This window comes from Ascaphus truei, chromosome 15, assembly GCF_040206685.1.
Source record: "Ascaphus truei isolate aAscTru1 chromosome 15, aAscTru1.hap1, whole genome shotgun sequence".
Lineage (NCBI taxonomy): Eukaryota > Metazoa > Chordata > Amphibia > Anura > Ascaphidae > Ascaphus > Ascaphus truei.
Genome location: NC_134497.1, coordinates 45,192,696 through 45,264,784, shown reverse-complemented (window position 1 = coordinate 45,264,784; position 72,089 = coordinate 45,192,696). Strand labels below are relative to the sequence as shown.

Below are 72,089 nucleotides of genomic sequence, written 5' to 3'. Positions count from 1 at the left end.
GCAGGGGATGGATATGAGGTTGGAGGGGTTAACACCAGAAAGAGTAGAAGTTGCATGTGGAAGGCGAGGACGAGAGCAAGTAGAAATAAGGCAGGGGCGAGGATTGGGAGAGATATCCTCAGAAGCAAGGAGGAGAAGCATGGACAGAAAGAAAATGTGTGAGGATGATTTGTAGGGGTGTGTTTTAGTGTAGGAGGTATAGCTGTGTGGTGACAGAGGGCGCAGGTAAGAGAGGAGTTCATGTGAACTGAGAAGTGGTGAAGTAAGGAAAGATGGCGAAATATGAATAGAGTTAGAGACATGATGAGGCTGGTGGAAGGAAGTGCATAATTTGAAAATAAGTGAGGTTACAGCAAATATAAAAAGTAAAGACGGCATCACAGCAATAGTAATGTGTTGAGATGTGCAGTCTGGGATGATATCCTCCTTTCCAGCGTAGATCAAATGCAGGAATCAGAAGCAGTAGATTGTGTCCACTTTTTCCACTTCTTTTTGAACTTCCTTTTTTAAACCTCCATACTACTTGAAAGATTTCTACTTAAAAGCATTTCTGCTTAAGAGCAAAGGCTGCAGGCAGCAATGGCTGTTGTGAGTTTACTTATATACATTTAGAAAGTCACCTGGTTGGTACAACAAACTTAATTAGCACATGTGAGGGTAGTTAAAGCAAATGGTTTTTCAAAGGTGGGTGTTGTCTTGTACAAGTGTGAAAGATGAATTAAATTAAGACAATAGGGGGATGATTTACAGACAGACAATTTGAGATGTTTTTACCTAAATTGAACTAAATAGACAGCAGGGTATGATGATTGCAGGACAGACAGACAATTTAAGATGTTTTTACCTGAGAAAAGACAAGAGATGAGATGAGAAGCAGATCAATGGTCCCAACTTCCTTGCGACAAGATGGAGTAGTGAGCACCACAGCAAGCGCTGATTGAAGAAGTGTGGCTGCGGTTAGCAGGCTGTTTGAAGTATGGGTATCAATTTCTATCGATTTGACCTGTAACCACAAGTCAATTGGACAAGTGGCTTGCGGTTAGGTATTACCGATAGAATGTATCCGTTCCTCGGTTAACTTTACAACTTGAAAGGCGGAAAGTCAATTGACGTGGGAACTGTGTCAATTGACCTGAGAATTCGGTGAACTTGGTTCCCACAAGCAGGCATTTCAAGTAAGGGGGCTAACTCGAGAACAGAGGCACCCAGCACCCTGGTTTTCGGTGTGCAAATGTAATGAAATAAAACATAACACTACATATAAAAATTACAGTGATAATACACCCAGAACATAATGTTTTATTAAAGTGTATAAAAATGTATAGGCAGGAACTGTTTCTGTAAGCCCGGGAAAAATTCCTTTAACATTTAAATGTACTAAAGGTGAATGAGCTGGGAGTATTTTCCGTCCTGCATTTGAAAGGGGTCCCGCTGAGTGCGAGCCTCTATGTCTATAGGAAATGCAGGGATGAAAAGGCCCAGAGATCCAAGGTGTGAAACTGGCCGGGATGTTGCAGAGTGGCAGATCCTGGGCCATTGACACCTTCGAGCCAAACCTCAGACAAGGGTGCGCCAGAAAAAAGGGTGTATCCCAGGTATGCTAATTGCCCGGGTGTCAAGCCGACACATGCGCGCTGCAAACCGGGAAGCCTTTTTGCCCGGCTTTGCAAACTGCGGGCAACGCGGCTATTGGTGGGTTAACTGTTCCCACGAGGGGGATTGGGTGCACAGGTTAAGGATGGTAAGAAGCACCCTATTACTGTGCCCGCCGAGCTATCCCCGGTGTTGTTCTGGTTCTTCTTATGATTCAAGATGTAACTACACTTCACGCAGGACTTCGTTCAAGCGCAGCGGCAGGGTTTCAGTATGCAAGGGGTTAATACCAACGCAACCAAGAAATTACCCCAAACTACGGAATTCGTTAGCCCCGAGGACTCCCGAATGAATTCCTACGAACTGCTACGAAATACTTTGCGGTGGCCAAGATATTGGATCGGCAAGTTGCGATCCAGCCACAGGACTTTTACCCAAAGACTGCATTTCTTGTGCTTTCGTGGAAAAGACCATTTATTTCATTTCCCCACCCCAGTAAGTGTTGTTTTAAGTGTATTCTGAAGTTGTCGTGTGTTTGTCTATCAAGGAAATAAATCGCAATTTATTTAGCTCCTTGTTCTGTTCAATCGAGTACCCAAAAATATAAATGTGTTGATAAAGTTGGTGTCCATCGTGACACTGTGGTACGGTTCTACATCCCGCCTAAGACAATTCAGGAACAATTCTATGTCCCCCAGATCTATGAGTAGTCCTGTTCGCCTGGAGTTCTCACCTAGAGGGGGGGGGGGGAGGTACTGTAAGGAATCCGTTACTGGGTTTGGTGGAAACCCTTTCCTTACAGAACTGTGCTGTTTACAGACAACCTCCTCTCACATCCACCTGTGCTGGCAATTACTGCAGTCTTGCCTCGGTGCTCCCTCATTGGAGGAATGCCCTCACACCTCTCTCCTGGGATTGGCCCGCTGGCCTTCTTATACTGCTCTCTTACATTGCATCAGTGCCGAGCATAATCCTTTCTCATAGGATGTAACTGTGTTTGCCACAAGCTACCTGTTTGGCCGTCCTGTTCATGTATTCTGTTACCTGTTCCTGGTTCTTGTTCCTGGGGCCTGCTGACTATCTCCATTTCAGAGGCCGTGACCTGGTTCCTGTGCTGAAGCATTGTAACCCCAGCACAATCCTTCAGCTCCCCTTTCCCTTAGGCCTGAGGCCTTTTCCCATAGCAGAGGTCTGCCTTCTGAGTCCTAGGTCTGCTGTTCTCTCGCCTCTGAGGCCTGCTTTGAACTCCTGTGCTGAAGTGCTGGTTTGCCAGCGCTGCCCTGTGGTGTGCCTGTTCCGGTCTCCTTCTCCCTTTGCTGTGACTGGTACCATGGGCCATTCCTGCTCCTCACGCAGAGGCCACTCCCGCACTGCTGCCGCTCCTACGCTGAAGTGGAGCACACCTGATTTCACGTTGCCGAACCCCTGCTTGGATATCCATGTTTCTACTGTCTCCAACCCAGACCCTGGCGTGTCAAAGGATTACCCTGGCCTCTCCAACCCTGACCCTGCTATGAACGAGTACGAATTCCAGAACCGGCTTCGTGGCCTAAAGTCGTTGTATTCTAATCCCCACCTCGGTCTGGTCCCGGTTTGTGGCGACCACGACCGTTACAAGGACAAATCCGAGGACCAACCAGAATCTATCCTCCCTCCGGCATGCATTCTTTCTGCAAACGTCTTCAGCGCTCTTTCAAAGATCAGAATGGCACAGAATAACATCCCTGAGGGCCTACAGGTTCCAGAAGGAAGGCTGTTCACTCCTCCCAGTATTCATAGACAAGTTATGGAATGGGAACACGCTTCCAAGACAGCAGGTAATCCAGGTACTAGAAAGACTATGACCCTCTTGGAACGCACCTTCTGGTGGTCAGCCATGCGCAAGAACATCAGGAGCTTCGTGTCTTCTTGTGCTAAGTGTGCCCGGTACAAAACGCCCCTCAGCAAACCTCCAGGTCTCTTACAACCCCTTCCCATTCCCAATCGGCCTTGGAACCATCTCTTGAGGGATTTTATCGTCGAATTACCCACATCCAAGGGCATGGATACGATCTTAGTAGTGGTAGATCACTTCTCGAAGCAAGCACACTTCATCCCTTTCCGGGGACTACCATGCGCCGCCAGACTATCCGAAACTTTCACCAAGGATATCTTCAGGCTCCAAGGCACACCTCAAACTATACTGTCAGATCGGGGGTCATAATTTGTGTCTAAATTTTGGAGAGCCTTCTGTAAGAAATTAGGCATCACGCTACAGTTCTCCTCTGGCTATCACCCGCAGACCAACGAGCAGACCTTGCGGACCAACCACTCACTCGAACAATATATCCACTGCTTTGCTTCAGACGCCCAGGACAATAGGGCAGAACTCCTTCTTTGGGCAGAATTCACACAATAACTCACGCAACGAATCCACCCAACAGTCTCCCTTCTTCATTAATTAGGGTTTCCATCCTGCCACCTTTCCATCCCCAGTTCCCAGTTCTGGGGTCCCTGCAGTGGAGAACAGTGTTTGACTACTTCAGAAATCTTGGGAGAAAATTCAAAACAACTTATGGCAGGCCGCCCTTCTCCATAGAAGACAAGCCGATCACCACCACCGAGAGACCCCTAATTACATTCCTGGTCAAAAGGTCTGGCTCTCTATTAGGAATATACGACTCAAGGTACCTTCTCCTAAACTAGCACCTAGATTCATTGGACCATTCCCCATCCTAGAGAGAATCAACTCGGTCGTCTACCGGTTAAAGTTACCTCCTACAATGAAAATTCCATCTGCTTTTCACGTATCACTCCTGAAACCTTTCCTACTAGACAATCTATCTACCAGCAGGAACATATTACCCCAACCCATCCTAGTGGAGGTGCAACAGGAGTTCGAGGTCCAGGCCATCATCAATTCAAGGGTATCGAGAGGAAAACTTCAGTACCTAGTATACTTGAAGGGCTTCGGCCCGAAAGAACGGAAATGGATATCACACGACCAGGTACACGCACCTAAATTAACTCAGGAGTTCCACCACAGGTATCCCTCAAAACCGTCTCAGGGTCGTCTGGTGACCTCCCTTCAAGGGGTGGGTACTATCAGGGCCACCCTGGGGGCACCTCCCTGCACCGCACCATGCCGCTCACTTCTGCCCACATTCCGCTGCAACGGCTGACGCGACCGTGTCTTCAGCCTCGCTGATGCCTCAACTCCATCGGCGCATCACCCCCACCTCCCGGGAGCACGCGGCGCATCCCACCTGCATGCGCATCGCACGGTAACCCCTGACATGCGTGCTGCACGCGCGTGCACTTATAAATAAGGTCAATACCTGCATTAACCTCAGCTAGGCTACACCTGTGCCACATCCAACCTCAGCCTATTACCGCTGTACCTACATCTGAACCACTCCTCCCCCTTCTCCCTCATTGGTTCTCTCCTGTATTTAGGCTTATTCTGCCCTCTGGCTGTTGCTGAGAATAGACCCTTCTATGCACCGTGCTTATTTGCAGCCTGAGTACCTGTCTCTGTTTGCAATCCGTATCTCTGTTGTGACCCTGCTTGTGCCTGACCGGTCGCTTCTTTACCCCCGGACCACGGTTTGTTTAACAGACTTCTACACTCTCTACTCCACGACCACGGCTTATGGATCTCAACCATTCTACACAATCTACTCCATGACCACGGCTTACGAACCTCGATCATTCTACTCTCTCCAAACCCGGACCATTGGCAAGTACCCTCTACCCTCTCCATTCTCCTAGCCTGACCGGGCTACAAGTCCACAACTCTGCAATCCAGACCTATCCCAGTGGCTTAGGGTGGTGGTTATATAAAACACATTAAATGGGGATAAATTGGGGGAATCCTTGATGGAGAAGGATTTAGGAGTGCTTGTCGACAGCAGGATTAGCAATAGTGCCCAAAGTCATGTAGTAGCTGCAAAGGCAAACAAGATCTTATCTTGCATCAAACGGCAGTGGATGGAAGGAAAATAAACATAATCATGCCCCTTTACAAAGCATTAGTAAGACCACACCTTGAATATGGAGTACAATTTTGGGCACCAATCCTAAGAAAATACATTATGGAGAGTGCAGAGAAGAGCCACCAAATGAATAAAGGGGTGGACAATCTAACTTATGAGGAGAGACTAGCTAAATTAGATTTATTTACATTAGAAAAGAGGTGTCTAAGAGGGGATATGATAACTATATACAAATATATTCAGGGACAATACAAGGAGCTTTCAAAAGAACTATTCATCCCAAGGGCAGTACAAAGGACTCGGGGGCCATCCCTTAAGGTTGGAGAAAGGGAGATTTCACCAGCAACAAAGGAAAGGGTTCTTTACAGTAAGGGCAGTTAAAATGTGGAATTCATTACCCATGGAGACTGTGATGGCAGATACAATAGATGTGTTAAAAAAAGGTTGGACGTCTTTTTAGATAGGAAAGGTATACAGGGATATACCAAATAAGTATACATGGGAAGGATGTTGATCCAGGGATTAATCCGATTGCCAATTCTTGGAGTCAGGAAGGAATTTATTTTTCCCCTTATGAGATATCATTGGATGATATGACTCTGGGTTTTTTTTGTTTGCCTTCCCCTGGATCAATAAGTAAGTATAGATATAGGATAAAGTATCTGTTGTCTAAATTTAGCATAGGTTGAACTTGATGGACGGAAGTCTTTTTTCAACCTCATCTACTATGTAACTATGTAATTCCTTGTCGACGACACTGTGGACAACCGCAAAGAACCCATTCTTCTGTCTTTGCGTATCATATCGGCGACTACCTTTGACTCCCTAGACGACATCGTTCTGCATCAAACTCAAATCCCTGGTGGCCTCAAGATTCCAGAAGGACGCCTTTCTGTCTTGGAGTGGGGTCATAGTTCCAAAAGCTCTGGTCACCATGGTGAAAGGAGAAACATCGAACTACTGGAACAAAACTTCTGGTGGCCTGGGATTCGGAAGGATGCTTAATCCGGGAAATATTCAGGCTTCATGGAGCTCCTCAAGTCATTGTATCGGATCAGGGCTCTCAATGAATTTCCAAATTCTGGAGGGCTTTTTGCTAGAACTTGGAGTGTCATACTTTTCATCCACGTATCACCCTCAGTCTAATGGACAAACAGAGCGAACTAACCAGTCCTTGAAACAATATATTTGTTGTTTCATCTCTGAGACTCTCATAATTCTCTCATAACAACTTGCGGAGCGAGTCATCGCAGGAGTCATCCTTCTTTGCTAATTATGTTTTTCATCCCTCAGCTCTTCCCTCTCAGGAGCCGCATCCAGAGTCCCAGCCGTGGCTAAGCAGAGCCAGCAGCTACAGGAGCTATGGGGGAAGATCCAGGAAAATCTTCAAAAAGTGGTGACCACGCAAAAGAGACAGGCTGACTGGCATCATCGTGATAAACCAACATATCATCCTAGTGACAAAGTATGGCTTTCTACCAAAAACATCAGGTTAAAGGCTAAGCTATCTCACAGATTCAGTGGCCCTTTCTATATCATCGAGATGGTCAATATGGTGGCATACTGGCTACACCTTCTAGCCTCCATGAAGATTACGTCTGTATTTAATATATCCCTCCTAAATCCCTTTCTATAGGATCCCAGGTCTGTTCCTCCGGAACCTGTCCAAGTGGAGGGAAACAGGAGTTTGAAATTGAGATGATCCGGAACTCCAGGGTACCCAGAGGTACAATCCAGTACCTGATCCATTGGAAGGGTTTTGGCCCTGAGGAACATTCCTGGATCCCCATAGATCGACTTCATGCTCCACGTCTAGTTCGGGCATTCCACCGGAAATACCACTCAAAACCATTCCTGGAGTGCTCGGAGGTCACTCCCAAAGTGGGGGGGGAGGGGTATTCTGAGAATCAGACGCAGGCTCCGCCCAGTGATGTCAGCATCAGGAGCAGGCTCCAGTCCAGAGTTTGATCAATACCTTGTTGCTGATGTTCCTCATCAGTCCCTGCTGTGCAGAACCCGCCCAGCAACAAATCAGGGCTCTGATTCTAGTAGCCGTTTCTGCTGTTCAGCTCCTCAGCGATCAGCTGTTCCTCCATTATATGCTCAGCGTTTGCCTCTGCAATCGGCTGAGCATAATAGTACTTTTCTTGTGATGACGTGCTGGTCTCAAGCACACTATTTGCTTTGTCCTGCCTTGGGAGCAGGAGGCAGGGGGGCTCTGTGTGAGGGAGCAGGGGGGGACTCTGTGTGAGGGAGCAGGGGGGGGCTCTGTGTGAGGGAGCAGGGGGGGGCTTCTGTGTGAGGGAGCAGGGGGGGCCCGGTGTGAGGGAGCAGGGGGGGCTCGGTGTGAAGGAGCAGGGGGGCTCTGTGTGAGGGAGCAGGGGGGGCTGTGTGTGGGGGAGCAGGGCGGGCGGGCTCTGTGTGAGGGAGCAGTGGGGGCTCTGTGTGAGGGAGCAGGGGGGGGCACGGTGTGAGGGAGCAGGGGGTGCTCTGTGTGAGGGAGCAGGGGGGCTCTGTGTGAGGGAGCAGGGGGCACTGTGTGAGGGAGCAGGGGGGCACTGTGTGAGGGAGCAGGCGGGTGCTCTGTGTGAGGGAGCAGAGGGGTCCTCTGTGTGAGGGAGCAGAGGGGTCCTCTGTGTGAGGGAGCAGAGGGGTCCTCTGTGTGAGGGAGCAGAGGGGTCCTCTGTGTGAGGGAGCAGAGGGGTCCTCTGTGTGAGGGAGCAGGGGGCACTGTGTGAGGGAGCAGGGGGGCTCTGTGTGAGGGAGCAGGGGGGGCTGTGTGTGGGGGAGCAGGGTGGGCGGGCTCTGTGTGAGGGAGCAGTGGGGGGGTCTGTGTGAGGGAGCAGGGGGGGGGCACGGTGTGAGGGAGCAGGGGGTGCTCTGTGTGAGGGAGCAGGGGGGCTCTGTGTGAGGGAGCAGGGGGGGGCTCTGTGTGAGGGAGCAGGGGGCACTGTGTGAGGGAGCAGGGGGGCTCTGTGTGAGGGAGCAGGGGGCACTGTGTGAGGGAGCAGGGGGGCTCTGTGTGAGGGAGCAGGGGGGCACTGTGTGAGGGAGCAGGGGGGCTCTGTGTGAGGGAGCAGGGGGGGCTCTGTGTGAGGGAGCAGGGGGGGGGCTCTGTGTGAGGGAGCAGGGGGGCACTCTGTGAGGGAGAGGGGGGGGGTCTGTGTGAGGGAGCAGGGGGGCACTGTGTGAGGGAGCAGGGGGGCACTGTGTGAGGGAGCAGGGGGGTGCTCTGTGTGAGGGAGCAGAGGGGTCCTCTGTGTGAGGGAGCAGGGGGGCACTGTGTGAGGGAGCAGAGGGGTCCTCTGTGTGAGGGAGCAGGGGGGCACTGTGTGAGGGAGCAGGGGGGCTCTGTGTGAGGGAGCAGGGGGTACTGTGTGAGGGAGCAGGGGGGCTCTGTGTGAGGGAGCAGGGGGGTGCTCTGTGTGAGGGAGCAGAGGGGTCTTCTGTGTGAGGGAGCAGGGGGTGCTCTGTGTGAGGGAGCAGGGGGGGGCCTCTGTGTGAGGGACCAGGGGGGGGCTCTGTGTGAGAGAGCGGGGGGGGCTCTGTGTGAGGGAGCGGGGGGTGCTCTGTGTGAGGGAGCAGGGGGGGCTCCGTGTGAGGGAGCAGGGGGGGCTCCGTGTGAGGGAGCAGGGGGGGCTCTGTGTGAGGGAGCAGGGGGGCTCTGTGTGAGGGAACAGGGGGGGCCTCTGTGTGAGGGAGCAGGGGGGGCTCTGTGTGAGAGAGCAGGGGGGTGCTCTGTGTGAGGGAGCAGGGGGGGCTCCGTGTGAGGGAGCAGGGGGGGCTCTGTGTGAGGGAGCAGGGGGGGCTCTGTGTGAGGGAGCAGGGGGGCTCTGTGTGAGGGAGCAGGGGGGGCTCTGTGTGAGGGAGCAGGGGGGGCTCTGTGTGAGGGAGCAGGGGGGCACTTATTATTAACTTGGAAAATAATTTAAATGATAAAATCAGGACAATCTGCATTTCAAAGACAAAACCAGCAGCCCTGCCGAGAACGTGTGTGCGTGTTTGTTTATTTTACGTATTACAGCCTCAGGGGTTATGTTATATCCAGGTTACCTCCTTCATATCAACATCAGCCAAAAGGAAGGAACTGAAGCAGCTTTACTGAGATATATTAAGGACCAAGAAGAATATACACAGCTACATGCAGCAGAAACTATCTTCCCCTAGCACAGTGCCTGGGAAATGTTACTGTCTTGTTTCTAATCTAAACAGTATGTGTCATGTGATCCGTTTTGAAGTCTAAAAACTACACCTCCCATGATCCCCTTAGTGTGAGCATGCGCAGTAGGACACAGAGCTGTGACCTGGATGTAGTCAGTGTCTCCACTTCCGGGAAAGTGAACCTGAGACTGCAGCAGGGAGAGGAGAGACCACAGCTCAGAGGTAGACACACGCACGCACACACACGCACGCACACACACACACACACACTCTCTTTATCACCTCTAGTCATAAAACTGCACGGGGATGGGATTGTCTTCCATCACGGATCACATTCCAGTATGCACTGTTTTTAAGTTTAAACCCCTCTTTAGCTTCATTCGTTGTAACATCGCCGGAAGACGAGATCAGTGTATCTCGAAAGCTCGCAAGAATAAAAGCATTTCGTTAGCCACAGAACGGTATTGTCTATTCATTTTTGACAATTAAAGCTCGGCTAACATGGTACAGATACCTCTACATCATTTATATAATATATATATAAAACTAACAAAGAGTAGCGCTAATAGTGTATAATTAAAAGTGATGTGATAGACAACCAATAAATATGTGAAAACATGAGTGTAAAATATATATATATATATATATATATAAATATATAAATTTAATTATATGTATATGTATATATATATATATATATAAAAAAAAAACATCACAGCTTGCACTCAATGTACTGGTTCATATAGACAGGTGCTAGTTTCAAATAATAGAAAAACAACATTACCATTCTCTCGTCCAGTAAAGAAAGACTGAACCGAGTGCAGTCTTTCTTTACCGGACGAGAGAATGGTAATGTTGTTTATATATATATATATATATATATATATATAGCACAACAAAAAAGTATCCTTATAATGAACACACGGGCATGCCAAACTATGGTTATTATTACAAATTTATTAGTATAAAGATAAAAACGGGGAGAAATATAAAAGAGGGGGACTCACAACTGACAATACACATATACCATGAGGACAAAGGCACATTAATTGGTCAAAAGGATCATAAATGGCTGTTATGATAGACAGTCAAATACATTCAATCCAAAAAATTGGTAGCTCTATAAAAGGCACTATCCTGTAAAGTAACACATTACTGCAGAGCTGTGTACTATAGATAGAAGTATGCCTGAACTATAATCCTAGATTGCATATGAAGAATATTGCCTAGGATAATGTCAAAGAATCCAGTACAAGACCATGTATCACAATAATGTTAAATTATGGTACATCACCAAAATCTGTGTAGTTGATATGACCAAAAAACGAATTGCAGAAGCCTCCTATAATGGAAAAAGTCATTTTCATGTACACCATCAAAATAAATGAATCACAGTATAAAGCAATGTATATGCCACAGACAACCTAAAAGATAATAATAAAACTAAATAATTATAAAATGAAAAATGTCATTAATGGGCATTCATTGCTCTAAATACATATTGAGAATGACATTGATGAATTATATTAGAATAAAAAATTAAATTTAAAATAAAAAAAAAATGGGAAAATAAAACAGGGAATAAAGGTTGGATCGCTAAAAGTAGGACCGTATTGGGAACTATAACTATCTCAATGTTGAATACATAAATATGTATAAACAAAGTGGACCTGACACCATAGAGTAGGGTATGTAAATACAATTAAGGAAATAATTCCCGAATAAATAGATGGCTAAACATGAATATTATGATGTGCCTAATTGGGAGAAATATGAGAGAGAAGGAAATGAGAGCGAAAAGACAAACTATCCTATTGGATCAAACCAATATGGGTGATTTTTATATTATGTTGATTAAATGTATATGTAAATACACAAATGAATGCGTGTAATATATATGTAAACCTGCTTCCCCCCCCCCCCTCAACTGTTGTATCTAGGGTGCGTGAGGGCCGATTACATGGTGGTGAGTGGTGGTGCATACCTGTGAGGAACCGGAGGGCCTGAGCTTCCCGCGATGTTATGGGGGAGACAGGACTCGGCTTCTGAGGTATTGGCCTCCATGGTGTCTTAGTGGTGCAGCGCCTCCATCTCCTATAATTCCCAGGGATGTGGGAAGAGACCCTAATAGAAGAACCCCCTTGGTCCCGGGGTGAATGCTCCAGAATCACACGGCACAGAAGTTGAAAGTAACAGAGTCTCTATTGTACTCACTCTCGCAGGGCAGTAATAGCAGCACAGCATACAGTTACACAGGTACACGGTACGCCTCCTCCTCTCCCGCCAGATCGCTCTCCGCAGGATGGTCTGAAGGGTATCTTTCTCTCTGCGCCACCCGCAACACAGGGCGCTAAGGATGGGGCTAGCTCTTCCCTCACCCCCTAGGCAGGGTGAGAAGCATCGGTCCACCTACAGATCACTAGGCCCTACTCCGCAGGAACCTAGCTACTCTCTCTCTCTCTATCACTCTGGGTGGAACTCCCACTACCTTCCTCAACTCAGGGTGCGGACAGAGCGAACTGCTTGCCCACTGGCAGGAACAGCCACTAAGTTTGGTCAGCCCCGCCCCTCGTGACATCAACAAGACACTCCCCTCTGCACAGGCCGGCAGCAGAGACAGGCTTGTATTAATCAAGCAGGCAGGGCTTTGCAAGGGGGAAAACCCATGATTACTACTGGGGCCTGCCTTTAACAGGGCTTACCACAGTAGTAGGAAGATTTAGTAGCCCGTGCGGTTTACAGGGGGCTACATATATATAGTGTATATAAACAACTAAGGAAGCAGAGGGATGAATAGGATCAACCTTGCAAATTCTGTACATTTACATGATGAGCCTAATAATGAAATCCAGATATGGAATCTGGATATCAATATCAAAGCAAGGGGAGCCCGCAAAGGAAGAAGGAGACTAAACCAAATGCTCACATCTAAACATTCGTTCAGTCCACCAGGGGCATGTGTGCCCAACTGGTGGATCCAAAAAGTCTCTTGGCGGCAAAGAATTTTAAATCGATCCCCCCCTCAATTACATGTCATTTGCCAGAATCCCTTGCTGCAGTGGTAGCACTTTATGCTGGTTGATAATGGTGACAAGCAGGGTTGCAGACCTGTTTGAGACACACAGACTCCCATATACACACACACACACACTCCCATATACACACACACACACACACACTCCCATATATACACACACACACACACACACACACACACACACACACACACACACACACACACACACACACACACACACACACACACACACTCCCATATACACACACACTCACACACTCCCATACACACACACACACACTCACACACTCCCATACACACACTCACTCCCATATACACACACACACACACACACACACACTCCCATATACACACACACACACACACACACACACACACTCCCATATACACACACACACACACACACACACACACTCCCATATACACACACACACACACACACACACACACACACTCCCATATACACACACACACACACACACACACACACACACACACACACACACACACACACACACACACACACACACACACTCCCATACACACACACACACTCCCATACACACACACACACACACACACTCACACACTCCCATACACACACTCACTCCCATATACACACACACACACACACACACACACACACACTCCCATATACACACACACACACACACTCCGTTATACACACACACACACACACTCCCATATACACACACACACACTCCCATATACACACACACACACACACTTCCATATACACACACACACACACACTTCCATATACACACACACACACTCCCTTATACACACACACTCCCATATACACACACACACACACACACTCCCATATACACACACACTCACACACTCCCATACACACACACACACACTCACACACTCCCATACACACACTCACTCCCATATACACACACACACACACACACACACACTCCCATACACACACACACACACACACACACACACACACACACACACACACACACACACACACACACACACACACACACACACTCCCATATACACACACACACACACACACACTCCCATACACACACACACACACTCCCATACACACACACACACACACACACACACTCACACACTCCCATACACACACTCACTCCCATATACACACACACACACACACACACACACACACACACTCCCATATACACACACACACACACACACACACACACTCCGTTATACACACACACACACACACACACACACACACACACACACACACACACACACACTCCCATATACACACACACACACTCCCATATACACACACACACACACAATTCCATATACACACACACACACACACTTCCATATACACACACACACACTCCCTTATACACACACACTCCCATATACACACACACTCCCATATACACACACACACACACACTCCCATATACACACACACACTCCCATATACACACACACACTCCCATATACACACACACACTCCCATATACACACACACACACTCCCATATACACACACACACTCCCATATACACACACACACTCCCATATACACACACTCCCATATACAAACACACTCCCATATACAAACACACACACACTCCCATATACACACACACACACACACACACACTCCCATATACACACACACTCCCATATATACACACACACTCCCATATACACACACACACACACTCCCATATACACACACACTCACTCCCATATACACACACACTCACTCCCATATACACACACACACACACCCATATACACACACACACACACACACACACACACACACACACACACACACACACACACACACTCACACACTCTCTCTCACTCTACACACGGGGGGTCGGAAGAGAGGAAAGCCCGCCACCAGCACCACCACCACCCCGCTATCCCCCCCCTCCCCCGCGGGGGCATGAAGCTATTGGGCGGGCAGGCCGGCATTCCCCCCTCCCCCCCATATCTCACTTGGCGTAGTGGAAGCTTTGGGGAGGCAGGGTGGGTGGGAGGCACGTGGCGAGGTGTCCCCCAGCGGGCGCCCCAGGGGACAGTCAGCCCTGCCGTGGCCGCCACTGCCCTGCTCCCCTCGCCGTCATGTCCCGCAGTGCGAGGCCAAGCAGCTTTGCAGGCTGCTTCTTCCCCCCAGCCCGCGGCGGCATGAAGCTCGTGGGGGGGGGGGGGGGCAGGCCGACATCCCCCCCACCTCATGCGGCGGCTGCGCCGTCATGAAGCTAGCTGGTGGGCATATTTTAAGTTTTGGGGAGACGGGTGGGAGGGAGGCACGTGGCGAGGGCCCCCGCGTACGCCAACCGGGCTGCAGCAGTGGGGACCTCCCGTCCTTGGCAGCGATCGGTGGATCGAGGGGAAGGGGACAGGAGCAGGGGAAGGGGAAGGGGGACAGGAGCAGGGGAAGGGGGACAGGAGCAGGGGAAGGGGGACAGGAGCAGGGGAAGGGGACAGGAGCAGGGGAGGGGGACAGGAGCAGGGGACAGCAGAGCTAATGCGGAGGCGCAGTGGGGAGTAGGGAGCCATGTGGGGACCAGGGGGATCGCAGGGAAGGAGCAGAGGGGCCGCAGCATGGACAGATTGGAGTGTACTTACATGCCAACAGAGCTCCAGGCAGAAAGAATGGCCGCTCGTTGGGGGCGGGCTCATATAGAGCCTGGCCGCACGCCCACAAAGTCTGGGAGCGCGCGCCAATCAGCTGTCAGGTAGGGGGAGTTTTTTTTTTCTTCAGCGCGAGCAGGAAAATTTAAAAAAACAAACACGTGTGCTGCTTGGGCCAATATTTACTCTCCCGGAGGTTAAATGCACTTGCCCCGGGCGTGTAAATGTATAGCATTGTCGAACACTGTTATTTATATATATATATATATATATATATATATATATATATATATATATATATATATATAGTGGTTGACAAATCACCAAAAAATCTACTCGCCACACAAAAAAATCTACTCGCCACCTAGTACCAAACGTGTGCTGAATGGGCCAATATTTACTCGCCCGGGGGTTAAATCCACTCGCCCGGGGCGAGCAAATGTATAGGTTTGTCGAACACTGTATATATATATATATATATATATATATATATATATATATATATATATATATATATACACACACACACACACACACACACACACACACACACACACACACACACACACACACACACACACACACACACACACACACACACACATATAACAGCCCCATAAGAAAGTCTGTTTCTGTAGCAGTAGGGAAAGCTTCTCTGCTCTCCTGGTGTCCGCACCCTTGTGTGCTAAGGCAATGTCTGCTTCCAGGTATAGAGGGTCTGCTCCCCTTTATCTTGCTGTCAGCCTGCAGTCTCTTTGCAGCTCAAGACATCAGTCCTTCCTGGGTCAGCCCCAATTGTGAGACTAAGGAATTCTCCTTCCTGTCTCAGAATAGGCTATTTCTGAGAGAGCTTTAATCAGCCAGGTGGAGTTGGTTAATTGCTGATATGCAATTAGCCAGCACACTGCTGGATTAGAGGCAAGTTTCTTTAACAGGGATAAGTCTCTGTTACACTGGGAATCCTAAATAAGAATTTCCCCTGACCGGGACTTAGCCCGCAATGTCCTGAAACTGAAATCCGCCTACAGTTCCACACGCCACCGCTCCCCTCTCTCTACCCCCGCACCGGGCACACAGGATCTTCTCCTCTTCGCAGCTCCGGCGGAGGGAGGAAAGCTGGAGCACACACTCCATCCCAGCGCCACACTTGGAGGACACAAACATACACAGTGATACAAACACAGTGCGCATACTGACTCGCAGACAGACACACAGTGACTCACATGCAGTGACGCACAGAGTCACAAACACACACTGACTGATGCGCACACACACAGTGACACAGTGATACACACACATACACTGACTCACAAACAGTGATACACTGACTGACGCACACGCTTACTGGCACGCACAGTAACCAACACCCACAAACACACGAGGAATTCACAGTTAATATAAATAAAGTACAAATAGCAAAAAACACGTTCTAAGTCAAACTTATCTGCGTTTTGACACTGAAATTGTGTTTTTTGATTTTTAATGAAAAACATCACCATCACAAATACAATTTCCGAGACAAAATACAAAGAAGTTTCACTTAAAATGCGCGTGCTCGGCACACACACTTTTTTTTTTAAACTGCTGCTTTAAATCCAACTTAGTGGCGGGAAAACATGAAATCACTTGGAGTACATGACTGCATTGAAAAGGATGACATCACAATTTAACCCTATGGGTGCCCTTTTGATGTAGCTGCTATGTCACCGCGTCTGGCCCCACGATGTAATAGCTATGTCATAGTAATCCTCCTGTTTTTCCTTGGGGAGATGTCATTCTGTGCTCCTGTGCAGGGCAGGACGAATCTATCACTACGTGGGATAGAAGGGAGGGGGTCTCCCCGTCCGTTCTGTCATCAGTGAGGGAGCGATCACCTGACCCCTCCGTCACTCAAAGGGTTAAAATAACTGTTTTACTTATTTGTGTATTGTGAAAGAAATCCTGTTCTGTATTTCTCCAGGAACATTTGTGTTTGATTAATGAGGGCATTATAATTACTTTGTTTTCTATGAAAATGTTATGGTTTTTTAAATAAGTTTAAATAAATCCTGAGATTAAAAACCCATAAGAGATTGTACAATCAGCCTTTTCTCCTTGCTACTGTAGCTATCCTAAGCACTCCTTTTCCTCTCACCCCTCACAAGTCTTTCCCCATCTTAGGAACGCCGGGCAGCTGTTTTCGAAGCCTTATTTAACCAGAGGCAGCTGGTGACATTATGGATAACGTTGGTTGCTGTCACCTACACTACTTTACCTAGTTTAGTGGGCAGCTAATGCCACCTCTATATTGTCCAGACTATTACTCTGTGACCATTACCATCACTTATTGTCTTTCCAAATCCTTGCAAGAAGAAAAAAAGACAAGTCGCATTTTAATAACTTTTATTTTTTTTCAACTCTTCCTTTATAAAATAGACATTACTTTGAGACCTCACTAACTGTCCCAATTTTAGGTTTGTAAATTGTGCGAGAAACGAGGAAGAACAGAACCTTGTGGCGTTGCAGGACCACAGGAAAATCTACTACAGAACCTGCACAGGCCTCCCCCCACACACAGAGCTCCTGGTCTGGTATGGAGATGAATATGGGAAAGAGCTTGGTATCAAGTGGGGTACGCTGTGGAAAAGTAACGCGCCAGCACCAGGTAATCAGGAATATGTGTGTTGTGTGGTTTTTACATCGCTATTGTCTTATTACTGATGTTAAATTGCAAATATTGATAGATCTGCATACACCATTACGGGTCAACTAGAACTTAATATCACTAACCCTGACTTGAGTCAAAGGGCCGGATACATCAAGCTGCGGTAACCAATAATGCCGTGTTACCGCCTGTTGACGGATGTTCACAGAGGTACACAATTGGAGGCTTTTATAAGGTGAAATTCCTTTTTCATCAGGAAATCATCCAAACACAGGGGGGGGGGGGACAAAGCTTCTATTCACTTGGGAGTATTTCTAGTGAAAATACCATGCAATTAATTCACAACTCCCTAAGTCAAGCATGTCTCGCAGCCCCAAAACATATAGCATGAAATAAGCAGATATAAGCAGTCTCTTAATAATGAAAGTCTTATCTGTTCCTTGGAGGGAAAATCTTCTCTGGTTCAGCTCCCTTCCCTCAGGGTGTGTCAGCATTCAGGTTCAGAAGTTTTCCCTGTGTCTTGTAAGCAGCTCTGCTGTTTCTTCTGGCAGGGCTCAAGACTGTTGTGAGAGTCAAAGACAATCTCTGCTCTCTCTCCCAAGTTCAGCTCTCAGTCACAGCTAAGGAGTTACTTCCTGTCTCAAAGGCAGGCTTTTTCTACCATCTCTAATCAGGCAGGTGGTGTTAGATAATTTGCTACCAGCAGTTTAACCACCACACTGCTGGATTAGAGGCACATTTGTCAACAGGGATAAGTCCCCTGTTACATACCTCCCCTGTTTGTGGGAAGCTCGGGCTTACCACGGCCAAAGCACATCCTTCCACTCTCATTCGAAATCTTTCTGTGACTTGAATGAGAGTGGATGGAGGAAGAGAACCCTCTGTCCCGCTGGGATTGGAGCCCTTTCTCCAGTTTATTTTTGTCTCCTCCCGAAGGTGCTTGAGATCAGCACTCCTCAGTCGCTCGAGGAGGACTTTTTCCACGTAAAGTCTTTTTATCGCGTGCGCGGTCATGAGATTTCTGTTGCGTCGGGCACTCCTCTTTTTGTAGACAAAGTGTATGGCAACAGTTGTAGAGCAGTTAGGACTAGCCCTTAGAGTTTTCTGCTCTTGAAGCGGTCTTTCTGCAGTTTCTCCACACCACGGAGTCGCCAGTTTAGCTTCTTTGGGACTGAGTTGCACCTCCACCTCCTTTTCTAGAGAACGTCCTATTTTTTCAGCTTCCTCAGCTAAGGATTCTTCTGGCTTTGATTCTGCACTCCTACCTCTGTTTGTTGCCTGTTGGGCAGCTGTAGGTTTGGCTAGTGCTTTCTTAGGTGGCTCAAACTTTGTAATTTTGTTTTGAAGTTGCATGGAGTCCCCAACTCTCACTGTACCCTTGTCCTCACGGGCATTTTTCTGGAAGCCAGAGGGTCACGTGGTGATGACTTAGCTCAGATAGTGTCAACTCGCCCTCTTTTCCAAGCACGACAAGGTCTGTTTCTTTTCTTACTTTATTTTTGGGAAAGCAGGTAAATACAGTTGCTTGTGTACAGATGTAGGTCTAAATCTCTGTGTGTGCTCTGTAGTAAAGGGAGGTGAAAAGATAATCCTGCAGCGCCATTACAGGGGTTACAGCCAGGTACTCACGAGTCCAGGGAAAATGGTGGAAAGGAAATGGCAATGAATGCTGGGTAGTAAGATAGTCTGGGGACAGACCATCTGTGGGCAGAGCAGAGGGGGAGAAAGCAGACTAGCCCATTTGAGAGAGAGGCTGGGGCTGCCATGGCAACTCACAGGAGTGTCTGGGGAAGCTACAACATGTATCAATAATGTAGCATCTTTAACACAGCAAGCTGCTGGGAGAGGGGAAATAGCATTGTGTTTTGTGTGCAGAACCAAACACATACAGCTGGCACTAATAAGCTGACAAGCAGGGCTGCGAGAAAAAGGGGGGGGGGGGGGGTGAAACAGAAATGTAGACAGGGGTATACCTGTTCCATGACACTCCCCGTCTGGTATCTGTAGATACCACTATATAACAGGCTATGTGGAACATATGTGCAATGCAAACATAATATAACAATGCAAAAGTCCATATTCCCATAGCAAGGTGATACTGGCCGGTACCACTGGCGTTAAAGTTCTTTGGCCAACCTTCCAGTAAGGGAAGCCGGGTGGCTGCACAGCTCTTGGTTAGCTTGATGCAACACAATGTCTTTTGTAAGAGTCTCTGGCACTGTTTCCTTTTAGCCTTGTGAGAAACCAGTCCTTTTGTCTCTGCAGTTTTATCCACAGAGCACATCCCCTTGTAAGTGCGCCAGTCGTGGTAGCTTGTCGCTCTATCGCCTGGCGTTCGGCAGAAGGAGATGGCGTTTGGTTCCTTGCGGAAGCGAATTAATGTCCCTGGAAGACTGATCGTCAAGTCTGGTCCAGTGAGGAGGGCGTTGTTCAGGGAGACTCCCTGGTGCTGAGCGCTAGGGTTGAACACTACCCGGATTTGATCGGGTTCCTGAGGGTGGTAGGCCCCAGGTGATTGGAGGTACCGACATTCTTCACCTTTCTTCATTAGAAGTGCTGGCTTTGCGTGGCCGGTAAGGAATATCTTTTGGATGAAGGCCACAAAGTTGCTTTTGGTCTCCGGCTCCCTTTGTGGGTTGCGGCGGAGCGAAGTGAGCCTAGAGATGACAGGTTCTCTATTGTTCAGGAGGCGTCTTTTTGGTGAACGGACTGGTAGCGGAGTCACCCAACTGCTTAGTCCGTCTTTAGAGAGCTCCTTGACTGTTAACTTCGGGAATCCTCTATCTTCCCTTGATGGTGTTTGCTTGTCATCGTTCCTTGCTGTCTGGAGCACTGTGCACCGTGGTTCATCGGTGCATTTCTCTTGCACGAGAACATCTCCGCGTAGTTTGGTGAAACGCTTTTGTGTTTCTTTGTTGACTGCCATCGGGAGGTTATTGTCTCCCTGGACGTAACGAAGAACAGTCTCTCCTAGTAAAACCCTTTATGAAATGTCTCTGTGGCTGTCTCTTTTTAGATATATGAAGGGACAGTCCTTTTAACACTGTGGCTTCACCTGTGGGGCGCAATCTTTTGCGGCTATGCCAGCCGTGGCAGTTGGTTGCTTTGTCGCTTGATGCTCTGTGGAGAGGAACAACTGTACATCTTAGTTGTGCCATTGCTCGCGAGAGGACTGGTTGATCGTTCATTGCCTTTTGGACGATCCCTTTGTCGGTCACCTTTGGGAGGTTACTTTCTTCCTTCGGTGGAATCGACTCCTCATCCTTAGCTGTCTGGACTGCTGAGCATCCTAAGCCACTGTCGCATCCCATCGACGTGAGGATGTCTTTGTTGGTCTCAGGGGTATGATCTTGTCTTTTCTCTTCACTTGGCCCTTCGGTCACTTGGAGATGGCCAAGACATGGTTCAGAGAGAGATGTGTGTCCACATTCTGTCACCACCGTTCTGCGGGCATCAACGTAGTCTTGCCCGTGCTCTTTGTTGGTGCATGCGTTGCCCACTATCACCCATCCTAGGTCAAGTCTTTGGGCGTATGGCGCGTTGTGGGGTCCGTTATGCTGTTTACGGACTTTATGTACCCTCATGATGTCCCTACCGAGCAGCAGCAGGATCTTGGCGCCTTGTTCTACCGGCCGGATGTGGTTGGCTATTCCTTTGAGGTGGGGGTAATGGAGTGCCACGTCTGGTGTGGGAATCTCGTCCCTGTTTGTGGCCATGTGGCTGCACTCGATGAGTGTGGGAAGGGGCATGTTCACTTTGCCATCTATTGAGCATATGGTGTAGCCATTCACTCTTCTTCCTGTGGTCTCCATTCGCCCTGCGCACGTTCTGAGAGTGTAAGGAGAAGCACCGTCTTGTATGTTAAACATGTCGAAGAACTCTGACCTGACCAGCGATCGGTTGCTCTGGTCGTCAAGGATTGCGTACATCCGAATAGCCTTCTCAGGTTGTCCCTGGGGGTGCACTGCGACAAGGCATATTTTGGAGCAGGACATTTTGTCACCTTCTTTTCCGCATACCTCAGTGCGCTGAGATGTGACGGATGTTGACTCTCCTTCTTCTTTCTCCCCGCCATGCTCCGCTACGGAGGATGGGTTCTTGAGTTGGTGGAGTGTCATCGCCTCTGGGTGTAACGCTGTCACATGCTTGTCACTTTCGCACACTGTGCACTTGATCTCTTCTTTACAGTCCCTGGCTAGGTGAGTCGTGGAACCGCAGCACTTGAAGCAAACTCCGAATTCTCCAAGTAACCTCTTGCGTTCCTCTAGGGACTTCATCCTGAACCCAAAGCACTTGTTGAGTGGGTGTGGCTTCTTGTGTATGGGACATTCCCTGTTTGGGTCCCTTGGTTCCTCGTCTCCGGCGACCGACTGATCGGGAGTAGTTTGGGTCGAGGGAGGCACGTCCGTCCTGCGAGTCGAGATGGGTGTTTGGGGGTTACCATATCTCGTCGCTGGTCTCTCGTTCCTCAGGCTGCTTGCACTGTATGTGGTTTGCGCACCTAAGAAGAAGCTGGGGTCGTTCCTCGTCCTTGCTGCTTCTCGAATGAAGCTCAAGAAAACGGAGAATGGGGGGTAGACGACTTGCTTCTCCCTTTTGTATTTGGAGCCTTGTGAGATCCATTTTTCTTGGAGGTTGAAGGGTAGCTTCTCCAGGATGGGTCTCACTCCACGAGCTGAGTCTAGGACGTTGAGACCTATTAAGGAATGGTCTTTCCTTGCGAACTCCAGTTCTTGCAGCAGGTCTCCAAGATCTCGTAACTTTGAGTAGTCTTTAGTTGTGATCTTGGGGAAGCTTTCGACTCTTTTGAAGAGCGAATCCTCGACTGCTCCGGGGCTGCCGTAGGATTCTTCCAGCCTTTCCCACACTAGGTCCAGACCTACTTGGGGTTGATGCGCGTTCGCTGCCCGCAGTCTTTTTGCGTACTCTCTGGAATCCTTCCCCAGGAACTTGACTAACAGATTGAGCTCTTCCCTTGCTGAGAAGTCCAAGCTGTTGATTGCGTCTTTGAACGTGAACTTCCACGTCTGGTAGTTCTCAGGGCGGTCGTCGAAGCAGATGAGCCCTGCTTGTACCAGGTCGCGCCGGATCATGTACTTGGCTATGTCTGTCAGACCTGAGGCATCGGCGTGTTTGTCCCGTTCTGAGGTAGTTGCTGGGACGGTCTGTGCGGTCGCCTCTTCCTTGGCGTGGACGCGTGATGGCTGCTGGCTAGTGTGAGGGGCTGTTTTCTCCCGCGTGGGTGTACCTGGATGGCGAGCCTGTTGTGGTGCATCCGTGTGTGCGCTGGCGTGTGGATCACTGTTGCGGCTGTGGCTATCCCAGGCAGCATGTGCCATTGATGGAGCAGCGTCTTCTCCTCTTGGTCCTAGCGAGTCTTCGGTGTCTGTGGTGTCACTCCCTCCATATTGGGGTGGTGCGCTGGTGTTTACGCTGAAGAGGCTCCTTACGTAGTCTTCAGTGCGTCGGGCTGGATCCTCTGAGGCTATCCGTCTGTACGGTTGCTCCCCGCCGTCCTGTCTCGCGGCTGCTTCTAGGACTTCAGCTTGGGCTATGGCGGCGGCGGCTTCCTTCTCTTCATTTAGGGCCTCTAGATCCGCGTCTAATTTGGCCTTTCTGCGCGCAGCCGCTGCGGTAGCAGCGGCATTGGCAGCGGCGGCAGTAGCATTGGCAGCGGCGGCAGTAGCAGCGGCGGCGGCATTGGCAGCGGCGGCGTTCTGCTTCTCCTCTTCTATGAGCGCTCTTTCTGCCCTTACGGCTGCCTCTCTTCGACCATATTCGGCCCTGGCACGTGCGGCTTCTGCGATGGCTCGCGCCTTGGTAGCGCTTGCGCTGGACGCGTTGGATTGTGCTGATCTTGCTGACCTTGATGAGTGCCTGGATGTGCTCGAGCGTTGCGATGCGGTCTCCAGGAGGAGCTCTTTTCTCTCGCTTTGGGCGTCTACGATGGCGGTTCGCACGTGGCTGTCTCGTATCAAGTCAATATTGTGCTGTAAGTCCCTTTCTTGCAGGCTTTCACCGGTGTTAGCCCTGGCCAGGTAAGTGACGTATGCCTCTGACAGTCTTTGGTAGCGTGCGTGATCTATCTTTAATTGAGTTATTGCCTGCTCGAGCTGTTGTACAGAGTTGCCAGCGCCGGCGACATTGCATACCCCAAGTGCGGTTGTTTCCCAGGCCAACTCTAATTTGGCGCGGTGCGCTTCAATGTCAGTCTCATATTTTTCGCGGACCTTTTGTGTCAGGGTGACTGTCCGTTTGGACCTCGCGACTGCCTGCGCCTGTTGCGGTTGCGCGGCGTTCTCTGTGTCTGAGTGATCGCTTTCCTGCGTGATGTCTGGTGAGGCTCTGAGTTCTGCCATGCTGTAGGTGTGTGTAGGCCTTTTGCCAGTGCGTGTGGCGTGCGGTCTTTTACCTTGTCAGCGATGGGCGTCTGTCTCAGATGATGCCGAGCGGTGTCCTGCAGCGTGCAGCGTAGGGGTAGCTGTACTCACAGGTGTCCGTTGGCTCTGACCCGTGTCCTGGCGGGTGTCCGGCGGCGTGGCCCTTGCTGGCGCTGGCCGTGGGAACGTGCGCAGGGGTAGGTGGGAAGGTGGCTCCTCACTATAGGGCTGTGCAGAGGGTGAACTCAGACAGAGAAAAAGGCAGTTAGGTTTGTGTAAGAAGCACTGTTTGTTGCAAGGCTGCTGTGCAGTTTGAGCTGCTGCTTGTCTGTTAAGGCTGCAGGCTGCTGTGCAGTTTGAGCTACTAGGTGCTTCCTTTGTCTGCTGTAGAGGCTGCTCTGTATTAGCTGTGTATGCTGCTTGCATGTACTACTGTAGAGGCTGCTCTATATTGTCATGGAGTCTGGAGTAGCAGCTCCTGTAAGTGTCTGTAAGGCACACGATATCTTTTCACTTTTCTGGAAGCCAGAGGGTCACGTGGTGATGACTTAGCTCTGATAGTGTCAACTCGCCCTCTTTTCGAAGCACGACAAGGTTTGTTTCTTTTCTTACTTTATTTTGGGGAAAGCAGGTAAATACAGTTGCTTGTGTAGAGATGTACTGTAGGTCTAAATCTCTGTGTGTGCTCAGTAGTAAAGGGAGGTGAAAAGATAATCCTGCAGCGCCATTACAGGGGTTACAGCCAGGTACTCACGAGTCCAGGGAAAATGGTGGAAAGGAAATGGCAATTAATGCTGGGTAGTAAGATAGTCTGGGGACAGACCATCTGTGGGCAGAGCAGAGGGGGAGAAAGCAGATTAGCCCATTTGAGAGAAAGGCTGGGGCTGCCATGGCAACTCACAGGAGTGTCTGGGGAAGCTACAACATGTATCAATAATGTAGCATCTTTAACACAGCAAGCTGCTGGGAGAGGGGAAATAGCACTGTGTTTTGTGTGCAGAACCAAACACATACAGCTGGCACTAATAAGCTGACAAGCAGGGCTGCGAGGAAAAGGGGGGGTGAAACAGAAATGTAGAGAGGGGTATACCTGTTCCATGACAGGCACTAGTTACTGTGGTATACTGGTGCTTGGGCAGAGCCAATACCTTTTTCCGTATTGGAGGAATCTGTAAGTTACTGGCCTGCAGAGTCTCAACCTGTTTGAGTGCGTCTTGCAAGTCTCTTCTCAGGGAATCTATCTGCGCACTTTGCTTCCTCTGAGTCTGTATCAGAGTCTCCTTCATATTCTGGAGCTCTGTAATTTTTGTCGTCAAGGTTGCCGCTGTGTCTGTTTTCTCCTTGGTGTACTGACTCAAGGGAATGGAACAGTCTCTCTGTCTCTCCAGCTCTTGCTCCAGTTTCGAAGCCTTCTCACGCTCCCTCTCATACAGAGTCACCTGGTATCGAAGCTCTGCTTCCAATGATGCTCTGAAGACATGCAGCGTGGCCTTTAGCTCCTCATACTGCTCTGTGGGGACGTACTGGGTATTCAGACGTTCCTGCAGCGCTTGAACCTCTTTAGCAGCCTGCAGTTTTTCTTCCTGTAGCGTTTGCTGCTTCTCCTCAGCATACTGGAGGTGTGTACGCAGACCTTGCAGTTGGTTCTGCAGTCGGTGCTCTGCTTCAAACTTTTCCTTGACTTCTTCTGTCAACTGAAAATTTTCTTCTTTCAGTTTTAAGTTTTCTCTTTTTAATCTTGAATTTTCTCTTTTTTCAGTCTCTGTATTCTTCAGGGCTTCTTTGCAGTCCTCCTTCCATTTATGCACATCTGCTTTGAGAATGACACTCTACTGGCGTGAGACTTCCTTCTCTAGGTTGAGGGTCTGAAGCTCCTTCTGAGAGACTTTGAGATTTGTATCAAGATTACCAATAGTTTCTTTCGCAATGTCCAGCTCCTCAGTGAGACTGTGTAGTTCCTTTCTGGAAACTTCCAGGTCTGTGCGGCAGCTGTTGGTCTCATGATGTGAGGCATCCAGTGCTCTGCGGAGTGTCTGAACCTCTTTCTGAGATACGTCCACTTCTATCCGGACACTGTTGACCTCCTGTTGTGAGGCATTCAGCTCTATACGAAGAGTGTGAACCTCTTGCTGGAAGACTGTCATCTGCATCAGTGCCTCCTCATACTTCCGCTTTAGCGTAGCCACCATTTTATCAGATTGGCTCTGCTTTTTATCCATGGCGGAAATAGTAGCCTTTGCAGTATCTAGCTCAGTCTTGAGATCCTCCAATTCGGTCTTGGCCGCAGAGTAAATTGCGAGCACAGTCTTCTGTAGCTCAGCATTATTTTCTCTCTCCCTTTCCAATTCTTCACAGAGCAGATCACAGTCACGCCTGGCAATTTTCAGGGCGTCTTCAGGGCTGGTCAAGGGATCGTCACTCACTGGTTCCGGCTCCGCTTCCCTGGGATGACTGGTTGAGGGTTCCTCACTGTTGGCACCGGACAGACACTTCTTTGGGGTACGCGACTTCTGCCTTGGGCCCTCTGGATATTCGGTTAACCGTGGGACGAATTCTCCATTTTCTCTAGGCCACAGGGCAACTCGGTCCCCCTTTCCCTCCACAGGATCTGCGGACGTGTCTGTTCCTTCCACGGTAAGTGAAGAACTGCTTTTCTTTTTCCGCCTTTTTGATTTGGATGACACCGTCCCTTCAGGGATATTGGGGTCTCCATCTTCATTTTAAATTTTAGCGGCTTCATTATATACGCCAGGATTTTCTTGCAGTTGCTTTAGCTGACAGAAATATTGGGTGATCTGCTGCTCCCGCTCTGTCTCCTGCTGATCATATTCGTCAAAGGGAGTGGTCTTTTCTGTTTGTGCCGAGTTCAGGCACCCCCACTATTCTTGGGGTGTTTTGTGGGTGTGACTCGGTTCGGGTTCCCTGTAAGAGATGTCTTCCTCTTTATTGGACTGGAAGGGCCACTCTTCCGTGCGGTAGGGTTCATTACAGGAACGCTGCATCTTGTCCTCCATTTTTAGGCTATCAGGTGTTATTTTCTTCCTGACCTCAGGAAGCACTATTGCAGCTGTTGCCACTGTATTTGCTAGAACCCCCAATTGTGGTAGTCCTACAGATGGGCATGTTTTGGTTGTAGAGGTCGTAGCTCTCACAGGCATCTCTGTAGACTTTTCTTTCTTGGGAATTTTTTTTTTTTTTCAATATCAGCAGTGCTGTGCATGCATTTTCTCTTATCAGGTATACAAGATGTGCAGTTGCTAGGTAAAAAAAGTCTAGTTGCTCTACACCATTTACTTGCTAGGTGCAATCTCTCCGCTTCAGCAACAGAATTTGGTTTTGTGCCTGAGTTCAGTAATTTTCAGTCTCATCTTTGGGTATTATGGCATTCACACTTCACACTTTGGGTGTCTGTTTTTGCTCCCAAGATATATATAGGCAGACTTTTTTACTTGCAGAAAAAAAAACATTATTTCATTCCCGGCAGGGTGACTCAACACTCAGCATTTGTTTGCTAAAAATTCCCCTGCTTCAGCACAGTCTTGTATCAATTTCCACACTTTTCTGCATATACTCCATTCACAGCTGGTAGCCCTATGCGGTGTGGCAACCTTTATTTGCAAAATCAGTACCACTCGTGGGTCACCATCTGTATTCACTGCTTCAGCGAATCTTTTGAAAACAACAAACACCTATCCCTTTTTAAGGGCTGACTCACTTCTTGAACCCTGACTATGGCTGGAAGGCAAAACCCCTATTTCAATGACCATATTACACTTTGTGATAGGCAAAATAAGGTTTAGCTACTTCAGCAGTCTCTTCTGGGTTTTTGTAAGTTTCAGTGCCGTGTGGTTTCAGTGGTGTGTATCCCCACTGTATATTTAATTCTGATCTCTGCTGCATGAGGTTTTTTTTCTAAGTTTCTCAGATTGTTTGTAGGCAAAAAGCATAAAAAAAAATTCACATAAAAATCTCCGGTCCTTTTTAACTTCAAAGACACCTTTTGTCCCGCTTCGGACACCATATGTTGACGGACGTTCACAGAGGTACACAATTGGAGGCTTTTATAAGGTGAAATTATAATAAGGCTTTATTGTGCCTGTGGCAGGACGGCCTGTAGCCAAGGTCAGGGAACAGTCCACACGTATAGTTTCAGGATAAATAAAAACGTTCAGTGGCTTTATTTCTCCACAGTAACATAACATGCGGGTACACTGTCCCTTTAACAAAATTAATCCTGCTCCACTTTGGGAGAAAAACTGACTAATAACACAGCAGACCTATCTAGCAGGCTGGCTGGCTAAACCAGAACCAAACCATAAGGGTACTTTAAGCAGTCAGTAAACAAATGAATAATCCTTACTTTAGTTGAAGTAGTCTTTGGTGAAATCCCTCTGGCTAAGGGCTCACGCAGCAGTGTGCTTCTCTCTCTCTCTCTCTTTGGCAGCTACTGCCAGTCACATGATCCTTTATCTACCTTGCTGGCTCTCAGGTGTCAGCTAAAGAGTTCTGATTTCCTAACTTCCACCTGAGTTAACCCTTATGAGTGCTGGATGAAGCACTCAGACATATGTCTTCCAGGCGTAACTGATAGGAGTTGACTTCACTCTGTCACATACCTCCCCTGTTTGTGTGTGGCTAGTGTCCCACACGGCTGAAGCCCGACCCTCCACTCCTTACCTTGACAAAAAATCAGCATTTCCATGGTCCTTTCCAGGTCTATGCTGAGTATCAAAAGAGAAGGGTTGGAGGGCAATATACCACCTGGTCAACCTTGGATTTGTGTCCTTCATGGTGTTTAACCACTTCAAGGGCACATGGTCAGTGACCAGGGTGAAGTGTACTCCGGCGACATAATGTCTCAAGGCCTCAATTGCCCATTTTACAGCGAGGCACTCCTTCTCAATAACGGAATACCTCACTTCCCTTGGGAACAGCTTCCGGCTGATGAACAGTATGGGGTGTTCAACACCATCAAATTGCTGAGACAGCACTGCTCCCAGTCCTACCTCTGAGGCATCCGTCTGGATGATGAAGGGCTCTTTAAAATCTGGGCTCCGAAGAGCGGGGCCCTCTGACAGGCACTTTTTTAGCATGTCAAAGGCGTCTTGGCACTCCCAAGACCATTTAACTTGGGTCGGGGCAATCTTTTTTGTCAGATCTGTTGGGGGTGCAGATATTTCTGAAAAATTAGGGATAAACCGCCGGTAATACCCTGCTAACCCCAAAAGGGAGCGGACCTGTGTCTTTGTCTGTGGGGTGGGGACTTCCTTTATGGCGGCCACCTTGCTAGCTAGTGGCCTTACTATCCCTCCCCCAACGGCATAGCCCAAGTACTTTGTAGTGGATTTACCCAGGGCACATTTTTTTGGATTTGCAGTGAGCCCTGCTTCTCTTAAGGACGTTAGGACTGCCCTTAACCTTTTTATATGAGACTGCCAGTGTCTGCTATAGATGACAATGTCATCCAAGTAGGCCGCGGCATATGCCCTATGGGGTCGTAGTACCTTGTCCATTAACCTTTGGAACGTGGCTGGAGCCCCATGTAACCCAAATGGCATAGTGACGAATTGGTATAAACCGAGAGGGGTGGCGAAGGCAGTTTTGCATTTGGATTCTTCCGCTAGAGGTATCTGCCAATATCCTTTCGTGAGATCTAGGGTGGAGATATACTCTGCTTTACCAAGCGAATCAAGCAATTCATCCACCCTAGGCATTGGATATGCATCAAATCTGGATACAGCATTTACCTTTCGCAGATCCACGCAAAACCTCACCTTCTCATCTGGTTTAGGGACCAACACGATAGGGCTACACCATTCGCTGTGGGACTCCTCGATCACGCCCAATTCCAACATGTCTATTATCTCCCTCTCTACCAGGTCTTTTCGGCCCTCTGGCAATCTATAGGGATGGGACCGTACTTTTACGCCAGGTTCTGTCTCAATCCTATGGGACACTAAATCAGTCTGCCCTGGCAGCTCAGAAAAAACATCTGGGAACTGGTCACATACATCAAGTAGGTCTGACCTTTGTTCCGTTGTTAACTGCTCTCCCATGGGAACCTGATGGTCAGTGTATGTACTACCCTTTGGAAGCTTTGGACCCAAATCCGTCTCTCCTTCCCGAGGGTGAATGAACAGCGATCTCATCGTTTTCCAGGGTTTCAGGAGGTTCACGTGGTAGATTTGTTTACCCTTCCTGGACCCTGGTTGAGAGATCTCATAGTTCACCTCACCGGTGCGGCGGAGAACTTGGAAAGGACCCTGCCACTTCGCAAGGAGTTTACTCTCTGATGTCGGTAGTAGTAGCATCACTTGGTCCCCAGGTTGGAAGACCCTCAAGCGAGCATTTTGGTTGTACTGCCTCTCTTGACGTTCTTGAGCAGATTTGAGGTTTTCCTTCGCAAACCGACCTATCATGTCTAGGCGGTTTCTAAGGTCTATGACATACTGAAGGGTATTCTTGGAGGGGTAGGGCTCCTCCCAGGATTCCTTCAGTAGGTCGAGAATACCCCGAGGTTGGCGTCCATATAGGAGCTCAAACGGGGAGAAGCCTGTGGATGATTGGGGAACTTCTCGTACTGCAAACAACAGGAAAGGGAGAAGTTCATCCCAAGCTCACTTTTCAGTGTCCACAAACTTCCTAAGCATGGTTTTTAAAGTACGGTTAAACCTCTCTACCAATCCATCAGTCTGAGGATGGTAGACCGAGGTCCGGGCAGATTTTACCTCCAATAACTTCAGGACATCCTGCATTAACTTTGCCATGAAATTTGTTCCCTGGTCAGTTAACATTACTTGTGGAAGTCCTACCCTGGAAAACAGTTCTAACAGCCTGTGAGCAACCTGTTTAGCAGTGGCTGATCTCAGAGGGAAGGCCTCAGGATACCTGGTGGCATAATCAACAACAACGAGTATAAATTTATGTCCCTTCGCAGAGGGTTCTAAAGGTCCGACCAGATCAACCTCAATTCTCTCGAATGGGACGGCTACCAAGGGCAGAGGAACCAAAGGAGCCGGCTTCTGTCATTTTTGGCTAGTTAACTGGCATTCAGGACATGTCTCACATAGTTCCATGATGTCACCATGTATGCCTGGCCAGTAAAACCGGGACGAGATGCGGTCCGTGGTCTTATCTCTGCCCAAATGACCACCCCATGGGAGTGTATGGGCTAGGGTAAACACTGTTTTAATCAACCCTTTAGGGACTAGCATCTGTCGAATGACCTCCCCTGTTTGTGTAACCTTATTCACACGATATAGTATGTCATTCAACAGTTCAAAATGTGGAAACACTTTTACACCTTGTTCATCTATTATCTTGTTGTTGACCTGTACCACCTTCTCATATTGTCTAGCCAGAGCTGGGTCCTCCCTCTGCCTCTGACGGAAGTCAGGAAGATCCAGGTCTGGCAACACTCCCGTATCTATCTGTTCCCCACCCTGGTCATCCCGGGCCATGACCTGCAGTCCTTTGGGCTGACTAATGTTACCAAGAGTCCCAGCCTTTCTTAACCAGTCCTCTTTTTCCGCACGTCTCTGTTTACGTGTCTTTGGGACATGGTGTCTACGGGGCAAAATCTCTGGGGGAAAAGGGAACAAGTCTCCGGGCTTCTCCGGTACCAGAGAAGTAGGCTCCGTAGGAGTAGAGGCCAACAATGTTTCGAGGTAGGGCCAGTCTCGGCCAAGTAGAACAGGAGCAGGTAGCCAGGGAGCAACTCCCACTAGTAGGCTAGCCTCTTGATCCTGGATACGCAGTGTAACGTTCGCCGTCGGGTATCTCTTTGTATCCCCATGGATACACTCGATATTCCAAGGAGAGTCATAAGATAGTCTATTGCTTGGAATTAGGCCCTCTAGGATCAGGGTTTTTCCAGAGCCCGAGTCCAGCATGGCGTTTACTTTTGTCGGCCTCCCTTGAGTGATCCAGTGGCCTCAGACCCAGGATGGGCGTCTCTGCGGGAGTTTGTACCAGGAACCCTCCGAGATGGGAAAGGGTCTTCCGAACGGGTTGACTGGATCTCCCGAGCTGGCGGGTTGTAGACCCCTCGATTGTCTGCTCTCCTGCCTCTAGTATCACCGGAAGCAACTGGTGTTTGCACCGGCCGTTCCCAGCTATCCTGTTGGGTGTCGTCGCCCAGGAAGTTTTCCACCAAGCGGACCGCTGAATCCAGGGAAAATGCAGCGTGTCTTTTTACCCAGGAGCGGGAGGAGGGAGGCAGTATCTGTATGAACTGCTCGAGCACAAACTGTTCAAGGATCTCTGCCTTGTCATGTTTTTCCGGTTGTATCCACCTGGCACATAAGTCTATTAAGCGGTGGGCTACGACCCGGGGTCTGTCTCGGTTTGTATATTTGACTGTCCGGAACCGCTGTCGGTAGGTCTCTGGCGTGAGGCCTAGGCGATCCAGAATAGCAGCCTTTAGTTTCTGATAGTCCATGGCCTCGTCCGCTGGAAGAGCCTGGTAGGCTGCCTGAGCTTCCCCTATGAGGAGTGGAGCCAGAGTCGTTACCCAGCGATCAACTGTCCAGCCGTGGGCCGTGGCTACCCTTTCAAAAGTGAGGAGAAATGCCTCTGGGTCTTCGTTTGGCTTCATTTTAGGCAGCATCACCGGTGGGTTATTTGGAATCCCTGGTCTGCCTGGGGTTGGTCCTTCGACCAGCAGTTGGAGTAGCTTTTCCTCTCGCTGGGCCTGTTGCTCATCTTGCTGGGCTTGTCGCTCAGCTTGCTGGGCTTTTCGCTCATCTTGCTGGGCTTGTCGCTCTGCTTGCTTCTCTGCTAGCTGGAGCTGTTGCTCAAGGAACTGAGAAAAAAATTTCTCCATTTTTTTTTTGTGTGGCCCTTCAGATACAGGGGCCGTCCGACATCCCACTTCTGACACCACCTGTGGCAGGACGGCCTGTAGCCGAGGTCAGGGAACAGTCCACACGTATAGTTTCAGGATAAATAAAAACGTTCAGTGGCTTTATTTCTCCACAGTAACATAACATGCGGGTACACTGTCCCTTTAACAAAATAAATCCTGCTCCACTTTGGGAGAAAAACTGACTAATAACACAGCAGACCTATCTAGCAGGCTGGCTGGCTAAACCAGAACCAAACCATAAGGGTACTTTAAGCAGTCAGTAAACAAATGAATAATCCTTACTTTAGTTGAAGTAGTCTTTGGTGAAATCCCTCTGGCTAAGGGCTCACGCAGCAGTGTGCTTCTCTCTCTCTCTCTCTCTGGCAGCTACTGCCAGTCACATGATCCTTTATCTACCTTGCTGGCTCTCAGGTGTCAGCTAAAGAGTTCTGATTTCCTAACTTCCACCTGAGTTAACCCTTATGAGTGCTGGATGAAGCACTCAGACATATGTCTCCCAGGCGTAACTGATAGGAGTTGACTTCACTCTGTCACAGTGCCTTTTCCTTTTTTATCAGGAAATCATCCAAACACAAGGGGGGGGAACAAAGCTTCTATTCAATTGGGAGTATTTCTAGTGAAAATACCATGCAATGAATTCACAACTCCCTAAGTCAAGCATGTCTCGCAGCCCCAAAACATATAGCATGAAATAAGCAGATATAAGCAGTCTCTTAATAATGAAAGTCTTATCTGTTCCTTGGAGGGAAAATCTTCTCTGGTTCAGCTCCCTTCCCTCAGGGTGTGTCAGCATTCAGGTTCAGAAGTTTTTCCTGTGTCTTGTAAGCAGCTCTGCTGTTTCTTCTGGCAGGGCTCAAGACTGTTGTGAGAGTCAAAGACAATCTCTGCTCTCTCTCCCAAGTTCAGCTCTCAGTCACAGCTAAGGAGTTACTTCCTGTCTCAAAGGCAGGCTTTTTCTACCACCTCTAATCAGGCAGGTGGTGTTAGGTAATTTACTACCAGCAGTTTAACCACCACACTGCTGGATTAGAGGCACATTTGTGAACAGGGATAAGTCCCCTGTTACACCGCCCATAAAAAAAGTGCCTTATTATTATCGTGCAATGAATCAGCATTGCAGCGCCAAAAATAAAGCATGTTTTATTGGACCCGTGAAAAGCATCGGTCTGATAAAAACAGGCATAATACCGCATTTTCAAGTAAAAACTGCCATACATCAAGTTCCGATATTTATCAGAACGGGGTGAACGGCAGAAATACTGCGAATATTTTATCACCTACTCCAGGCTGGCGTTAGCCCTGCTTTCCTATGTATATAATGGCCAATATACTGCCCATTATATACATAGACAAGATAAGCTAAACCAACATGGAATAGATGATAAAATAGTTATTAAAATACATTAAAGTACATATTAACCCCTTAGTAGTTCATGGGTCAACTAGTCATCAGTTTCCATGACTAGCTGACCACAAAGGGGATAATATAAACATTACATTACACTACCTGCCCCCCTTTGCCACCTTAGGCTGCGCTTATAGTGCCTTCTACAGATGACATCACCAGTCTCCGTAACCACTGCAAAAGTTGTAATTTGAGTTTTGGAGACGTCTCTGGCTACAAGAGGAGTGATGTCAGGCAAGGATTAGGATTTACGTTTCTCAAAGGGGTATATTCCCCTGTTTATATATGCGAGCACTTGTATCAGTGACTGGAACCAGCGGGACTTTGTTTATACTTTTTGCCTACTCTGTTGCTAAAGACTCCTGACGCACCCGATGACGCGGGTCGGGTAACGTGGACTAAGCGACAGATGCATGCGAGATTGAGTACTGAAGTCAAACAACAACGCTGAAGCTAAGTGCTAAGGCTGATCCCCGACAAGTAGACCGGAATATACCGACACTAAGGAGCAGGCTGAGCTATATACCAAGTGGAATAACGGGTCTCTCCTTTCTGGAAAGAAAACCACAACGGAGGACACAGACGTCACGGATCCTGGCAGGTCTCTTCAACCATTGGTGGATCCTTATCTTGCTGCAGCTCGGGTGAAGGCTTACTCCAGTTGGTAACATGTGCCAAAATTCATGTATTGCCAGAATTGAATACTTTCTTGTGCGTGTATTTATACCACCTTCACTTTATTTCAATATATTTCATTGATTTCACTATGAGTTGTGCGCTGTGTGTTCTTTTCTTTGTATTCTACTGCACCGACACACTTTATTCGAGCAAATACCCAGTATGTACCTGGCAGATACCTGGAATGCGCCGCTCCTCACCTCTGACAAGCCCCGTTGCGTTTGCCTTCCCAGGCTGGGTTCATGCCTGGCTGATGGGCGGCTGATCTGTTAAATGATAATGATTAGGATTTAATAGGCTGCAATGCTTCGCGTGTCTACCAGATGGCATAAATTCATGAATTGTAATGCAGTATATATATATATATACTGTGCAGTATTGCAGCCAGCGGGAATAAAATGCTTCAATCCCTGCCGGAAAATAACTCAATGCACTCGGGCAGAAAACAGTCACAAACCTCAATACACCCGGGTATACCCGAATTCGTGGGACTAGCCGAGCTCGAATAAAGTGTGTCGCCAGTGTAGCTTCGTTGGATGCTGAGCCATCTACAATTACACAGCAGCTGACTCTAATATTATCACTTAGGTTTTTTTTACTTGTTTCATATAACCATTCACTTTATGGTTGTGTGTATATATTATAATCACATATTTATAACTACAGTATATAATTTCACAGTATTGATTTTAGTGTGTATTTACACTTTATTATATGGTTGGTTGAAGGTTTTCTCACACTTTATATAATTAGTAGCGCAGATTCTCTACACTTTTCTTTACATCATACACACATCCCCCCTCTTCCTGCACATCATACACACATCTCCCTTCTCCCTGCACATCACACACACACACACACACATCCCCCCTGTCCCTGCATATCACACACACACATCCCCTCTCTCCTTGCACATACACACATCCCCCCTCTCCCTGCACATCACACACATCCCCCTCTCCCTGCACATCACACACATCCCCCCTCTCCCTGCACATCACACACATCCCCCTCTCCCTACACATCACACACATCCCCCTCTCCCTGCACATCACACACACATCCCCCCTCTCCCTGCACATCACACACACATCCTCCCTTGTCGTGGTGGAACATAACTTATACCTCAAACACTCTGGGTTTAGATTGAACAAGACTTTTGGTAAAATAAACTTGCAGGTTTATTTTGTTTTTATAGATCGAGGGTTGAAGGGAGCGAAATTTCAGGAACACCCTAAAAAAGAAAAGATAAAATGATGGTGCAGTAGAATCACAGATGGCTGGTATACCAAGACTTGGCTCGTATAAAATGCCTACTTACAAACAGTAAGTGGAGAATCAGCATGTAACTGGGAACAGAATATGCAGGAACTCAGGAGGGCTCTTTCTCACGATATGGCTCAGGAGAAAACACAATGGAGAGAGACCATGGTGCAGACCAATAAAAAATGTATCACACTAAAAGCTAAATGAAATGTACTCAAAATGTATACAAAAGTATTAGGCACATAATAGTAGAGCAATAAGTCTCACGCCAGGGAGGTTGGATCCAAGCCGTCTCCCTTCGATACTTCCGCAGCTGGATGGCGTCGATGGTGTCTGACGTCACATCCGTCGATGGTCTGACAACTTCCGGTTAGCGCGGGAAGGGGAGTAGGTACGCGGCAGGGCGGTCCCCTCTCTTCTGGAATGGTGCTCACTGCGTAGAATGTGGGGGCTCAACGCGTTTCACTGAACTAACGTCAGCTTTATCAGGAGCAGTATTTCGTTTTTAGACAGACAGACACAGTTAAACAACTAACAATTGACATAAACACTTACTTGGTAATGGGGAATGAAATACTCTTGATGTCCAGGAGTAGCAGTTCATTCAGTCACACAGGAATTCCGAAATGAACACGAAGCAAAGGGATGAGGCTGCAAGCACCTTTTTAAAGCTAAGGGACCTGGTTTTTAACATTAGCCCCATCCGATTGGCAATGAATTAACTTACACCTATTAAACATTGCCACATAACATGGGAGAGCTGATATCACCCTCCCCTCACAGCTCCAGACATGTGAAGTGGACATTTTGAGTAGCCCCACTTAGGAAACAGGACCCCAAATATCTGGAGTCCGCAGGTCTGGCTGAAGTGACAGTGGACAGACAAAGCTTTGTTCCAAGGTGTTACCTTTTACAAGTGAAATGATTATCACCTCTTTGCTAGACCGGGCTTGCATATTAAGCAGAGGGATTCGTCCTTTTGATCAGCATAAGGTTTAAGCTCTGGTGTTACTTATCCACAGGGGCCTGGAAATGTAGGGCTTCACAAAGGACCTTAATTATTCCCTCCTTCCATATATTTTAGACCTTGTATATTTTTCTGCTATAACTTCATAGGTTACAAAATGTGTGTGCAGCCTTGGCTATATATGCACTGTCACCTCTCCAAAAATGAGCTGGATAGCTTGTTCACCCGCTGAGATATGGGTTAACTGCAGTTCTGACCCTGCAAACCGGGGCCGACAATGGGAGGGAAGGGAACAGGATTATACACACAATATGGTTAACCCTTTCCCTCCTGACATGATTTATACACATGCAGGAATATAACACAGAGCTGCAGGGAGTTGAAGCCTTATTCTGGGGACAAAACAGATGTGACGGGGGAATGCAAGTTATTACCCAACACACATTAACCCCTTGTGTCCCACGCATGATTGAAGGGGCTGCCAGCAGGGGGGGGTGACCCCTTCATTCAGGCCTGGCATAGCCCCCAATCATGACACCCCTCTCCCTGCACATCTCACACACACACATTCCCCTTTTCCCTGCATCAGAAGCTATGTGATTGGTTAAAGCCTGTCACATGGAGAGACCGTTGCTGTAAAAATCAAATTCTACTGACTACAGAGATTTAGGTCGATCCATCGCGCCTACTATAAGCGCATGCGATGGATTCAATGCATTTGTTTTGACGCGACGTCGCCGGCACTATAAGTGCAGCCTTAGTGGCTAGTATTGCTTGGTTAGTTCTTGGTTTGTCCCGCAGGCATAAACAAAACACTATGGCTCAAATACATAAAATTCTGTTAAATTAGAGTTAATATCGCACCCGGGGAAATAATAAACTAACGGGTATTATTACCGCAATTTTAAGGTGGTGTATATCAAGATCGAGGTAATAATTTACTGGGTGAAATATTTAGGCCAATCTCGCGATATTGGAATTAACGCGACCGTTAATGTGTTACATACCGCATTGGGTTAATATTTTTATCATAGGCTTCTATTATTACAGAAACCTATGATCAAAATAACATTAACCCATTTCATGCCTGTGGTTACTAAGGTATACCAAAGGGGTTAATACTTTATTAAAAGAAAACATTAACTAACCCTGTTGACCCAGTTAGTGGCCAGTAAATCATTGCCATTCTAGTCGCTAAGGTAATTATGGGGTTAACCTCTCTCACCCCCACCCCTTAAGGGAAGCCTAACCACCCTCCCCAGGGCAACTACTGCCATCACCCACGTCGCCTACCTCCACCCCCTTTCTAGACTAATGCCCAATATCCCTAATAGGCTAATGGGATTTTAAACATTAACCAAAAATATATACACGTTTAAAACAAAACAAAGAACATTCCAAATAAATTTTACACATTAAGCCATTGATTATCACTGTGGATAACTAGGCCATCTCAATGGGGGGCCCAGATATCCACATTGGCGATAAATGGTTACCCAGTAATAAATGAATACATGAACAATATTAAAATACATGAATAACCAACCGTCATTACCTCAGTGGCTAACCGCTATGGTAATGAAGGGAATTGGTGGATGTACCATGCGATGAAAGCCCTTTTTGGGTGCTGGGATGTCACCTTAAAGGGAGGGAATCCCATTCCTTTTTTTGGAATCACAGTCAATGATATCGTTTTTGTGTTTCCATTGTCCCATCACTATTGTATATGTACTGTGTGTATATATGTATGTATGTATGTATGTATGTATATATGTACCGTATATTCCGGCGTATAAGACGACTGGGCGTATAAGACGACCCCCCCAACTTTTCCAGTTAAAATATAGTGTTTGGGATATACTCGCCGTATAAGACTACCCCTCTTCCAACGCACACACCAACCAAATAAAAATTAAAAAAACATCAGATTTGATTTCAATATACTGTGCCGGCATCATTATGGGCTGGCGCACGGCCACGTTCGGCGCCAGCCCATAATGATGCGCGGAGCAAGACAGGCAAAAGTTAGAATAGGATGTGCCGGCACAGTATATTGAAATCAAATCTGATGTTTTTTTAATTTTTATTTGGTTGGTAGCCTAGCCGCATCTTCCCCTCCCCCTTCCTTTCCCCTCGCGACCCCACACACACAATCACACCACACATTCAATCACAAAACATACACATATCACTATACATATATATACACATACACACACACACACACACACACACACACACACACACATATATATATATATATATATATACACACACACACACACACATATATACACACACACCACTATACATATATATACATATATATATATATGTATATATATATATACACATACATTATATATATATACATATATATATATACACATACATATATATACATACATACATACATACAGCACTATACATATATACACACACACACATATATATATATATATATATATATATATATATATATATATATATATATATATATATATATATATATATATATACAGTATTCGACAAACCTATACATTTGCTCGCCCCGGGCGAGTGGATTTAACCCCCGGGCGAGTAAATATTGGCCCAAGCAGCACACGTTTGGTACTAGGTGGCGAGTAGATTTTTTGGTGATTTGTCAACCACTGTGTATATATATATATATATATATATATATATATATATATATACACACACACACACACACACACACACACACACACACACACACACACACACACACACACACACACACACACACACACACACACAGACACACACACACACACATATATATCACTATACATACATACCACTATACATATATATACACACACACCACTATATACACACACACACACACACATCACTATACACACACACATCATTATACACACACACATCACTATACACACACACATCACTATATATACACACACACACACATCACTATATACACACACACACACACACACACACACACACCTACACCTGTACTGCTTGCTCGGCTCCCCACGCTTCTGAACACTGGAGGAGTAAAGACAGGAAGAGGAGGGCTTGTGTCTGTGTGCAGAGGGACGCCCCGCCCCCTCTGCAAGCACAGGGAAACAGCAGCAGCACAGAGCTTATGCCTGCCACTGCTCTGCTCTGCTCTGCCCCCAGGTTTCGCCGCACAGATGGAAGCCGCGTCTGCCCGCACTTTGCCGGCGTATAAAACGATACCCGGCGTATAAGACGACCCCCGACTTTTGAGAAGATTTTCCAGGGTTAAAAAGTCGTCTTATACGCCGGAATATACGGTATGTGTGTGCCAACAATGCATTTTATTAAACACTAAGATAGATAGATATCAATCTCAGTGTTTAATAAAATGCAATATTTGTATGGGGGAGAATCAGTAACACAAGTAAAGCCTCCTTGTTCCCTAAAATTAAAAAAACCTTTAAACAATTGTATTAAAAAATTAACACAGTTCTGGAATTCACTGGATAATACTGGTATAGCTTAATTAAGTCTGAATAACATCTGTGATGTCAAATACAATAATTGGACATTTGGTTCCTGATTTAACTATGGAGATTTAGCAGAAAGTTGGATCTTCCTATAACTATTAGGGACCTGGTACATGGTGCAGTAACGGGAACACCCGGTGACTGATATGTGAGCTTCTAATGAGACACGTATTCTATTCATTGTACAAACATTTTTTAATTACTGTATACCTTCACAACTGAAACTATCGACTTACTATATATCAAAGGATTTGTAAAAATGTCTGTCACTTTAATTGGTGTTTTGCAGATAGAGATTTCCCTTTAAATCGTTAAATATTAGGATCCACGTTAAATGTATGACCCACTAGATCTACTCTCCCGGCCCTAATGCTGCACATGTTGTGCTAAACCCTTCATTTTTACAATGTACATCTACAGTTTACTTTCATCCTGAGCTTTTTGTGATACGCCAACTTACCTCTCCTGCATGGCCTTTTGTAAGACAGTTTGTGTAACAGTGACTTTTTTGTTTCGTCTAGTACAAAGACCAGCACCAATAATCCACCCATGCCAGCACTGCGAGGTTGCTTTTAGCAGTCAGGATTACCTCCTCAAACATCTGAAGTTCCAACACCCAAATGAGTATATGGAAAAGATGAGGACAGAACAATCTTGCAACATTCCAATAAATATGAAAGAAAATGCATCTTTCAACCAGTCAAGGCAATTAATAAACAATGTAACTGCATCTCATTCCAAAAGATATATATTAGCAGCTGCCACAGGAAAAGATCTTGGAGAAAGTGGGAAGAGTCTGACTTGGTTATCAGACCAGAACCTACAGAAGATGGCACAGACCGGGGAGAGACCGCATGTATGTGGGGAGGGATTAAGTGACTTATTGAGCCTGGACACACACAAGAGGACACACACAGGGGAGAGACCGCATGTATGTGGGGAATGTGGGAAGGGATTTAATCGTTTATCCAACCTGAACACACACAAGGGGGGGGACACAGGGGAGAGACCGCATGTATGTGTGGAATGTGGGAGGGGATTTAGTGATTTATCCAGCCTGAACACACACAAGAGGACACACACAGGGGAGAGACCGCATGTATGTGGGGAATGTGGGAACCAATTTAGTCGGTTATCCAACCTGAACACACACAAGAGGACACACACAGGGGAGAGACCGCATGTATGTGGGGAATGTGGGAGGGGATTTGTTGATATATCCAACCTGATCACACACAAGAGGACACACACAGGGGTGAGACCGCATGTATGTGGGGAATGTGGGAAGGGATTTAGTCAGTCATCCAGCCTGAACATACATAAGAGGACACATACAGGGGAGAGACCGCATGTATGTGGAGAATGTGGGAAGGGATTTAGTGTGTCATCCAGCCTGAACACACACAAGAGGATACACACAGGGGAGAGACCGCATGTATGTGGGGAATGTGGGAAGGGATTTAGTCAATCATCCCACCTGAACACACACAAGAGGACACACAAAGGGGAGAGACCGCATGTATGTGGGGAATGTGGGAGGGGATTTGTTGATATATCCAGCCTGATCACACACAAGAGGACACACACAGGGGTGAGACCGCATGTATGTGGGGAATGTGGGAAGGGATTTAGTCAGTCATCCAGCCTGGTCACACACATGAGGACACACACAGGGGAGAGACCGCATGTATGTGGGGAATGTGGGAAGGGATTTAGTCAGTCATCCAGCCTGAACACACACAAGAGGACACACACAGGGGAGAGACCGCATGTATGTGGGGAATGTGGGAAGGGATTTAGTAAATCATCCAACCTGAACACACACAAGAGGACACACACAGGGGAGAGACCGCATGTATGTGGGGAATGTGGGAGGGGATTTGTTGATATATTCAGCCTGATCACACACAAGAGGACACACACAGGGGTGAGACCGCATGTATGTGGGGAATGTGGGAAGGGATTTAGTCAGTCATCCAGCCTGAACATACACAAGAGGACACACACAGGGGTGAGACCGCATGTATGTGGGGAATGTGGGAAGGGATTTAGTCAGTCATCCAGCCTGAACATACACAAGAGGATACACACAGGGGAGAGACCGCATGTATGTGGGGAATGTGGGAAGGGATTTGGTGACTTATCCAACCTGAACTCACACATGAGGACACACACAAGGGAAAGACTGCATGTATGTGTGGAATGTGGGAGGGAATTTAGTGATTTATCCAGCCTAGTCACACACATGAGGACACACACAGGGGAGAGACCGCATGTATGTGGGGAATGTGGGAAGGGATTTAGTCGGTTATTCAACCTGAACTCACACATGAGGACACACACAGGGGAGAGACCGCATGTATGTGGGGAATGTGGGAAGGGATTTAGTCAGTCATCCAGCCTGAACATACACAAGAGGACACACACAGGGGTGAGACCGCATGTATGTGGGGAATGTGGGAAGGGATTTAGTCAGTCATCCAGCCTGAACATACACAAGAGGACACACACAGGGGTGAGACCGCATGTATGTGTGGAATGTGGGAGGGAATTTAGTGATTTATCCAGCCTGGACACACACAAGAGGACACACAGGGGAGAGACTTTTTGTATGTGGTAAGGGATTTAGTTAGTTATCACATCTGGATGAACATAGGACACACACAGGTGAGAGACCGCATGTATGTGGGGAATGTGGGAACGGATTTAGTCGGTTATCCAACCTGAACACACACATGATTACACACACAGGGGAGAGACCGTATGTATGTGGGGAATGTGGGAAGGGATTTAGTCAGTTATTGTTAGGGACAGTAGAGAAGGCTAGAAGCTGCATTTGTCTTAAACCATCCATTTTGTCTGCACTTGCTAGCTAAAATCATGTAGTCAGCTTTTGCTAAAATACATTTTTTCATGTGGTCAGCTTTTTACCTTTTTAATCAGTTGTAGGTGGCTTGTTCTCTGGGAAGCCGAATCACCCCACATAGCTGCCATGGAAACCAAGGTTATAGATAACGTAGGTAATGAAAAAGTTATGTATTTCAGACAGTGCCTGTCTTGGGACAATTACGCCCCTAGATCACCCCACTAACATGTCTTGCCCCTAAATCACGCCTCTAACCTAAGTTACGCCTCTAACCAATGTTTTCTTTGTTCTGTATAAATATCTTTACCCTATACTAAATAAACTGGAACGGAAGGATTGAAACACTGACTGTGTATTGGTTCTTTCTTTTCCCGGGCCTGTACGTTTTACAAGATCAGAGCTAGAAGTGCCAGGGCGTGGTTCCAAAGCTTCCCGGGAAGTCTGCAGCGTGCGGTGCTGTGTGTGTGTATCCAGTCACAAAGGCCTCCAGCCCTTTTTAAAATTGGCAGGGCAACTCTTTCAGATGGTGTTTGAGAAGTGGAATTCACACCGGTGGTGAGTATATGTGATTTTTATATTGTCTCACCCCCTCTGGGAATTCGTTACCTAAATTGTGACTGTGGATTGGGTTTAAGTCCCTTGATAAAATTGTTCTGGTTTGAGTTCAGATATTTTTGTGCACGACTGGACGGTCATCTCTGATCTGGGTGAACAACCATTGTATATTGTATAAAGCATAAGAATTTTATTTGTCTTTGCTGCTATTGTTTGCCACTATTTTGTTCTTTTTCTTTTAAGTTACTAATGGGAACTAATTTAAGTAAGAAGGACCCTGGAGGTAAGCCAGAGGTTATTAAGTTTTAAACTGACAAAGTTAATAATAAGACCAATCAAGTTATGCCTTGCAAGCGCAAACCTGGGCAGACTCCAAAACAATTTGTTGCGCAAACAGTAGGTGATTTTTACTGCAATCCGTTTGTTGACTGTGTTGCTGGCTGGTCAGAAACTATGAATCTGTTGATCTGTTTCCTATAGAGGGTGCATTTGATGATTTTCATATATCAATGTTGAGAGGCACCTGTCTGAATGATCCGGCGTGGTTTTCTGGTGACCCTGGGTGGAATAAAAAATATATGAGAGAATGTTCTCTGGTATGGGTTAAGCTTGCCCCGTACGGATGTGATGTGGCATCTGAGACTCCAGTCTTTACGGCTCCTCCATCGTATGTAAACTCCCTGTATCCAGTTCTGCCTTTTGCCCCAGCAGCTTTCAGTGATGAAGAGGTTATAATTGCAGCCACCTCTGGTCCCCTTGTGCAGTCAGTTGTGACAGAGGGAAAAGTTTGCCTGTGGAAGTTGTTAGTTCTGTGTCTGACAGCACTCAGAGTAAAACTGTTATGGGTCATTTGGGTGATCCTACGGCTTCTAAATCAGGAGATGAAACAGATTCTGAATGTGGAGAGAGTTATATAACACACAGATGAACACGTCGCTCGCCAAACAAGACAACAAAAAAGCTACCTGGTGCATGGAGGAGGGAATAGCACAGAAAACACACAGATAAATGATCACAGAGGATCACATACAGCCAACAATAACTGCACTCAAAATAGGTCACACTACCAATAATAGTGTCAACTCAATGAAAGCCAGAAGTAGCCTAACCCATAAATGGGGTCAACCGCTAAGGTCACACTAGAGTGCATGAAAATAATAAAGTTTTTATTAAACCAATAATTAAAACCCGACGAATGAACCATAAAAGTACATGAATAAAATCCCCATACGTTGGATGGAGGCAAGAAAAGGTAAGAAATGTGTTATAATGCCTAAATAGCAAAAACAGCAACAATGATGCTGTAATCAGGTATATAGCCACATGTAAGCTGTGCACAAGGCTGTGCAAACATAAGCTCACAATGCAGAGCCTACGGCAGAAAAGCAATACTTATGACCACCAGCAGGATCAAAACAGGCCATACAGCAAGGTAAATATACGACCTGTAAGCATACAGGGTGTGTATGCATGTGCACAGCTGCAGCCCAGGAGAGTAACCAGAGCAGACTTTGCCTCCAGACACCACCGCGTGATCGTCAACGTGCTAACGTCACGCTACCCCGACGTATGTTTCGTGCGTCACCGCGCGCTTTCTCAAGGGGGAGGAGGGAAAACGGGATGGACTGTGTAACCTAATATACCCTCCCCAAACAAGGAGGGGCGGACTACTTGCTCATTGTGGTACTTGGTAGTACAGAGGCAAACAGAGTAGGTAGCGCTGTCTATATATGTGGTGTAACCCTAATGCAGGTATTACCCTAGCATGGGGGGCTGCCTAAACACTAAAACTGACCCCCTGGTCAGTAACAGAACAAAAGAAAAAATATAGTGTTAAAAGGCGCCAGCAGGTAAAGGATATATTCACCAACAGGAAGAAAACCGAAATGGATTCCAGACGGTAGAGATGTGCTTAAAGAAAATGCAAAAAAACACAAAACATAGTGTAATACTGTATGTACAAGAAACAAACAACATATACTATACTAATATTACTTAAAAAATATATATCAGCTGAGATCAAGGGTGGTAAGAATTTTACAACATTTAATAAAATAGTTTAAAAACACTGGACATAAAAAACATATACAAATAATACAATTAATCTAAGACAATAATAAGGACAATTAATATGGGACCCGTGTTCAGCTACACCAGGTGGAGTGCCCACTCACCGGACGAAAATGGTTTGCAAGCGGTGGATATATTGGAGAGTATCCCCTCTCTTTTCAGCTCACACAGCCACTGCACAGGAATCTGGGCCAAGATGATAGTTGCACACGCCAGACCGCGTGTGTTTCTCCCCTGGCTCTCGTTTCTCGTCGCAGCTGGTGATGGATGAAAACGCAACGATTGCGTGCTGCTCACTCAGCTGTTGCACCGGGTTCGGGGCCAAGATTTCAGCTACACACGCTGAACTGCGCGGGCTTACTTCTCCCTGGCACTCCCTCCTCCTCGTGGCTGGTGGCTGGTACACCGCAGCAGATTCGCGATAATTCTGAGTACAAGCTGATGAACAGCTGATTCGTCACGGCACGGGAAGCACCTCCAGGCGTAGTGATTTGAGTCCCACAAATTTACCCTACGCGTTTCGAGAGCGAGCTGCTCTCTTCCTCAGGGGTTCTAAAGATATGACCCATAGTGTCCTCTTATATAGGGGTCCAATTAAGTCCACAAATCACCCTAATTGGTTTCTTGCACATGCGCAATCAATGTTATAGGAAGACTGATGTCCATTTGTCCGCACATGCGCAGTGCAACATAATAACAAAGGAATAACATACAGAGTTAGAATAACGATCTCAGCTGATGAATAAAGAAAAACAATATGTGCTTGTAGCTAATCTATACATAAGCTACAATATGTGACTATACTATAAACCTAACCTACTATATATGTGTACTATAATATATTTATGTGATTAAATATTATAAAATATATATTCTAAAAATGTGTATATAGTGTGAATATTAATAATTATATAAAATGTGAAATTGTGAGTTAATTAATACTATGAAATATATACAACTTATAATAGTGATAATAAATTGGCATATAATGTGCTAATATTATTAATCAAAAGTGTTTATGATAGTGCTTATTTAATAATCGTGATTAATTTAAATAACTCTAACTGAGTGAATTGAAAATGGTGGTATATTAATGAAATTATATATTAAATAATCAAAAATAAAATTATTGAATTTATTTGTGATGCTACAGTGATGGTGCTTGCTTCATCTATCACACATTTTTTGTTACACTTACACTTTATACATTTATACATACAAGACAATAATACATTATAAAATTCAGAATTAAGATTATCTGAAATCACAAGTTTTATACAATAAATTTTATTGTCTCTATGGAAACCATTGATATGAAAGAAAGGAACAAAAACAAGATGGACAAATAACCTTTAGACTTAATTAACCAAAAAGGATTTTAAATTGAAGTCAACGTTGAGGCCTAGTGGGGATAGTGTCTTTAGCTCGTATATCCAATAGGACTCACGTCTCCCCAGTTGGCTCACAGCGTTTCCTCCTCTCCAATTTGGAGTGATAGTTTCAATTGCCATACATTTCAAACCAGTGGGATCTTGATTGTGCACTTGCTGAAAATGATGCGATACGTTGTGCGTTGTTAACCCTCTCTTAATGTTATATATATGTTCATATATGCGTCTTTGGACAGGTCTAGTGGTCATACCCACATATTGCAGACCACATGGACATTCCAATAGGTATATTACAAATGAACTTTTACAAGTGATATGTTGTTGAATAATATAATTTTTGGATGTGTTATTAGATGTATAGTTAGATGTTTTTTTACTATATTTGCACGCAGTACACCTATGACATGGAAAATATCCCTTATTTGTGACTGTATTACGTAACTTTGTTTGTAAGGAAGGGCAGCTTGGGGCTAGTTTGCGTCCGATGTTTGGTGCTCTAGTAAATACAATCTGAGGATGTTCTGGCAAAATGCCTGCAAGTTCTTTGTCTTTTTTAAGAATGGGCCAATATTTTTTAAATATTTTTCTTATATTTGGTGCCATCTGATTGTATTGTGTTATAAAACTAAGATTAGCCGATTTATTTCTATCTTTCTTTTTGTATTGTAGAAGACTAGATCTTTCTATTGCTGCCACTTCAGTTATCGTTTTGTCAAGATCTTTAGACGGATATTCTCTTTCCAGAAATTTTTTCTTTAAATCTACAGCTTGATTTTGGAAAGTTTCAGCACATGAACTATTTCTTTTTAATCTAATAAATTGTCCTTTGGGTATATTCTTAACCCAAGATGGGTTATGGTGACTGCGTGCATGGAGATAATTATTTGCTTGTACTGGTTTAAAGTGAGTTTGGGTTTCTATTTGATTGTTAATTGCCGAAATGAGTAAGTCTAAATATTCTATAGATGTTGGACTAGAATTAAAAGTGAATGTCAAATTATATGTGTTGTTATTCATATATTGTTTGAAGTTTTCTAGGTGCTCTAAAGTGCCTGACCATATAAAAATAATATCATCTATGTAGCGCCGCCACAGGACCAAATCCGCTCCAAATGGGCAACTGGACCATATATGATGTTCTTCCCAGCTACCCATAAATAAATTTGCATAACTGGGAGCGAATTTGGTACCCATGGCGGTGCCACATACCTGTAGATAATATTTGGACATAAAATTAAAAAAATTGTGATTTAAAATAAATTGAATACCAGAAATAATAAATGTTTTTTGATCAGTGGAAATAGCTGGATCTTTGTCTAATGTGTCTGAAATTGCTTTACATCCTTGTGTATGATTTATAACCGTGTATAGAGAGCTGACATCAGCTGTCACAAAATGATAATGTGACTCCCATTGTATGTCCTTAAGGGTCTGCAATATGTGGGTAGTGTCCCTTACATAGGAGGGCAACTGCACAACGTATATTTGAAGTTTATTGTCAATATACTGGGATAAGTGTGAAGTTAAAGATTGTATTCCCGATATTATCGGTCGGCCGGGGGGAAATTGCAGATTCTTATGTATCTTAGGGATAATGTAAAATAAAGGAATACGTGGGTGTAAATTATAAAGAAATTCAAATTCTTGTTTTGTGATGATTTGTTGATCTAAACCTTTAGTGAGGAATTTACAAAGTGATTGTTGATATAGAATAGTGGGGTCAGAGGGGAGGGGTTGATAAGTGGACACATCTCCCAGAATTCTAAGAGATTCTTCGATATAATATGATTTGTCCATAATAACCAACCCCCCCCCTTTGTCAGCAGGTTTTATAATAATCGCATCATTATCCTCAAGTGCACATAAGATTTTTTTATCGTCCACACTGAGATTGTCATGTTTAATTTTGAAATTACGGCTTTGAACTTCAATATCGTCAGTGACCATTTGGGCGAATGTATCCACAAATGGACCACTCACAAATTTGGGGAAGAACGTTGATGGATTTTTGAATGTTTTATTCCTTGGGGATGCAGCAGGGATGGGTAGTTGACTATTTCCATCTGCTCTCGTTAATGCATCCCTAAGAAAATATTTCTTGAGGCATAGCTTTCGTACATAGCGTTGAATGTCTATGTACAACTTAAAGCTATCAGGGCTGGTTACTGGTGCAAAGGATAATCCTTTAGATAGTAAAGTTTTCTCCTTTGCTGTAACTTGATATTTACTAATATTGAATATATTATTATGTGTAGATTTCAATTTTAATGTTTTGTTACCTTTTCCATTCTTTCGCCCTCCTCTCGTTCCTCTAAGGTGTTTTTTCGTTTTTTGTTGTGTGTGTCCCTTGTGGGCCCATCTCTCCCCAATAAGTCCCTTATGGCTTCTTTGGCATTTTTGATGTCCTTGGACTGTCTCCAATCTAAAAAAGAGAACGTTGCCCTCTCTTCTTCACGACTGGAGGCAGTAGGGTGTCGTTCCCTGTCTAAATCAATCAGAGGTTGGTATTTATTATGATGGTTATATTGATCAAAGATATTGTCCATATCTTTCTCTAATTGATTGTGGGAACTAGTAGATGGAATTGGTACACTTTGGGAACTGGTAGTGGTTACTTGCACATTGGATTTAGATGTTTGTCTAACCAAATTGGGTCTCGGTAGTGTATGAGATTTCCTTTGAGGTTTTGGTGACACAAATTGCACTGGCTCATTCACAATAATTTTATTAGTATTACTGGGAATAGTTTTCCTATAAGTGGATGGAATTTTATGGGAATAATCTTTTGTATATTTCTCTTTGTTAAATTTAGATCTTTCAAGATCCTGTTTAGATTTCTTCCAATTTCTATAACATCCAGTGGCGTAATCAATTTTGTCACGTTGAAACTTTACCTGTTTGGAGGCAATAGTTTCATTCTGTAATTTATCCATCTTGTTTTTAATTCTACTCTCTAACATGGGTAACTCACTGTGGTCTTTATATTTTTCAAAATATCCCTTCATATCATTTATTTCCTTATCTAATGATTCAAGACATACTTTACGTTTAGATATTAAAAGACGCATTAATTCGAATGAACAATTGTCAAGGATGCGATTCCATTCAAGAATGAATGTTTCACTTTGAAAATCGTTTGTGGGTTTTTTGAATAATCTTAGCCCACGTGGAATACGTTTTTGTTCCACATATTTTTCTATTGTAATGGCATCCCACAATTGTTTATTCTCATTGATGAGAAGTTTTTCCAATTTATCTGCCATTTCTTGTATATCATTTTGAACAGTATCAACAGAAATTGGAACTTCTTCATCAGAAAATATACGGTTAATATCAATATTTCTGCTTACTCTTTGTGCAAATAACAGAGACATATTTTTATATAGAAAGCTGCTAACCTTAAGGGGAAACAACAGAGGCAAACACAGAGTAGGTAGCGCTGTCTATATATGTGGTGTAACCCTAATGCAGGTATTACCCTAGCATGGGGGGCTGCCTAAACACTAAAACTGACCCCCTGGTCAGTAACAGAACAAAAGAAAAAATATAGTGTTAAAAGGCGCCAGCAGGTAAAGGATATATTCACCAACAGGAAGAAAACCGAAATGGATTCCAGACGGTAGAGATGTGCTTAAAGAAAATGCAAAAAAACACAAAACATAGTGTAATACTGTATGTACAAGAAACAAACAACATATACTATACTAATATTACTTAAAAAATATATATCAGCTGAGATCAAGGGTGGTAAGAATTTTACAACATTTAATAAAATAGTTTAAAAACACTGGACATAAAAAACATATACAAATAATACAATTAATCTAAGACAATAATAAGGACAATTAATATGGGACCCGTGTTCAGCTACACCAGGTGGAGTGCCCACTCACCGGACGAAAATGGTTTGCAAGCGGTGGATATATTGGAGAGTATCCCCTCTCTTTTCAGCTCACACAGCCACTGCACAGGAATCTGGGCCAAGATGATAGTTGCACACGCCAGACCGCGTGTGTTTCTCCCCTGGCTCTCGTTTCTCGTCGCAGCTGGTGATGGATGAAAACGCAACGATTGCGTGCTGCTCACTCAGCTGTTGCACCGGGTTCGGGGCCAAGATTTCAGCTACACACGCTGAACTGCGCGGGCTTACTTCTCCCTGGCACTCCCTCCTCCTCGTGGCTGGTGGCTGGTACACCGCAGCAGATTCGCGATAATTCTGAGTACAAGCTGATGAACAGCTGATTCGTCACGGCACGGGAAGCACCTCCAGGCGTAGTGATTTGAGTCCCACAAATTTACCCTACGCGTTTAGAGAGCGAGCTGCTCTCTTCCTCAGGGGTTCTAAAGATATGACCCATAGTGTCCTCTTATATAGGGGTCCAATTAAGTCCACAAATCACCCTAATTGGTTTCTTGCACATGCGCAATCAATGTTATAGGAAGACTGATGTCCATTTGTCCGCACATGCGCAGTGCAACATAATAACAAAGGAATAACATACAGAGTTAGAATAACGATCTCAGCTGATGAATAAAGAAAAACAATATGTGCTTGTAGCTAATCTATACATAAGCTACAATATGTGACTATACTATAAACCTAACCTACTATATATGTGTACTATAATATATTTATGTGATTAAATATTATAAAATATATATTCTAAAAATGTGTATATAGTGTGAATATTAATAATTATATAAAATGTGAAATTGTGAGTTAATTAATACTATGAAATATATACAACTTATAATAGTGATAATAAATTGGCATATAATGTGCTAATATTATTAATCAAAAGTGTTTATGATAGTGCTTATTTAATAATCGTGATTAATTTAAATAACTCTAACTGAGTGAATTGAAAATGGTGGTATATTAATGAAATTATATATTAAATAATCAAAAATAAAATTATTGAATTTATTTGTGATGCTACAGTGATGGTGCTTGCTTCATCTATCACACATTTTTTGTTACACTTACACTTTATACATTTATACATACAAGACAATAATACATTATAAAATTCAGAATTAAGATTATCTGAAATCACAAGTTTTATACAATAAATTTTATTGTCTCTATGGAAACCATTGATATGAAAGAAAGGAACAAAAACAAGATGGACAAATAACCTTTAGACTTAATTAACCAAAAAGGATTTTAAATTGAAGTCAACGTTGAGGCCTAGTGGGGATAGTGTCTTTAGCTCGTATATCCAATAGGACTCACGTCTCCCCAGTTGGCTCACAGCGTTTCCTCCTCTCCAATTTGGAGTGATAGTTTCAATTGCCATACATTTCAAACCAGTGGGATCTTGATTGTGCACTTGCTGAAAATGATGCGATACGTTGTGCGTTGTTAACCCTCTCTTAATGTTATACATGTTATATACTTATCCCAGTATCCCAGTATATTGACAATAAACTTCAAATATACGTTGTGCAGTTGCCCTCCTATGTAAGGGACACTACCCACATATTGCAGACCCTTAAGGACATACAATGGGAGTCACATTATCATTTTGTGACAGCTGATGTCAGCTCTCTATACACGGTTATAAATCATACACAAGGATGTAAAGCAATTTCAGACACATTAGACAAAGATCCAGCTATTTCCACTGATCAAAAAACATTTATTATTTCTGGTATTCAATTTATTTTAAATCACAATTTTTTTAATTTTATGTCCAAATATTATCTACAGGTATGTGGCAACGCCATGGGTACCAAATTCGCTCCCAGTTATGCAAATGTATTTATGGGTAGCTGGGAAGAACATCATATATGGTCCAGTTGCCCATTTGGAGCGGATTTGGTCCTGTGGCGGCGCTACATAGATGATATTATTTTTATATGGTCAGGCACTTTAGAGCACCTAGAAAACTTCAAACAATATATGAATAACAACACATATAATTTGACATTCACTTTTAATTCTAGTCCAACATCTATAGAATATTTAGACTTACTCATTTCGGCACTTAACAATCAAATAGAAACCCAAACTCACTTTAAACCAGTACAAGCAAATAATTATCTCCATGCACGCAGTCACCATAACCCATCTTGGGTTAAGAATATACCCAAAGGACAATTTATTAGATTAAAAAGAAATAGTTCATGTGCTGAAACTTTCCAAAATCAAGCTGTAGATTTAAAGAAAAAATTTCTGGAAAGAGAATATCCATCTAAAGATCTTGACAAAACGATAACTGAAGTGGCAGCAATAGAAAGATCTAGTCTTCTACAATACAAAAAGAAAGATAGAAATAAATCGGCTAATCTTAGTTTTATAACACAATACAATCAGATGGCACCAAATATAAGAAAAATATTTAAAAAATATTGGCCCATTCTTAAAAAAGACAAAGAACTTGCAGGCATTTTGCCAGAACATCCTCAGATTGTATTTACTAGAGCACCAAACATCGGACGCAAACTAGCCCCAAGCTGCCCTTCCTTACAAACAAAGTTACGTAATACAGTCACAAATAAGGGATATTTTCCATGTCATAGGTGTACTGCGTGCAAATATAGTAAAAAAACATCTAACTATACATCTAATAACACATCCAAAAATTATATTATTCAACAACATATCACTTGTAAAAGTTCATTTGTAATATACCTATTGGAATGTCCATGTGGTCTGCAATATGTGGGTATGACCACTAGACCTGTCCAAAGACGCATATATGAACATATATATAACATTAAGAGAGGGTTAACAACGCACAACGTATCGCATCATTTTCAGCAAGTGCACAATCAAGATCCCACTGGTTTGAAATGTATGGCAATTGAAACTATCACTCCAAATTGGAGAGGAGGAAACGCTGTGAGCCAACTGGGGAGACGTGAGTCCTATTGGATATACGAGCTAAAGACACTATCCCCACTAGGCCTCAACGTTGACTTCAATTTAAAATCCTTTTTGGTTAATTAAGTCTAAAGGTTATTTGTCCATCTTGTTTTTGTTCCTTTCTTTCATATCAATGGTTTCCATAGAGACAATAAAATTTATTGTATAAAACTTGTGATTTCAGATAATCTTAATTCTGAATTTTATAATGTATTATTGTCTTGTATGTATAAATGTATAAAGTGTAAGTGTAACAAAAAATGTGTGATAGATGAAGCAAGCACCATCACTGTAGCATCACAAATAAATTCAATAATTTTATTTTTGATTATTTAATATATAATTTCATTAATATACCACCATTTTCAATTCACTCAGTTAGAGTTATTTAAATTAATCACGATTATTAAATAAGCACTATCATAAACACTTTTGATTAATAATATTAGCACATTATATGCCAATTTATTATCACTATTATAAGTTGTATATATTTCATAGTATTAATTAACTCACAAATTCACATTTTATATAATTATTAATATTCACACTATATACACATTTTTAGAATATATATTTTATAATATTTAATCACATAAATATATTATAGTACACATATATAGTAGGTTAGGTTTATAGTATAGTCACATATTGTAGCTTATGTATAGATTAGCTACAAGCACATATTGTTTTTCTTTATTCATCAGCTGAGATCGTTATTCTAACTCTGTATGTTATTCCTTTGTTATTATGTTGCACTGCGCATGTGCGGACAAATGGACATCAGTCTTCCTATAACATTGATTGCGCATGTGCAAGAAACCAATTAGGGTGATTTGTGGACTTAATTGGACCCCTATATAAGAGGACACTATGGGTCATATCTTTAGAACCCCTGAGGAAGAGAGCAGCTCGCTCTCGAAACGCGTAGGGTAAATTTGTGGGACTCAAATCACTACGCCTGGAGGTGCTTCCTGTGCTGTGACGAATCAGCTGTTCATCAGCTTGTACTCAGAATTATCGCGAATCTGCTGCGGTGTACCAGCCACCAGCCACGAGGAGGAGGGAGTGCCAGGGAGAAGTAAGCCCGCGCAGTTCAGCGTGTGTAGCTGAAATCTTGGCCCCGAACCCGGTGCAACAGCTGAGTGAGCAGCACGCAATCGCTGCGTTTTCATCCATCACCAGCTGCGACAAGAAACGAGAGCCAGGGGAGAAACACACGCGGTCTGGCGTGTGCAACTATCATCTTGGCCCAGATTCCTGTGCAGTGGCTGTGTGAGCTGAAAAGAGAGGGGATACTCTCCAATATATCCACCGCTTGCAAACCATTTTCGTCCGGTGAGTGGGCACTCCACCTGGTGTAGCTGAACACGGGTCCCATATTAATTGTCCTTATTATTGTCTTAGATTAATTGTATTATTTGTATATGTTTTTTATGTCCAGTGTTTTTAAACTATTTTATTAAATGTTGTAAAATTCTTACCACCCTTGATCTCAGCTGATATATATTTTTTAAGTAATATTAGTATAGTATATGTTGTTTGTTTCTTGTACATACAGTATTACACTATGTTTTGTGTTTTTTTGCATTTTCTTTAAGCACATCTCTACCGTCTGGAATCCATTTCGGTTTTCTTCCTGTTGGTGAATATATCCTTTACCTGCTGGCGCCTTTTAACACTATATTTTTTCTTTTTTTCACTTGGTAGTACAGAGCAATGTGGGTGTAGGGATATATATTAACCCTTAAGTATCACTGCGACAAATAAACTCAGGAATCGACGAGGGGGGGGGGGAGAAGGGGAGGGAAAGGAAGGAAAGGGAAAACAAATAAATAAATAAAATGACATGTACAAAAATATACCCCACATAAAATAATAAAGAATCCCTTAAAGGGATATGTAGTGAAATGATGTACAGGATATTGTGCAAAGCAAAGTACACAATAATGCACACGTAGGCTGCCAGGCACAAAAACGTCAAAAACAAGGAGACGCAAGGTGGATATAGGATAGTATATAGGTGTAGGAGTGGATTACTCTGACGGATCCGCCTATAGAGTCAAAACGGAACCTACTAAGCTGATGGTAAATAGCGAAGCCCTATATACCGGGATCCCTCTAAACCCCAGGGAGAAAAAATATATATATTTTCCCAAACAATAATACTGAGGAATCAAAGAAAGGATGAAAAAAGGAAACCTTCGTTAAGTCCATGGGGTGCAAGTGTGTTTAACGTATATATCCACCTACATTTGCATTGTCGCAGTTTTGTATCCCAGTTGCCCTTGCGTAGGCCCCAGGGTATGTGCGCAATGCCCATAAAGCGTAGATTCGAAGCGTCTCCCTGATGTATGTCATTTATGTGTCTGGCAACCGGAGTGTCAAGTCTATTCCGAACCGAACCCAGATGTTCCAGGATGCACACCTTGAAGGTTCTGTGGGTTTCCCCAACATATTGTTTCCCATATGAATATTGGATCAAATACACTACTCCTGTGGTAAGACAGTTGATAAAATCTTTGGTAGTGTAGATACTTTGTGATTTTGAGTCAGTGAAAGTTTGACTGACTTTAATTGATGGACAGGCCTTAAAATGACCACAGGTGTATGTCCCACATGGTTTGTTACCTAGCCATGTACGTGTGGGTTTTGTCTGGAAATGACTCCTTACTAGACGGTCACGAAGATTGCGTGCTCTACGACTAACCATATTCGGTGTAGTCTGTAGTATTTTTGACAAATCGTCATCTTGGAGTAAGATATGCCAGTGTTTGTTTAAAATCTGGCGGACAGATTGCCACTGGCTACAGAAGGTGCCGATAAAGCGTATCGTTTGTACCTTTTCATTATCATATCCAGGATGCTCTATAAGCAAAGTTGGCCTTGGAGTATTAAGTGACCTGTGATAGGCTTTTTTAATGTCTGATTTAGTATACCCACTTTCCGTGAAACGTTTAGTAAGGTCTTTTGCAAGGGCCTTAAATTCTGTCATGCTAGAGCAGTTTCTCTTTAAACGGAGAAATTGACCCGTAGGAATATTATGTATCAATTGTCTAGGGTGGTGACTATCCGCCTTCAATAAACTATTCGTAGCGGTAGGTTTAAGATAAATTGTAGTTTCTAACTTGTCACCCTCCTGTTTCGTAATCGTAATGTCAAGAAAATTGATACTTTCCTTTTGTACTTCATACGTCAATTTAAGGTTATGTCCGTTGACGTTAACTTTGTTTATGAACTCTACCAAAAGTTTCTCTGTGCCATTCCATAAAAGGAGCACGTTATCAATATACCGAGACCAAAGGGCTATATGGTCTGTATAGATGTAATGGTCATCCACGAACACCACGGCTTCCTCCCACCAGCCCAGATAGAGGTTGGCATAGGTGGGAGAGCGCATGTGGTGCCCATGGCTGTTTCCTGGATTTGATGGTATATCTTTTTATTGAACAAAAAGAAATTTGTGCACAGCCTTGTGCACAGCTTACATGTGACTGTATACCTGATTACAGCATCATTGTTGTTGTTTTTGCTATTTAGGCATTATAACACATGAATTACCTTTTCTTGCCTCCATCCAACGTATGGGAATTTTATTCATGTACTTTTATGGTTCATTCGTCAGGTTTTAATTATTGGTTTAATAAAACTTTATTATTTTCATGCACTCTAGTGTGACCTTAGCGGTTGACCCCATTTATGGGTTAGGCTACTTCTGGCTTTCATTGAGTTGACACTATTATTGGTAGTGTGACCTATTTTGAGTGCAGTTATTGGGGGCTTTTTGTGATCCCCTGTGATCATTTATCTGTGTGTTTTCTGTGGAGAGAGTTATACTGATATGTCAGGGAATGCTGCTTTTCCGTTCATGACTGTTGGAGAACAGGTGATTTCTAAGCCCCCTGATACCCTTACTATGACGGCATGGGCTCAGGCTTGCACTGATCCTGAAGTCATCAATGGCAAAGCTACTAGAAGCTCTAAAACAGAGAGTCACAGAAATAATGATATAATGTAATGGACAACTGGGGTGGGCAACGAGGGAAAGTCAATACGTGGGTTGTCGAATTTAAGTTGATAGAAGAAATCACTGAGGACAGCAACAGACAGTAAAGGAGCTCCAATGGACACCGCTACCTGGGATATGAATGTGACAGAGAAACAATATGAATACCTCTGTGGATCCCTCTTGTAGCGCTCCTTACTCTCTACTCGACTGTCCTCCTGGCAATGTAGATGTGATGGTCCCGAAATCAGCTGCGCCTCCTCACATCAACAGCGTGGAGCTCCCGAGTGCCGGTAGTGTGTCAGAGCACTTCCGGTCCGTCCGGTAAACGCTCCCCTCCTTCGTGTGGTCCACAAGGGAGAAAATGATGAACGCCAACTCCCATATAGCGTGCCCTCTGATCCTCAGTGCGTCTCACCAATCGTGGGGCAATGCAAAAGTAGAAAAGGATTGGAAATAGACCGCAATGTCCAAAAATGCACCATCAGCTCACCAGGTGGAAAGGCTTAAAAACGTTTATTTAAACTACATAAAAATGAGAAAAGGGACAGACAAAAAACAAATACATACACCTCCTACGCGTTTCAGGCTCTAAGAGCCCTTTCTCAAGGGGGATAGTGGGGACTGTGAGTTAATCTCCTATATATAGCCCCTCCTGTACACTTAACAAGCAGCTGGAATGGATAATCACAAGTAGTAATTACGTTGATTAAAAAGGTTTAACACTACGTCACCTCATACACAGTATCATTGGAATAGCAGGTCTAAATAATGTGTGAAGGGATAAATACAAGACATTACATATCAGTTGAAATAATTAATGCTACATTCACATCTTAGGTAGAAAAAATGAAATGCATGTATCAAAAATTCATTATAGACTTAGTTCCAATGAAATACTGGCAGATATTAAAAAGGGACACAACATGGTTAAAGGAAAATAATAAGAGAGAATGACCAGAGGCATCCATATCCTATATGAATATGAGATAACATATGACATCAACATACAGTGATCCATTTGTCAAACATTTTATCTTAACAATAGATAGCATGAACTCAAAAAACTCTTTATAGCATAAGTGTCTTAACACAAAAGATCAGGGATTGCAGAAGCTAAAGACCACAAAAGTACACATTAATTCAATATATAATATGAATGGGTTAATTAAAAGAAAATATTTCAGATCCCAATCCGTATTTAACCCTTTGGGGATTAATGTGTCGAGTGTAAAAATCCAGTGGGCCTCTCTGCGGTAGAGTGTATTAACTCTATCACCGCCTCTGTAGTGCACAGGAACCTGCTCAATAGCCATACATTTAAAATTGTTGAGAGACCCATCATGGCATACACTAAAATGTTTAGACACAGGATGTATCTGATCTTTTTGAAGGGTAAGTCGCATGTGTTCAAGTATTCTTAGCTTAAATATACGTGTCGTGAGACCTATATACTTCTTTTGACACCCACAGATCGGCATATAAATCACAAACTCTGTCCTACAGTTAATGAACAGAGAGATGTTATAAGATCTAGTGTTATCTATGTTCGTAAACACTGTGGACTTTAAAACATATTTGCAAATTTTACATCGCCCACAAGCAAAACATCCAACTAGTTTAGGAAAGAATTCTTTTTTCGTAATTATTCTATTTTTCTTAATTACACTTGGTGCTACCATATTTCCTATTGTTTGTGATCTTTGGAAAACAAACCTAGGTCTAGTGGTAGTGATGCTTCTAAGTAGGGGATCAATGGTCAAAATTGACCAGTGTTTGTTCACAATGTTTCTGATTGCATCTGCTTGTCTGCTAAATTTGGTGATAAAATACGGGGCATCCATGTTAGAGCTGTTAGCATCATTTTTAATTTGAGTTTTAGACTTTCTAGTGCCAGTCTGTTCTATGGATATACATATCATCTCATCTCTGTTTTGTTGAAGCGCATTTTGGTATGCTTCTTGTAGGATGTTTTTATTGTATCCTCTAGCAAGAAAACGGTTGGTTAGTTCAATAGATCTCAAATGGAAATCTTCCAAATTGGAGCAATTCCTCCTTAGGCGTATGAATTGCCCATAGGGTATCCCTTTAATAAGGCTCCGGCTATGTGCACTGCTTGCATGTAGTAGGGTGTTTTTTGCGTTGTCCTTGCGAAAGATATCTGTATGAACCCGTTGATAAAGACCTACGTAAAGTTTCAAATCAAGGTAATGTATGAAAGTGGAGTGATAATGTGACGTGAAGTGCAAATTAAATGTGTTGATGTTAATGTAATCAATGAACAAATTCAATTCTTCCACCGTCCAACTCCAAAGGATCAATAGATCGTCAATGAAGCGATGGTAGAAGTGTATGTGCTGTCGAAAGGGATTACTATCTCCAAACACGTGGGTCGCTTCCCACCAACCCATGAAAAGATTCGCATAGGAAGGTGCCCATAGCAGTCCCACACGTCTGGAGGTAGAAAGTCCCTGAAAATAAAAAATAGTTATGTGTGAGTAAAAAGTGTATACAATCTAATAAAAAAGCTATGTGCAAAGGAGAAAGTGATGGGTCTAATTCTAAAAAGTGTCTCGTAGCTGAAATGCCGTGTGTATGTGCAATGATGGAATATAAAGAAGAAACATCTAAAGTGACCCAAAGGAAATCTGGGGACCAGTGATAATGTTGGAATAATGTGAGAAGGTGTGAGGTGTCCAATAGGTGAGAGGGTAAGGTGTGTACAATAGGTTGTAAATAGTAATCAATGTAAATAGATAAGTGTTCACCCAGTGCCCCTATACTAGAAACTATTGGACGCCCAGGTGGTGAGTCTAAGGATTTGTGTACCTTAGGCAGGTGATGAAAAACGGGGATAATCGGATGCAAGCAGTGCAGATAGTCCCACTCTTTTGGCGATAAGACACAGATCTTTACCAACTTCTAACAACTCATTCAGCTCATATAGAAATCTGCTTGTGGGGTCAGAGTGTAAAATTTCATAATATGTTTTGTCATTTCGTTGTCTAAAGGCTTCTCTTTGATAACATATATAATCCAGAACTACGACCGCGCCCCCTTTATCCGCTTTCTTAATTACGATGTTCTCATTATTTTTAAGGGTAGATAGCGCTTTTCTAAGTTCTGGATGTATATTGTCACGGTTGTTCGGTTGTTTAGTAAATTGTATACCCTTTGACAAGAAGAGTAAATCTCTCTGTACTGCTTGACTAAACAGTTCAATGGCTGTACCTCTTACATTGTCTGGACTGAATTTTGACTTATTGTGTAATCCTGAGGGCTTCCTACCCAAAAAATTCAAGTTGGGGTCATTCGGTAATATGTTCTCTCCTAGCAATCCCATCATATCATTAAAAAAACAATGTTCCTTAAAAGTAAGCTGATTATTTATATCAAAGAGTTTAATATGAGTTCCCTCATCTTGACCGTTATCTGTATTGGGTATTTCAATAGTTTTCTCTACATTAATTTCTTTCTGTTTAAAAAATCTTTTCAATGAAAGTTTTCTAATAAATTTAAACAAATCGACTGTAGTAGAGAAAAGGTCGAAATCCTTATCTGGGGAAAATGTTAAACCCAAATAATTAATAATAATAAATATTTGGGTTTAACATTTCTGTCTCTGTCTCTCTCTGTCTCTCTCTGTCTCTGTCTCTCTCTGTCTCTCTCTGTCTCTCTCTGTCTCTCTCTCCCCGGCGCTAAGTCACCTCCCTCCCCGCGGGGGGACAGGCAGTGGGCAGGCAGCCTCCGGAAGGACCCCCTTCCTCTTGCAGCTGCCGAGTGGCTAAGATGGCGGTGCCCGGAAGGACCCCCCTTCCTCCTGCCGCTGCGAGGTGGGAGGGAGGGGGAAACGGAGAGGTGACATATCTGTGTGTGTGGGACACTGTGTGTATGGGAGAGTGTGAGTGTGTGTGTGACACTGTGTGTGTGTGTGTCACACTGTGTGTGTGTGTGTGTGTGTCACTGTGTGTGTGTGTGTGTGTGTGGGACACTCTAGGGTGGGGACCGGAGCTGCGCATGGGGGGGGAGGAGCGGAGAGAGAGGGGGGAGCGGACAAACAGACAGGGGGAGTGGAGAGGAGGGACCCGGAAATTTTAAGCAATCCCCCTCCTGTTCACTGTCCCCCCCCCTCCTGTCCACTGTTCCCCCCTCCTTTCCACTGTCCCCCCCCCCTGTCCACTGTCCCCCTCCTGTCCCCCCCCTCCTGTCCACTGTCCCCCCCCCTCCTGTCCACTGTCCCCCCCACCCCTCCTGTCCACTGTGTCCACCCCGTCCTGTCCACTGTGTCCCCCCCCCCTTCTAGCGGGAAATTTAACGCATGGGTAACGCCGGGTCTCTCAGCTAGTATATATATATAACACACACACACACACACACACACACACACACACACACACGATAAACCAATATACAAATAAATGTCTCAGGGTTAACAAAAACATGCTTCAATAAAAATAACTCTTATCCATAACATCCTCAATGAAATACAATGCTATTTCCTAAACAAATCAAATGTAATCATCCAATCTAAAGCATCAAATGCCAATCCAAAGCCTCAAATGCCACTTAAAACATTGCATTTACATTTTATACATGATGCATAAAATGTAAGCAACATTTAGACGCTGCAAATCAATGTTAACAATACAATATTCCAAAGAAACTAGCATTACATCAAAATAAGTATACAATGTAATCCAATAAAGTCACCATCAATCAATTTGCATACATTAATTACATCCCAAAACAATTAAAATAGCATCCATACCAATTACACAATTAACTATAGTAACCGTTAAAGAGAACAAGTTACCATCATACAAAATAGGACACCAAAAATTAAAATATACAAAAGCATCCTAACCATGACCTAAAGTACAGCATAGAAGCCCAAAAATTACATCTATCTAATTATAAAATACATTGAACACACATCTATACATAGCAGCATAGCCAAAATCATTTAAAATAGTGCAAAGCAAGCTTTTCAAACACTATAATTTCTTACCCTGTATGTATATATCTCCCTAGACATACATACATATATACATACATACATACATACAGTGGCAAGAAATTATGTACAAAACAAAAACAAACATGTAAAAAGCAAAAAAAAACAAGTTACATAAAATACATTTCTTTAGCTCACTTACCATTACTTGACCCACTCACTGACTCCCGTTGAACAGCTTACTCACGAACCAATCCACGAACAGGAACCCATAAAATAACAAACCAGAAAATAATAAACATTAAAATAATAAAACAATCCACAGGTCTCCTACTTGTAATCCATCTTCATCTGTATTCTTCTTTCTTTCAGCTGCGGCTCTGTTCCGGGGTCTTCTTACCGTCTGCTGCCACGCCCTGGTCTTCTTCTTCCGGAGGTCCTTTTTCCTCGGTTCTGGCTTCAAAATGAGACGACATAGGCTTTTAAAGGCCTATGACGTCACATTTTCGTCATGGTTCCCACGGCCCTGATTGGGCCGTGAAAACCACGTGTTTTGGCCGATAAAAAAAAAATGATGACGTCACTTAAAGGCAATGAAAGCACAGCCAATCAGAATGGCTTTGCTTCAATTGCCTTTAAGATGACGTCATTAAAAGAAACATGGCCGGCCTCACATGGTACGGTAGCCAATCAGAGCGTGGGAACTCCATCCCAACTCTGATTGGCTCTAGTAGACCATGTGACAGAGGCTTGGGGGAGAACGGATATGACGTCATTGAAAGCCTGTCACATGGTCTTAGAGCCAATCAGAGTAGTGTCCTATGGGCATTTCTCTGGATGTGTCCATCTGTACTTCTACCGGCATTTTCTAGCCCCCCACCCTGTATTAGTTCAAACTGATGAAGTTTCTAAGCTTTCATAGCAGCATCTTATGACAAAGTGGTGTCTTTCTCCTGTTACTATGGACTGATATATCCACAGCCTTGGTTTAGTAGCCCCAGGTCTATACGGGGGTCATTCCCCAATTTTTTCCTATTGCTATTTTGTATGATGGTAACTTGTTCTCTTTAACGGTTCCTATAGTTAATTGTGTAATTGGTATGGATGCTATTTTAATTGTTTTGGGATGTAATTAATGTATGCAAATTGATTGATGGTGACTTTATTGGATTACATTGTGATAATGTATATATCAGGGGGGACTCCATTTTGACTGCTGTATAATGATCTATGCTAACACTTCCATTATGCTTTTTAGTGATATTAACTACCCCTTTTTCATATCTAATGTTGGCTGCACTTATGAACTGTAAAAGGAAGTATTGACCAAATAAGGCACAAACGGGACATTATGTACGGTCTCAGCAATTTAATCTTGAATCATGAGATGTGCGGGAGTTTCCAAATAAATGATTTTCTATCTGATATATCTAGGGTAAGCATAAAATAAGGGAAATAGAACTTGGCATGTATTCGCTTTTTGTTTTCGCTCGCCTATATAACCTGACTGTAAACGCCTTAATAAACAGGAGAGATTTTTGACGCACACTGGTGTCAGACTCAATTATTTCTCCTCCGAGCTGCTCGTACTTTTCCAGGGCTGTAACAGTGGGAAAGGCCTCCGGAGGTGTGATCCGAGTACGGAGACGGTCCCTACGTATGCAGTAGAGGATATTTATTTACATTTGGTGTCAGAAAGCGGGGATAAGGCGTCAACGGTTGGGTAAGTACAAGATACATTTTTATCTGTATATTATCCTCCCGGTGTCCCTTATCTAGAGCCCTATTATAGATTACCTCCGTACTGGACGAAATAGACTATATGGTTAATAGTTAAAACCACAGCCAAGGATATAAAGAGTGAATCCTGGCTGAGTCAAGGATATAAAGAGTGAATCCTGACTGAGTATAGTGACAGGGTGAGTCCCTGCTTAGAGATATCTGTGAATATCAGGAAATACTCTTACGGCAACTGTGGAAAAGTATAAAAAAAAAAAAACTTTTTGTGGGGGAATATTGCTGTGCATGTGCATGTATTTTAAGTATATAAGACATATCTTTAAAGTATAAGAGAATTGTACTGTGTAAATGATAGGGATGTCCTGTCTGTATAATGGGCAAGTAGCAGGTATAGAATCCTGTCTACTAAGCAGATGTTTAAGTCCCCGCTGTAAAACAAGGGGTTAAATTATAAAGTTCTGTCTGTATACTGGACTGTCTTTTGGGACCCTATATCAGTATATTTAGATAAAGTTATATTGCATTAAGATAAGTTTTGATTATAAGCTAATTATGGGTAATAAAGTAAAATATTGTCTGGAAGTGAGCCTGACAAAAAAATAAAGTACAAGACTAACAATAACAACAAGAAATGTGTTAAAACAGATAAGGAATGTGCTGCAGCCTGTGTCAAAATTGCATCTTTTAAGTTCTGCCAACTGAATTTTTTTATATATATATATACAGTAACTCTCAAAATGCATATTTGCCCCCTGCCCCTATGGCATCGGGACAATTACCATTTCCATAGGTAGCCCCAATTTACCCCAGTGTCCCTGTTCTTAAAAAAAAAAAAAAAAACCCTGAGCCCTTAACCTTTCCCAGGTCACAGGCTCTGAGGCAGTCTCCGATAAAGAAGTTCTTATGGCTTCATGGGGAACCCGAAGCAATAGGCTCCCTAGACCACTCCCTATTGATATGCCTGCCAGGCAGATCGGTACGGATGGGGAAGAGACGGACTCTAGGCAGGAATGAACCCCTGTCAGGGACCGTTCACGGGACAGGGAAAAGTCACAGGATTTATCAGAATCAGATACTGACACTGTGGCACAGGCATATGCAGGTCTGTCAAACAAAGCTAAAAAAAAAAAAAAAAAAAAGAGGAAGGAAAAAAAAAAATGTGTTATAACTGCTGTATTTATATTTAACATAACGTAAGTGAATAAAGAGGAAACAGCAAGTATATTTGCCGATTGATTATTGGAGATAATATAGGCATATGGAAGAATTGAGGAAGTAGAGATGAGCACAAGACCATTAATAGAGGTAGTTTTTTTTTTTTTTTAAAGGTTTACATGCAGAAATTGGGACGAAAGTAGAGGAAGTGTATTGGTTGGAAGCATAAAAGATTGTCAGACATTGCTACTGTGGTAGAGAATGGGGAAAAAAAAGAGCAGGGAAGCTTAGAAAGCAAAGGAAAAGAAAGGACAGGAAGTGTTATAATTGTAAAGAGACAGAATATTTTGCCAGTAATTGCAGTGCAGCCCCTAAGAAGAGAACCAGAGAATTTTTTTAGTAGAATATTTTTGTCTAAATTCAGACGGGTCTTTCCCGCCAGTATTGAGAATCTCAAGTATTGTAAATCTTAGTGGAAAATATGTTTTGTGTGTAAATTCAAGGTAGGAAAATTAGTTTTTCCCCAGAATGTTTTATTAAATTTTATAAATATGGTAAAAAGGTTGATTGAGTAATCCCTGTGTGCTTGTATAATCTGAGTGAATCCTAACTATGTGAAAGTTTTATGTGCATTGAATAATATGAATGTCGGTTTATTGTATATATACAATTATTATCTAGGTACTTGCAAGTGTTTCTGAAATAAGAACATAATTAATTGCTCATGTTAAGTTTAAATTTTAAAGGTGAGAAACACCCCCACTATAACGCAAACTAATCAATAATGGGAAAGGGAGGGTTTGACTGGTTATTGAGAGAAGGACAAAGAATGGGCAAATGTGAGAAAAAAGAAAAAAAAAATTATAATTCAGCCCGGTCACTGGTATATTTTGAGGATTTATTCGTTCTGGCCAGACGATGATTTCTTAAAACCAGAAAGACATCCTTTTCCAACTTCTCTATTTCCATGTCAAGAGAGAGGGAGAGAGAGAATCAGAATAGCAGCCCAGACAGCCCCCCTTCTCCAGTTGAAAAAATGTGCGGAGATACATTTGAGACATGAAAGTTAACCCCGAAGCTCTGTAGCTACAAATTAGGTTCAACTGTTTTATTAATATAGTTTGCGGGCAGGATCAAACAGTTTTGCATTGCCTTGTCTTGGTAATTTTTGTTGTATTATTTTTGTTTCTTTTATGTGTCACACTTTATTCTGTAATCAGGCCGTGTGAGGAGCTGCATTTTTAAGATGTCCCAAATTATATTGCAATGTAATTAACAGTTTTTTTTTCTTATCTGTTTTGTTCCAAGGTTTTGGCAGGATGCCCAGAAAGTTATTTCAAGCTTGTTCCAATCCGGGAAAAAAAAAAAAAAAAAAATCTGTGTCTATAATTTCTTATATTACAGGATGTTTCTGTCAGAAGACAATAGCTGCTTATATTTATATTCAGTAGTGTTTTCAGGGTTTTTAATGCAAATTTTATACCCAAAGGATTCAGGTTAGTTTAGCTACAGAATCGAGCAACAATGGTTAGTTACGTTTTGAATGCTGTTATCCTTTCTGTAATATTGTTCACATATAAAAAATTATGTGAACAAAGGAGGGGTATTATTGCTGTTTATCATATAGCTGTCTATGCCCAGAAGTTAGATGGTTTAGTGCCCGGGATGAACGAAATCTGAAATTATTATTTATTTATTTTTAAGAATAATGCTGAGTGCCTTTTAAGGTTGGCAGTGTGCTCAGCACTTTTCAAAGAAATTATATTACAAGTGATTAGTTTGGAGTTCTATACAGAATTATTTGAGCCATTTTTTTCTTTTGGTTTGGCAATAGCTGAGGCACCAATTTTAATGAATTTAGATTGTAGCAAAGTCAAGACCACAGTGACTGTTTAGTAAAACAATTAGTAAGTATTGTATGCAACTAATATATTTTTGAGTCTCTCTAGGCACATGTCAAAGTTGAAAGTGCACCTACGAGAGATGGGTTAATGGTCAAGCATTTCCTACGCAAGAACGTTCTTCATCTCAGATGAAAAGGCGCTACTACTACTATTAAAAGTGCTATTCATCACCATTACAGCAAATAAAATGGCAGAGGTCTCTTTTTGGATCCACGTTACGCATATGAAACTTATCCCAGCACCACCCACAGTTGCTTCAATCTACACCGTATCCAAAGTGGAAAAGCCTAGAGACACAGCCAAAATTCCAGGCCTCAACATATGAACTTTGAACTTTTTAATAATCTTTTTTCTTTACAGGTTTTGTTATTTTAATTATAAATGTATAGTCTATTAGGTTTGTGTAAATAGTGTGCACACAAAGACGATAGGGTAGGAACAGGTATATTTTGTTTAGTAATTGTTATTTTGTTTTTATTGATTTGTGTATAGCATATATGCACACCTTTTGTCACACAATGGAATCCTAGTAAACAAAGCCCATATTTTATATATAATGTAACCCAATGTACTATCTATATTCAATAGGTTGCACCCCAGGAAAAATGAGTGTTATATTTAACCCCTTGAGAAAAAGACAATATGATATAAGACATTTGTAGAACCATCTATAAGAAATTGGTTACGAAGGGTGTAGAAATACGAGTTTGCCCTAGGGAAGTTATTGACTGTGTGATAGGAGGAAAGATAGAATATTACCCTGCAACTAGAACAGTTCATGTTATTTGGGGAAAATAGTCCAGTGTTTAAAGGTAGAGATGACGGATGGGATTTGTTGGGACTTGGTGGTTGGATTAGTTCTCTGGAAGCGAAGCTATTGGATGCTTTTGTGTGTGTGTCTGTCCTACTCATCACTCTCTATGTATGTGTCATATGCAGTAAACTTTGATCAAGAAGTGCGTTGCACCCCCACTGACGCTATGCCTCTTTTCGGTGATGTCAGCAGTCCCCCAGAAGAAGAGACCGAGAAGAAATCAACTGTGCCGATATAATGGCCGAAAAAGAATGACAAGGCACAATTGGACAATCTCCTGGTCAAGCAGGACTATGCAATGGTTAACTGTTCTTTAAATAGACTGTCTCTAAAGAATAAGAGGGGACTAAGAAGATTGGATATGAGGCTATGAGGAAAGTGGGAGGTCACCCAGAGGCGTGTGTCAGCCACAAGGTAAGGATCATAAGTCAGCCATTTTTTACCATAGCAGCCATTCTGCTGTTTTGCCATTCTGAATAAATGCAGTATGAAAGATGCGTGCAAGATGGATATTTGTGCAATCGCTCCCGGTAGAAATTAGCCCCCACCAATTTTCACAAATTTTAGCCGCCATAATGTGCTAGTAGTTATAGAAGAGCAGTGTGAATAGTAATTTAGAAATTGGTAATGGGTTTTGTCATAATAGTCAACTTGGTAAACAGAAAAGATATTATACCAGCCACACCGATATATATCTCTCTACAAACAAGAACTCCTGTGGCCATATATATATTTTAATTTTCTTCTGACCCCCAAAACCTGCACCACTAGTTCAGTACGACAAAGTATATCAACAATATCAAAAACAATATAGTAGTTGTTAGGTTATGAACCCATGACAGAATGAGGGAAAGAGAATTGTTTTGGGACTGATATTTATAATTTGCATGTTTGTAATATTAGTTGTTATTATTACATGCTGCAAGTTCATGTGTTCAGCTTTATGTAAACTTATGATGCCATCTGTTAAGTCAGTTAGCCACACGTATGCTTCACTGAACATTAACGCCCCTATTCCTGGTCCCGCAACCATAACCTACGACTCTAGAATACCATCCACTAGTGTCCCGATACCTTTAGTGGATTATCCTTTAGTGGATTATGATAATATGCAAATCCAGTACGAGACCCCTGCACCCTAGGAGTTGTCATTGTTATGACAAAAGGAGGGACTGATAATGTATATATCAGGGGGGACTCCATTTTGACTGCTGTATAATGATCTATGCTAACACTTCCATTATGCTTTTTAGTGATATTAACTACCCCTTTTTCATATCTAATGTTGGTTGCACTTATGAACTGTAAAAGGAAGTATTGACCAAATAAGGCACAAACGGGAAATTATGTACGGTCTCAGCAATTTAATCTTGAATCATGAGATGTGCGGGAGTTTCCAAATAAATAATTTTCTATCTGATATATCTAGGGTAAGCATAAAATAAGGGAAATAGAACTTGGCATGTATTGGCTTTTTGTTTTCGCTCGCCTATATAACCTGACTGTAAACGCCTTAATAAACAGGAGAGATTTTTGACACACACTGGTGTCAGACTCAATTATTTCTCCTCCGAGCTGCTCGTACTTTTCCAGGGCTGTAACAGTGGGAAAGGCCTCCGGAGGTGTGATCCGAGTACGGAGACGGTCCCTACGTATGCAGTAGAGGATATTTATTTACACATTGTATACTTCTTTTGATGTAATGCTAGTTTCTTTGGAATATTGTATTGTTAACATTGATTTGCAGCGTCTACATGTTGCTTACATTATATGCATTATGTATACAATGTAAATGCAATGTATTAAGTGGCATTTGAGGCTTTGGATTGGCATTTGATGATTTAGATTGGATGATTACATTTGATTTGTTTCGGAAATAGCATTGTATTTCATTGAGGATGTTATGGATAAGTGGTATTTTTATTGAAGCATGTTTTTGTTAACCCTGAGACATTTATTTGTATATTGGTTCATCATGTGTGTATATATATGTAACCCATGTTGCCCCCCCCCCCCGGACGCAGACTGGACCCCTAGGGTGTAGTGAGGGCTGGCTAGATGCATGTTGGTGGTGTATACCTGTGAGGAACAGGAGGGCCTGAGTCTCCCGCATTGGTATTGGGGATAACAGGGACAGGCTTCTGGGGTATGCCTTCATCTGGTTCTAGTGGTGCAACACCTCCATCTCTGGCAAGCCCTATCAAGGTAGGGTGAAATCCTTCCAGAGAACCCCACTCTGGGGAGAGAGATTTCAGTCTCAGTCAGGTCTTTATAAAAGCAGCAAGGTCTTTATTGGTTTCACAGCAGATCAGTAGCAGCACACAGCACACTGTACAGGGTCTGTTCCTCCTTCTCCTTCCCTCCAGAAGTGCACCCTCAGGATGGTAGGGAGACAGGTTAAATATCCTTAACAAAAGCGAGATGTTTTGTGTATTTTCTTTAGATACCCTTGCCCCAGTTGGCATTAACACAGACTGGGAACTCCAACACTTTTTACATCTACTTCTCATCCTCCTATTCCCTACCCCCTCCCTCCCCTCCTCTCCCTCCCTTTCCCTTCCCCCCCCTTCCCCCTTCCTCTCCCCCACTCCCTCCCTTTCCCTTTGTAATGCTCGGCCTACCCACAAGACAGACGAGA

At 43.9% G+C, this 72,089-nt stretch overlaps 1 protein-coding gene across 1 annotated transcript; it reads left to right on the top strand.

Moving 5' to 3' along the window:
- Nucleotides 1-11,700: 11,700 nt before the first annotated feature.
- On the top strand, nucleotides 11,701-70,604 carry LOC142466894 (uncharacterized). Its single transcript, XM_075572486.1, has 5 exons — nucleotides 11,701-11,778; nucleotides 17,855-18,045; nucleotides 41,647-44,546; nucleotides 64,211-65,561; nucleotides 68,683-70,604. The coding sequence occupies exon 3, from the start codon at nucleotides 41,754-41,756 to the stop codon at nucleotides 43,743-43,745; it is 1,992 nt and encodes a 663-aa protein (XP_075428601.1). The 5' UTR covers nucleotides 11,701-11,778; nucleotides 17,855-18,045; nucleotides 41,647-41,753; the 3' UTR covers nucleotides 43,746-44,546; nucleotides 64,211-65,561; nucleotides 68,683-70,604.
- Nucleotides 70,605-72,089: the final 1,485 nt, after the last annotated feature.

Coding starts and splice junctions, on each gene's coding strand:
- LOC142466894 (XM_075572486.1), top strand. CDS start 41,754: ATGGAAAAGATGAGGACAGAACAATCTTGCAACATTCCAATAAATATG.